The sequence below is a fragment of the Mercenaria mercenaria genome, chromosome 12 (genome assembly GCF_021730395.1).
Source record: "Mercenaria mercenaria strain notata chromosome 12, MADL_Memer_1, whole genome shotgun sequence".
NCBI lineage: Eukaryota > Metazoa > Mollusca > Bivalvia > Venerida > Veneridae > Mercenaria > Mercenaria mercenaria.
The window spans coordinates 66,945,226-67,017,314 of record NC_069372.1 but is presented as its reverse complement, the minus strand read 5'-3'; the positions used below and the strand labels follow the sequence as shown (position 1 = coordinate 67,017,314).

The following is a 72,089-nucleotide window of genomic DNA, read 5'->3' as shown; positions in this document are numbered from 1 at the left end:
ATCAAATCCATTCAGTAATAACAGAGACAGAGTGAAAGTGCATCAAAACTTTAACCTAAAATTCTTAGTAAAAAGGGGAATAATTCATGAAAAATTGTGCCAGAGTTATGCATCTTGTGTCATATGATGTGGGTGATGATGCTGAACAACTATTTTAAGTTTGAATCAAATCCATTCAGTAATAACGGAAGTAGAGTGAAAGTGCACCAAAACTTTAACCTGAAATTCTAAGTAAAAAGGGGGAATAATTCATAAACAAGAGCTGTCGGAGGACAGCAACGCTCGACTATTTAACAGCCTTGTCGCTTGAATGAATAAGAAAGTCGAAAAAGGGGCATAATTTAGTAAAAAAGTAAAATAGGGTTATGGAACCTGCATAGTGCTTATCAGCTCATGACAGTGGACAAGTGTATGAAGTTTCAATCCATTCCCATTAGTGGGTACTGAGATACCAGCTTACATATAAGAATTTAACCCAAAAACTCCTAAGTTGAAAAAGGGGCATAATTTTGTAAAATGCAAAGTTGAGTTATTGACCCTTTGCACTGCACGTCATATCATGAAAGTGAACTAGTGTGTGAAGTTTCAATCCTTTCCCATTAGTGGATACTGAGATACCAGCTTACATACAAAAACTTAACCAAAAATTTCTATGTTGAAAAAGGGGCATAATTTTGTAAAAAATCAAAATAAAGTTATGGGACCTGCTTTGTGCATGTCAGATCATGACATTGAACAAGTGTGTGAAGTTTCAATCCATTCCCATTAGTGAGTACTGAGATACCAGCTTACATACAAAACCTTAACCAAAAAATTCTAAGTCGAAAAAGGGGCATAATTTTGTAAAAAAGCAAAATAGAGTTATGGAACCTGTGCAATGTAAGTCAGTTTATCACAGTAAATAAGTGTGTGAAGTTTCAATCCATTCCCACAAGTGGTTACTGAGATACAAGCTTACATACAAAACCTTAACCAAAAATTTCTAAGTCAAAAAAGGGGCATAATTTTGTAAAAAAGCAAAACAGAGTTATGGAACCTGTGCAATGTAAGTCAGTTTATCACAGTGAATAAGTGTGTGAAGTTTCAATCCATTCCCACAAGTGGTTGCTGAGATACCAGCTTACATACAAAAACTTAACCAAATCGGGACGCGGACGCCGACGCGGACGCCGACGCATGGGCGAGTCCAATAGCTCTACTATTCTATGAATAGTCGAGCTAAAAAATGGTACCAGAGTTATGCACCTTGTGTCATATGATGTGGGTGATGATGTTGAACAATTGTTTAAGTTTGAATCAGATCCATTCAGTAATAACAGAGATAGAGTGAAAGTGCATAAAACTTTAACCTTAAATTCTAAGTAAAAAGGGGAATAATTCATGAAAAATTGTGCCAGAGTTATGCATCTTGTGTCATATGATGTGGGTGATGATGCTGAACAACTATTTTAAGTTTGAATCAAATCCATTCAGTAATAACGGAAGTAGAGTGAAAGTGCACCAAAACTTTAACCTGAAATTCTAAGTAAAAAGGGGGAATAATTCATGGAAAAAATGGTGCCAGAGTTATGCACCTTGTGTCATATGATGTGGGTGATGATGTTGAACAACTATTTTAAGTTTGAATCAAATCCATTCAGTAATAACAGAGATAGAGTGAAAGTGCATCAAAACTTTAACCTGAAAATCTAAGTGAAAAGGGGGGATAATTCATGAAATATTGGTGCCAGAATTATGGCCCTTATGTCAGATGATGTGGATGATGATGAGGAATAAGTATTTCAAGTTTGAATCAAATCCATCAAGTAATTACAGAGATAAGTTGAAAAAAGAGAAAGTGCACCAAAACTTTAACCAAGGTGGGGACGCGGAAAGACGCCGACGCCGACGCCGGGGCGAGTAGGATAGCTCTCCTTATACTTCGTATAGTCGAGCTAAAAAAAAATATTGTAAGTAAACAAAAGAAGGCTCTGCCAAATAAAAACAAGAGCATTGCAATGCAACGCAAATGCAGAGCAATATACACACAAAACTAAGTCATATGACCTTTGACCCCTAAGTGTGACCTTGACCTTGAATTGAGCCATCAGAAAATGTCGCTCTGCACATCATTTCGATGAGGTGAACATTTGTGTCAGGTTTCTTTGAAATCCTTCAAGGGGTTCAAGAGTTACAGAGCGGAAGGGAAATTGTTAACCAACAGACAGACAGACAGACAGACACCAAGGCGATAACATAATACGTCCCTTTGGGCGTATAAAAAGGAATCGAGATCTTATGGTGATAAAAGTTGTACACGTGCAAGTTTGGTTAAAATCAAATTATAAACTAGAGCTATCACTAAAGGTGATGAATGTACCCCCCGCATGCACTGACACAGTACATTGCAATTTGACGCACACAAGATTGCATAGTTATGTGGACTGAATGTATACAGTATAGTAACAAAAAAACAAAGTCCCATAACTATGCAGAATATTTATCTAAAAGAATGTAACATGCACCATGCACAACTAGGGTTGGTACTGATCACTTGTGTGAAGTTTCATTAAATTGTGTGCAAGGGTTTGGTAGATTAGGCACGCACAAGATTGTATATGCAACTGTATGTACATAGTATGTTAACAAGAAACAAAGTCCCATAACTCTGCAATTTTTGTCGCTGAAAGAACCTAACATGCCCCATGCTCAACTACTGTTGTTACTGATCACTTGTGTGAAGTTTCATTAAATTGTGTCAAGGGGATGAAGAGAGATGGTGCGCACAAAATTGTGTCTATGTATATAGTATAGTAACAAAAAACAAAGTCCCATAACTCTGCGAATTTTTTTTCTGAAAGAACCTAACATGCCCCATGCACAACTACTGTTGTTACTGATCACTTGTGTGAAGTTTCATTAAATTGTGTCAAGGGGATGAGGAGAGATGGTGCGCACAAGATTGTGTCTATGTCGTTAGTTATAGTAGACACAAAACATTACAACTTACCATAAATCTGCCAATTTTATATCTATAAAGAACCAAAAATGGTGTGCTACAAACAATGTTGTTCTATGCCGACCTTGTGTTGTTTTTTATATTGTGGTCAGGGTAGGAAGATTGGTCGACAAGATTGTGTTAGTATAGTATAGAACAAATGATGTGTCCAAATGTCCTGGTCGTCTTATTAAACACGACAAACATGTAAACATTTTGACATAGTGATTCATGGAAACAAATATTTGCCAATTTTCATTAAGATTGGATCAAAATGTGGAATCTTAATAGTGTAAAACAAGCATATACTTCAATTGACTAGGACCAAGTTTTGAGTAAGATGACTAATCGAATTTCGACTAATTGATCAAGGCAATCATTCTGACTATAATTATCAACTCGATAAACATAGAGCCACTAACGCTACAAAACGTTTATTTTTGATTGACTAGGACCAGTTTGACTCAAAGACCATTTTAAATGGTTAGATTACATCAAGGTTACATTACAATTTCAGAGATCAGTTGAAAAATACATGCCCTATGCAACCAGGGTTTTTTTGACTTACCTATGACCTATTTTAATGGCCGATAACATTTTCAATGGCCTAGATTTCATAGGCAATCATTTGACAATTCATGATATAAATGAAAAGTCAGCCCACGCATAAAAGGTTTTTCTTGAATTGACTAGTGACATTATTGCCGGTGACCATTTTCGAACTTGGTCCAATTTGTCATAAGGAATCATCTGACGAAATTCTCATGAGGATCAATGAAAATTTAATGCACTAATCGTCACAGGTTTCAATTGATTTGACAGGGACTAAGATTTTGACCGAATACCCATTTCGAACTCGCTATAAATTTCTCAAGTAATTATCTGCCAAAATTCATGAAATAAAATGCAAATCAGCCTATATACGCATTCACGAAAGGATTTTGTCTTGAATTTGAACCTAGAAGTGACTAGTTCTGAACCGTGACCCATTTGACTGGCCGAAAGATTTCATCAAGGTAACATCTGGACAAAATGTTCATAGAAAATACAATGAAAAATACTCATGCTTCATCATTAGCAAACACAAGTTTTTCCTGAGTTTGAGTCATAGTGACCTAGTATTATTGACTCAGAATGACCATTTCGACCGCCTAGATTATTCAGTCAAGGTAATTATGCTCGACAAATCATGAGGATAAAAGAAAAGAGCATCAGAGTGATCTTGGGCTCCACTCCAAGTGCATATTGAGTGTTCAATTTCAAGCTACACACATCGCCAAGTCCAAATTCATTTCCGGACACAAACGTGATGTGGTCCAATCCGAAAGCTGTAGCTCAAGACATTGAAGTAGGTCACTAGTTCAACTCTTAAGGTCAAAGTTAATTGGACAAAACTATGCAAGTGTCCGAATTGAAGGTAGCTTTGAGAGAATTAAGATAGGTCATAGGTCAAAAACAGGGCAAATTTCCACTTCCAGTAACATTCTATCTGTTGCTGACGCACAATCTGAACGCATAGTCTTCAAAAGTGAAAGAGTCACTAGCAAATGCAAAGTTCAAAGTTGATTTCGGTTCACAATCTCAGAAGTGGCTAAATCGGGCTGTAGTCGATGTGAAAGTAGGTTACTAGGTATCTAAAGCAAGTTCATTCGTACACAAACTAGCATGTGGTCCAATTTGAAGGCAAAAGTCTGTGAGGAATGTGAAGTAGGTCACTAAGGCAAATCAGTATTTAATCAGAATAAGAAAAATGGGTCTAAATCTGAAGCTGTCTTCACAAATGTGAAGTAGTCACTAGGTCATTTACGGTCAAGATGTTAGTTTCGGTACATAAACCATGCAATGAGTCAATTGAGGAGAGTGAGAAATGACAAGTAGTCACTGAGGTACAAAATAAGCAAAAATCGGAAACCAAACCCACTATCATGTGGTCAATTGAAGTAGTACATCAAAATGTAAATAGGTCACTAGGTCAAAATCGATGTCAAATTCTTTTGAAACCGGAACATGCTGGCAAATTGATACCATGTACTTCAAGAGGAAGAGTCTAGGTCAAAATTTAGTCAAGTTGGTTTCAAGTGCACAAAACTATGCCAGTGGTCCAAATTTGAAGGCTGTAGCTACAGAAATGTGAAAGAGGTCCAGGTCACTATGTCAGTCACTTGCATCAAAAGAATACCGGTCCAAATTTAATGTATGTTATGGACAAGCACGATTATAATAACGTTTCCTATATAATCTATATGTCACGCATATGACCCCTGGCGGGCATATGTTGACATTGGGGATAATTTAATCAAATCAGTAGAAACCTAGATATGATTACAAGTAAAAGCTAGGCTTTTATGTTGGACATGAATTTTTATACGTTTTTCCTTGACGTGTATATAACCTGACCCAGGTGGGCCATATTTGAACTTAGGTATAATTTGAACGATCTTAGTGAAACACATCTAGGAGATGTCACATACAAATTCAAAACTCAGGCCTGTGTTTTGGACAAGAGGATTTCAAATTTTTTTCCTATATTAGTGCATATAAACATGTGACCCCAGTGCGGGTATTTGACCAGATAATAATTGAATCAACTGTAGAGGACACTGATAATGCTTATACAATATCAAGCCCTAGCTCTGTGGTTTTGGACAAGAAGGTTTTACAAAGTTATATTCCCTATATAAATCTATGTAAACATGTATGAACTGAATTCAAAGGGCTACTTCACTCTAATTTTGAACCGTTACTTTTCAAGAGGAGACACAAAGGGACCAATACTCATCTGACAAAGTTTGGATCAAATCCCCCCAGAACTTACTTCTGAGGAGTGCGTAACGTGAGAAATTGGTTAACGGACGGACGACGTTAATGATCGGACACGGAGCAGAGTGATTTTATTTAGCCACCATCTGATGAGGTGGCCTTAAAATACAGCTCTATGATTCACTAAGGTATTTCTTGATTGACCAGTTGTTGACCCGGTGACCATTCGAACTCTCTCAAATTTCATAAGGTAATCATTCGCATAGTTCATTAGATACATAAAAAGTAATCTTCTACACAGGTTTCCTTTACCATCTTTTTCTGTCAAATAATTTTTCTCTGCTGTTAATAATTTCACGTATCGAAAACATGAAACAATTATTCAATCAACACATGAATACATGGCAGTATATGGTAGATATAACAATCGTGCTTTTAGTAAAACGTCCGTGACTTCAGAACTGTATTCATACTTAATGAACTGTCGTACCTGAAATATTTAAAGCAATAGATTATTAAGTTATTTTGTTTAAACAACGTAATTAAAAAGCATTTATAGCATTATCGAACTGCCGATGACAGACCCCTGTCACTTACCACTTATCTTGTCACTCATCAAAAAATATTTCTAGCAGAAACAAACTGCCGATCAATGATCCCTGTAAATTTTACAATCTAGCTGGTGAAAATAAATAAACTGCTGACCATCGATCTCCGTCAATTTTTCACCTCGTCTAATATGTGAGTGCAGGCAAAAATCATGATTTTTTTGGATCAAAGTTAGGGTCTCGTCTTATAAGCAAATAGTCTTATAAGCGCAGACGGACGGTATGTATATAGTATAGTAACAAAAAAACAACGTCCCATAACTCTGCAAATTTTTTTTCTAAAAGAACCTAACATGGGGCTGCACAACTACTGTTGGTACTGATCACTTGTGTGAAGTTTCATTAAATTGTGTCAAGGGGATGAGGAGAGATGGTGCGCACAAGATTGTGTCTATGTATATAGTATAGTAACAACAAGAGGGCCAAGATGGCCCTAGGTCGCTCACCTGATAAACACACCATAACAGTGTAAACATGTTTGACATAGTGATTTCATGGAAACAAATATTCTGACCAATTTTCATTATTGAATCAAAAATGTGGTCTCTTAAGTGTAAACAAGCATTTTCTTCAATTTGACCTAGTGACCTAGTTTTTGAGCTAAGATGACCTATATTCGAATTTGACCTAGATTTGATCAAGGCAATCATTCTGACTAAATTTCATCAACCTCGATGAAAAAATAGAGCCTCTATCGCATACAAAACGTTTTTCTTTTGATTTGACCTAGTGACCTAGTTTTTGACCCCAGATGACCCATTTTCAAAATTGGTCTAGATTTCATCAAGGTTATCATTCTGACTAAATTTCATGAAGATCAGTTGAAAAATACAGCCTCTATCGCATACACAGGCGTTTTCTTTGACTTGACCTAGTGACCTACTTTTTAATCCCAGATAACCCATTTTCAAACTTGGCCTAGATTTCATCAAGGTAATCATTCTGACCAAAATTCATGAAGATAAAATGAAAAATACAGCCTCTATCGCATACACAAGGTTTTTCCTTGATTTGACCTAGTGACCTAGTTCTTGACCCCGGGTGACCCATTTTCGAACTTGGCCCAGATTTCATCAAGGAAATCATTCTGACAAAATCTCATGAAGATCAATTGAAAAATACAGCCTCTATCGCATACACAAGGTTTTTCCTTGATTTGACCTAGTGACCTAGTTTTTGACCCCAGATGACCCATTTTCGAACTCTGCCTAGATTTCATCAAGGTAATTATTCTGACCAAAATTCATGAAGATAAAATCAAAAATACAGCCTCTATCGCATACACAAGGTTTTTCCTTGATTTGACCTAGTGACCTAGTTCTTGACCCCGGGTGACCCATTTTCGAACTTGGCCTAGATTTCATCAAGGTAATCATTCTGACAAAATTTCATGAAGATCAATTGAAAAATACAGCCTCTATTGCATACACAAGGTTTTTCCTTGATTTGACCTAGTGACCTAGTTTTTGACCCCAGATGACCCATTTTCGAACTCGGCCTAGATTTCATCAAGGTAATTATTCTGACCAAAATTCATGAGGATAAAATGAACAAGAGATCACAGAGTGATCTTGGCGCCCACCAAGTGCCATTTTTGAGTGTTCCAAATTTCAAGACTTACTGACTAGCTCAAGGTCAAATTTCATTTCCGTACACAACACTGTGCATGTGGTCCAAATTCGAAAGCTGTAGCTCAAGAAATGTGAAAGTAGGTCACTAGATCAATCTTAAGGTCAAAGTTTAATTTGGTACACAAAACTATGCAAGTGGTCCGAATTTGAAGGCTTAGCTTGAGAAATGTGTAAGTAGGTCACTAGGTCAAAATAAAGGGTCAAATTTCACTTCAGAACACATATCTATGCATGTGGTCCAAATCTGAAGCCTGTACCTTCAAAAATGTGAAAGTAGGTCACTAGGTCAATGTCAAAGTCAAAGTTTGTTTCGGTACACAATCCTATGCAAGTGGTCTAAATTCGAGGCCTGTAGCTACAGAAATGTGAAAGTAGGTCACTAGGTCAATCTTAAGGTCAAAGTTCATTTCAGTACACAAAACTATGCATGTGGTCCAAATTTGAAGGCTGTAGCTTGAGAAATGTGAAAGTAGGTCACAAGGTCAAAATCAAGGTCAAGTTTTATTTCAGAATACAGAACTATGCATGTGGTCCAAATCTGAAGCTTGTACCTTCAAAAATGTGAAAGTAGGTCACTAGGTCAATGTAACGGTCAAAGTTTGTTTCGGTACATAAAACCATGCATGTGGTCCAAATTTGAAGGATGTAGCTTGAGAAATGAGAAAGTAGGTCACTGGATCAAAATCAAGGTCAAATTTAATTTCGGAACACAAAACTATGCATGTGGTCCAAATTTGAAGACTGTACCTTCAAAAATGTGAAAGTAGGTCACTAGGTCAAAATCGATGTCAAATTTCATTTTGAAACACGGAACTATGCATATGGTCCAAATTTGATACCTGTACCTTCAAAAATGTGAAAGTAGGTCACTAGGTCAAAATCAAGGTCAAAGTTTTTTCAAGTGCACAAAACTATGCATGTGGTCCAAATTTGAAGGCTGTAGCTACAGAAATGTGAAAGTAGGTCACTAGGTCAACTCATGTCAAGGTTCATCTTGCCACTCAAAAATATACACGTGGTCCAAATTTGAATGTTGTAGTTATTGACAAGAAGATTTTAAAAGCTTTTCCCTATATAAGTCTATATGAACCATATGACCCCCGGGGCGGGGCCATATTTGACCCTTGGGGGATAATTTGAACAAACTCAGTAGAGAACCACTAGATGATGCTACATTACAAGTATCAAAGCCCTAGGCTTTGTGGTTTGGACAAGAAGATTTTTTAAAGTTTTTCCCTATATAAGTCTATATAAACCATATGACCCCCAGGGTGGGGCCATATTTGACCCTAGGGGTATAATTTGAACGATCTTAGTTGAAGACCACTAGATGATGTCACATACAAAATATCAAAGCCCTAGGCCCTGTGGTTTTGGACAAGAGGTTTTTCAAAGTTTTTCCCTATATAAGTCTATATAAACCATGTGACCCCCAGGGCGGGGCCATATTTGACCCCAGAGAAATAATTTGAATCATCTTGGTAGAGGACCACTAGATAATGCTTCATACCAAATATCAAAGCCCTAGGCTCTGTGGTTTTGGACAAGAAGGTTTTCAAAGTTATTCCCTATATAAATCTATGTAAATTATAGAAATAAACAAAGGGCCATAACTCACTCATAAATTGTTGAACCAGTCTGATTTTCAGGGGGACACAACTAGGGTACCAATACATCATTCTGACAAAGTTTGGTCAAAATCCCCCCAGTAGTTTCTGAGGAGATGCGATAACGAGAAATTGTTAACGGACGGACGGACGGAATGACGGACCACGGACGCAGAGTGACTTTAATAGCCCACCATCTGATGATGGTGGGCTTAAAATACAGCCTCTATCGCATTCACAAGGTTTTTCCTTGATTTGACCTAGTTTTTGACCCCGGATGACCCATTTTCGAACTCTGCCTAGATTTCATCAAGGTAATCATTCTGACAAAATTTCATGAAGATCAATTGAAAAATACAGCCTCTATCGCATACACAAGGTTTTTCCTTGATTTGACCTAGTGACCTAGTTTTTGACCCGAGATGACCCATTTTCGAACTCGGCCTAGATTTCATCAAGGTAATCATTCTGACCAAAATTCATGAAGATCAGTTGAAAAATACAGCCTCTATTGCATACACAAGCTAAATGTTGACGGACAGACGACCGACATCGAGTGATCAGCTAAAAAAACAAAGTCTCATAACTCTGCAATTTTTTTTTCTAAAAGAACCTAACATGCCCCATGCACAACTACTGTTGGTACTGATCACTAGTGTGAAGTTTCATTAAATTCTGTCAAGGGGATAAGGAGAGATGGTGCGCACAAGATTGCGTCTACGGACAGATAAACAGACAACCTGAAACCATTATATCCCCCCTTACAACTTTGTTGTCTCGAGGTACAATGAAGCTGCTATTGTGCAGACACGGTCAAAATATCTAATTTTGGTCCTTTCAGGGGCCGTTACTCTGGAACCCATAATGGGATCTGGGCAGTTCAAGAAAAGAACCAAGATCTTGTGGTGACACAAACTTTGTGCAAGTTTCATTAAATTCAAATCATAAATGAAGCTGCTTTTGTGCAGACAAGGTCAAAATAGCTAATTCTGGCCCTATCAGGGGCCATAACTAAATAACCTATAAAGGAATCTGGCCAGTTCAAGAAAGGAACCAAGATCTTGTGGTGATACAAGTTGTGTGCAAGTTTGGGATCTGGCCAGTTCAAGAAAGGAACCAAGATCTCATGGTGATACAAGTTGTGTGCAAGTTTGGTTAAAATAAAATCATAAATGAAACCACTACCGTGCAGACAAATTGTGGACGGACGACGGATGATCACAAAAGCTCACCCTGTCACTATGCGACAGGCGAGCTAAAAAGAAGCAAATTTTGGCCCTTTATGAGGCCACAACTCTGCAAACCAATGATGGGATCTAGCCAGTTTTTGAAAGGAACGGAGATATTATGCAAATACAAGTTGTATGCAAAATGTGGTCTCCATCGTGTTCACAAGCTGAAAACAGCCAATTTTGGCACTTCAAGGAGCCTCAACTCTGCAACCCACGGTGGTATCTGGCCAGTTTTCGAAAGGAACCGAAATATTATGCCCATACATTTATTTATTTGGGTTTTACGGCATACTAACACAGTATAGGTTATATGGCACCAAACAGGACTACAAATTTTGGTTCCACATCTCATTTACATCGAAATAACAAGAGCACCGCCTTGCGGGTGCTGACGCTCATCTGATTTTTTTTGTATAATAGAAATATTGTCCTACCCATGATTTTCTAAGTCTAAAAAGGGCCACAATTCTTGCAAAAAGCAGGATAGAGTTATGTTTCTTGATGTACAGTGTCCACTTATGATGGTGAAAAACTGTTGCAAGTTTTAAAGCAATAGCTTTGATAGTTTATGAGAAAAGTTGACTTAAACATAATATTCAACCAAGAAAATGATTTTTCTAAGTCCAAAAGAGGCAATAATTATTGCAAAAAGCAGGATGGAGTTATGTTGCTTGCTGTACAGGGTCAGCTTATGATGGTGAACAAGTGTTGCAAGTTTCAAAGCAATAGCTTTGATAGTTTAAGAGAAAAAGTTTACCTAAACATAAAACTTAACCAAGAAATCTGATATTTTCTAAGTCCAAAAGGGGCCATAAATCTTGCAAAAAGCAGGATGGAGTTATGTTTCTTGCTGTACAGGGTCAGCTTATGATGGTGAACAAGTGTTGCAAGTTTCAAAGCAATAGCTTTGATAGTTTAGGATAAAAGCTGACCTAAACATAAAACTTAACCAAGAAAACTGATTTTCTAAGTCCAAAAGGGGCAATAATTCTTGCAAAAAGCAAGATGGAGTTATGTTTCTTGATGTACAGGGTCTGCTTATGATGGTGAACAAGTATTCCAAGTTTCAAAGCAATAGCTTTGATAGTTTAGGAGAAAAGTTGACCTAAACATAAAACTTAACCAAGAAATCTGATATTTTCTAAGTACAAAAGGGGCCATAAATCTTGCAAAAAGCAAGATGGAGTTATGTTTCTTGCTATACAGGGTCAGCTTATGATGGTGAACAAGTATTCCAAGTTTCAAAGCAATAGCTTTGATAGTTTAGGAGAAAAGCTGACCTAAACATGAAACTTAACCAGGCAACGCCGACGCAGACAACCGCTCAAGTGATGACAATAACTCATCATTTTTTTTCAAAAAATCAGATGAGCTAAAAATGTAAAAATATTAGTTGTGTTCAAGTTTGATTAAGATCAAATACAAAATGTGGTCTCTATCCTGTTCACAAGGAAATTGTGGACTGAGGACGATCATAAATGCACACCATGTCACTGTGTGACAGGTGAGCTAAAAATGCATCTTCAGTATTATGTAAAGATATATCGAAATTCATTGTATCAAGGTACATTAGCCAACGATACACGTATCTTATCATATGCCTGTTTCACAATACAGTGGAAAGTAGAACCATTGTAATCAAACTTTCAGAAGATTAAAGATAGTAACTAAACAAATGTATCATTTATAACAGTTCCTTTTAACTTGAAAGCAAAATTTCAAGTACTTTCCAAGTGTAGTCAAATTGACTTTTTTGGCATTTTGTCACACGAACGCATACTTATGGTACTCAGTTTGTATCGCAATATGTACCATATCGTTGCATCTCTATTGCTATATGTATTGTATTGTGAGACTAGCGTATTGTTACACCCCTAGTATTATGCATAAACACGAAATAAAACACAAGAGAGAAGTCTATAAAGTCATGATTTATTCATTTGAATATTTAACAACAGAGAAATACTTCCCGAGATTTGAGACAAGTTATTGATGAGAATTCCAGGTCTGCAAAATGGTACATGAAAGAGATGATCACATGCAAATTCAATTGTTTGACAGATAGAAATACTTTCACACCAACTTTTTCTCCAAGTTACGAATTTTCAACTGGTTTTTACCAATGTGTGTTTGACAAATAGATGTACTTTCACACCAAATTTTGTTCTCAAAGTTATGGGTAAACAAATTCATTTTTATTTAAGTATGTACAATAGATACAAAGTAAACCCAAATACCAAAATAAGAATTCCCATTACCGACAGATTTAATGAAATAAACTCTGCAATCATAGATTTAGTTGGTTTTCATAAAACTGCCATCTTTTCGAGAAACCTCTTAATTTTAGTGTTAGCAACCAATACACCCCAAAACCATGAATACAATCAATATGTACATAAAGAAATATCAAGTCTTGTTATATATGATTTGGTTACAAATATGATAATATACTGATGTTCATTTTATAGCCTTGGAAATTGATACAAGAAGAGAAAACCAGAACATAGAGAGTATATATTTAGTTTTAGGCAACATTAAAATTCATAGTATGAAACAGCATCTAATTGGTCAAAACAATTACTTTGTGAAAAAAATATTGAATTAAGTAAATATATATCCATTTTCATACTTTCTAACAAACTTGAGCATTTACCTTGAAAGAAATAAGAAGCAATGAATTATTGCTGTATTTACTTTAATTATGTAACTTAACATAAACATAATCATTCTGTAAATTTTCACACTACTTCGCTAACAAGATTCACAACTGCACAATGCAAGCATGACAGAAGTGTTTTTTTGCACACTGAATCACATGCAACATTAATGTAATAATTGTTCTTTCATAATGTAAGGAAATATGCAAGTTCCTGAATACATGAAATCATTAATCATTTTCTGACGACTCCAAACACGTGTGCAGCTTAAAATGTAACAATCTGGATATTTGCAGATTCAAGAACCATATTCCTCCTCAACTTCACAAAGATTACACAGCTTAGTTTCTAGCATAACTTTATGAAGTTCAGGAAAAACCTCAACTCGGTTAAAAACATTTCTCCCAAAATGATGAAAAGCTACTCTAAACATGATGTGTAGGATGAATGCAATAATAACAAGTTGTAATGCAAAAACTTAACTAAAACTAAACTAAACTAAACTAAAAACTAGCATATGAAAGCTAACTAAAGCATATTGTGTCTAACTTTGATGGAGATAAAACAAATAAACTTTCCTCATAAAAACAAACAAATACACTTTCCTCATAAAAAGAAAAACTTAAAACTGTCGAGATTCTTGCTTTTGTGAAAGCCTGCATCTCCTTAAAACCATTCTTTAAATGGAATATGAAGAACAGAATGTATGAAAGGTATTGAAACACTATGTATGAAAGTGATGTACCAACTTGATGAATGACGATTTTGTGGTCTTTTGAGATCATTATATTTACCTTGAAAAAGATAAACAAACGCTGTTTAAAGGTGGAAACAAAAACACCATGACAATGTCAGCGTGGAAGATTTTCCCTGCTGGAAAACTTGTAACTGTTATGGAGATATATCACAGTATCCCTTACTTTCATTGACTTCACACAAATTTATCACTCTGTGAATCGGATGATATATCACAGCATCCCTTAGTTTTATTCGACTTCATATATATTGATCACTACCTGTGAATGGAATTTAATTAGCACCTTCCCATTGTCAGCACTTCGTATCTACAGAGTTAAAAAAAAAAAAATTACCAACTTTTAATACATGCCACCAATATCTTAATATAGCCAGGTCAAATCCCTTCAAACATAGGCAGCTTATTTTTCAAACAACAATGACCATGCTGTCCAATATCACTACCGCGCTATAATCTCAGAACTATGACATATTTTCAATCCTCTTGAACACAATGTGTGGCAAATTGCGTCAAACAAGTTTTATCTGCTGCCAAACTTGCACAGAGGCACAGAATGTCCTGTAGTCTTGGTTGTTTTACAAGAAGTAGAGGCGATCTGACAGCTCAATGGCAGGGTCTTTATGTATGGACTGTCCAACCAAGAATGCTAACTTGTGAGCATATTGACATGGTGCTGGTACTCGAATGGTTCCCTGAAAATATCAAAACTTTATCCATAAAATTTCTTATATTCTTTTTTTTTTTTTTTTTATCATTTTCAATTTAGAGACCAAATATAGAGTATTATTTCCTAATTAAAATTGGGGCCACAATTCTTAATTTGTAGTTTCATTAATTCAAAGGCCACAACTATCTGTATACTGGTTCAGAAGTGACTGGTTATCAACCTAGATCCAACTAAACATTTAACTAAACATCTATTCTTGGCAATCATTTCTTTTGCAATTCTGTATGTTATTAACAATAATGCTCAATATAATTTTATTTACAATGAAACATGAAAATACAGGAGTACCCATTGTGTAAACAGACACAAACAATATAAACAACATTGTCAGAACTTTTCAATGTTCTACGGTTATTGTGTTTTGTCAGCAAGAAGTGAGAATATGTGCCAAAACCATTTGTCCAGATTTTGGGATAACTTACCGGCCAGTTATAGTAGAGATGACAGAGTTTATAAGTAAGGCGCTGCATATGGTCTGGTTTCAGTCCAGTGTTGTCGTGAATGATGTTGTAATGTGTTGGTGTCACTGTTCCCTGTCTTACCGACTGAGACACAAGGAAAAAGTCATACCTGAAAACATATGCAATTAAATTTCAGAAACAATCTAAAATAGGTAAATGGAGACAATATACTTGAATAAACAACCATAGGAGTGCATCTACTTTCACCTAACCTCTTTTTAGTTTTTATGGAAGTAAAGTATTATATCTAATCTTGTCTATTTTGCACAAATAAAAAAAATATAATAGTAAGATTAGTGGGACTTTTAACCACTAGACAAAAACTAGCAAGCTTAAACAGACCAATATTTACCAACATTCCAAGATATCTGCCTTGCATAAAGAGTTTTTACACCTATAAATTACAATTTTGGAATCGTAAAAATGTTCTGAAAGAACAACATACCATTCTGGTTTGGTAACAACACTATCAATGACTGTACCAGGTGGTGGATTTGTTAGGTTGTTCCCTGCCCTTGCAAAGAATCTAGAGTTGATTCTCTTCTTCACAATAACCACTCCAACCTTTGGACTGAAAAGAGAGTTTTCCATCAACATAAAGATACAGATTCTTCAATATGGTTTTTACAACAAAAAGTCAAATGGTAAAATATTGCATAAAGGAAGTCTATATGCATATTATAATTTGGAACACCATCATATAAAACATGGTAAAGTTTTTTTCACAAGGCAGCATGTAACGATATTACAAGGCTTAACAAATTTGCTCATGCTTTCATATTAGCTTTAGAATAGTCTCCTAGCAAGTCAAACTTCCAGGATGTTCAATTTTCACTGACTTCCAAGACAGATTGCATTGAGTGAAAATATACAACAGGCATTTTTCTGTAGCAAAATTGCAGGATATGAAGAAAATTGAGGAGTATAATTGTACGCTAAACATGGATACATACGCATAGTTCTGTCCTCCAGCTTTCCTAAAGGCTTCAAGCATCTGAGGTACCTCATGTTCTGCCACGGTTGGCAACTGTCCATCTCCAACTCCATCTCTATACACAATGATTCTCTCGGGGAGGCATCCATTTGTTTCGTGAAACTTCTCTAAGGCACCTATAAAATATAATCATCATCACTTGAATAAATGATGACATTATGGCATTATATTCCATGGTTCATACAGGACTTGCAAAAAAAATTCAAGGTCTTTTCAAGGACTTTTTATGGATTTTCAAGGACTATTTTAATTGCTTTAAATCTTAAATTACAAAACCATTTAGGCTCTTCATAAGGCATTATGACAGAAGAAAAGTTACAGAACAGTTTTATTTTCCATAAGCTACAATAGCATATCTTAACCTTTATGAGATCTTCAATGGGATTACCTTTTATGAGCTACATTTGCCTGTATACATACTTAGTACATGTTTCTTATAAGTCTTTCAAGCTCTCAACACTACATTTGTAGTTCTCAATTTGTCCTCAAGGGACTTCACTTCTTGTTTTCGCGTGTGATTTCAACGCACTTTCTCCCATAGTTCAGACATCAATGAGTTTATCACATACACTTATGCTTGCCTGACTTAAACTCCTTTAACCACGATGAATAATCATCCTGTGTAAGCCATTTATTGGCGAAACTACATTTATTTTTTGGGCCACTCATTGTTGTTGTTGATAGTCACGCTACAATGACCTTGCGCATAATATTTTAATGTTGTGAAAATCGCTATTCCATATCTAACTTCCGTACCAAAACGGTGTTCAACTAGCGTTTCCTCCGTGGGTGTGCATGTATTTTTATTTTACACCATTTTTTCGCTCGTTTTGACTTGTTTATTATTTATTTTTTGTATTTTTCCCCTTCAAATACGATTGCACCCCCGTTTTTAGCAAAATTTAACCCTTTACTTCATAGATACGCCGTTTACCACCTCTATACATTCCCTGATAGATACGCTGATTGACCCTTCTACCTATTCCCCGATAGATACGCCGATTGACCCTTAGACTGTTTACCTGATAGAGACGCTGTTTAACCCTTTCAACTTTAAAAGCAAATTATGAAAATAGTATCAAATCAAGAAATCCCAAAAATGCATATTTGTAAAGTTTAAACTATTTACAAATGATATCTATCAAAAAAATACCTGGTTTATATTTGATTTTAATCGGCAATTTAAGTCTGTAACATAGAGGTAGTGCTGATTTATATTGATGGAAATTTACAGAGTGGAAAGTTTTATCTTGAGCTAAAATTAGCCTGATATCAAGGTCAGTCTATTTTTATAAATTATGTATTTGTGTAATCTAATAATAGTAGTGTAAAAATAAAGTTAAAACTTTTCTCTTTCGTGATTTAGAAAAGATGTCGTCTGCAACAAAACAAGTTTTGTTTGTTCAATTGATTTTCATTTTAGAAATATGGACTTTATGATAGATTAATTAAAAAATTTATCTGTTGCAAGCATATTTTGATCGGATTTTTTCTGGAGGCAAATTAACAGCTAATTACTTTGATGTACCATGGAATTGATTGGAGTGTGTCCGTAAGTTTGTATATTACCTGTCAAAGGCAATCAGTGTGAGATATTGTTGATTGGGGTGATCTGTGGATAATCAGCGTGTGCTATGGATAATTGTCGGTAATTTTGAAGTGCATCCAATCAAAGAAATTTACTGGTAAGTGTTTTTATAAGCTGATAAATTTACCTTTGATCAATTATTGTTATAAAAACATTATGTAATTAATTAAAATTTACGACCTGTTGGGTTTGTTTCATTAATTTTCAATTGATTGGTCATTGTGATTAGCCAATGAATTGAAATAAAATTATTTTGTAAACACCCACTTTTTTAGCTTTAGAGTAAAAAAAAATAATAAAGAGACTTTAGTTCGTGTGAGAACACCCTGAGAGTTAGACTATTATCATTTCTGTCTACTTTCATTGTCAAAAACTTTCATAAGTTTTCAATATATCACCATGGCACACATTTTTGATAGTGATTCTGGTGATGAGTCTGATTTTTCTGGCTTTGGCGAGTCCGATATTGAGGTGCCAGTTCATCATAGTTCTGATTCTGAGTCTAGTTCAGATGAGGATGAACCTGCCCGGGCTGATGGCTGGACTGGCAACTTCACAAATCTGAGGGTGTGTTTTCAAATATGTAAATTCATCAAATAAAAAGAAAAAAAAAAGGAAAAAAAAAATTATAAATTGCATAGGAAATAAAACAGCAGTTTTCTTTTTTATTCAATATTTTCAACTCATACTTTTTTCTGGTGTCTGCAGATTTTTGGCTTGAGTTCTGTAATGAATTATTCTAACAATAAATTTGAAGAACATTTCATGCAGTAAATTTTAAAATTATTTTTATTTTCTATTTTCAGTTTGATGATTTTGTGGAGCAACCAGGACCGAACCTTCCAGATGGGTTTGATACAACAACTGCAACACCACTGGATTACTTCTGGCTCATGTTCCCGGTTGAACTTATACGTAAGTTGGTGGAGTATACGAATGCGTACGCCACATGGAAGATGGTTGAAGCAGGCCGAGTTGATGACCAGTGGGATGATGTAACAGAGTCTGAGATGAGGGCTTTTCTGGGTATCAATATCCTGATGGGTATAAGCCAACTTCCTGAATGCGATATGTTCTGGTCCAAGGATCCGTACATTGGGAACCCTGGTGTTCAGCAAGCCATGACCTGCAATCGTTTCCAGAAGATTTCCAGGTACTTCCACGCTTCAGATCGAGCTGCCCAGCCAAGACGCGGCGAAGCAGGTTACGTCAAGCTGTATGAGATCAGAGAAGTTCTGCGCACGGTGTCTGATGCATTCCTTATAGGCTTCACATTGTCACGCGAGGTTTCGGTGGACGAGGCTATGATCAAGTTTTCAGGACGTTTGGCCTTCCGACAATACATGCCAGCCAAGCCAATCAAACGGGGAATAAAGATCTGGATGTTATGTGACGCCAAGTCGTCTTACTTATCCAAGTTCGACGTCTACCTTGGACGACAGGAAAATCGTACTGAACATGGCCTTGGCTACAATGTTGTTACCAAGTTGACCGACCATCTACGCAATACTTTTAGGTGGATTTTCTTTGACAACTATTTTACAAGCCTGCCACTTCTTCAGCACCTCCTGGATATCGGTCTATATGCCTGTGGGACTGTAAGGGTGAATCGTCAGGGCTTTCCCAAGGACCTCAAGAAGCCAAGGAACATGACTAACCGAGGAGACTTGAAAGTTCTACAGTATGGCGACACAAACCTGACAGCCTCGGTGTGGAAAGACAAGCGCCTGGTACACCATCTCTCAACTCTTAGCGACCCAAGAGACGTGAGAGATGCTCAGAGAAGAGTTGGCAGGGAAGTGGTCCATCTGCGTCAGCCTCATACGGTATTTTCGTACAACCAGTACATGGGTGGAGTCGACTTACATGATCAGTTCAGGGCAAAGTACAACGTTGGAAGATGTTCAAAGAAGTGGTGGACCTATCTCTTCTGGTTTTGTTTGAACTGCGCTATTGTAAACGCACATATCATCTACAAGGCAACATCAACTCGACTCACCAAGAAGAAACGCTTCACCCAGCTTGATTTCAGGCAGGAGCTGCTCAGAGACCTGATCGGAGGGTTCTCCAAAAGGAAACGGTCTATTGGTGATATTCGGAATAGACTTGTACCTGTCAACGAGGAAAACATCGGCGGCCACATCAATAGTAGACTACCAGGCCCAAAAACTACTTGTAAGTTTCATAAGAGGACACTAGGTCAACGAAAAGAGACTGTGTATGGATGTTCAATCTGTAATGTCCACCTCTGTAAGGACTGCCACATGCGGTATCATTCCATGAATGCAGGATAGTAATTATGGAACTTGTGATTCATTTTACAGTGAAAAAAAAATTCAAAAACTACTTGGATTTACAGAATATTTATAAGTGATAGAAAAAGTGACAGAAATTTCTGAAAAAAAAAAAAAGACTGGGAAAAAAAAAAAAAAAAAAACTGTCATGGTAGCCTAAAGCCATCTGACGAGTCCTTTGGCGGGGACGAAACGGTTTTTTAATTAAAAAATATATGTAAAACAAGAGATCACAGAGTGATCTTGGCGCCCACCAATGTGCCATTTTTGAGTGTTCCAAATTTCAAGACTTACTGACTAGCTCAAGGTCAAATTTCATTTCCGTACACAACACTGTGCATGTGGTCCAAATTCGAAAGCTGTAGCTCGAGAAATGTGAAAGTAGGTCACTAGATCAATTTCAACGACAAAGTTTTTTGTACACAAAACTATGCATGTGCATCAAGTTTGAAGGCTGTAGTTTGAGAAATTTGAAAGTAGGTCACTAGGTCAATCTTAAGGTCACAGTTTATTTTGGTACAAAAAACTATGCAAGTGGTCAAAATTTGAAGGCTGTAGCGTGAGAAATGTGAAAGAAGGTCACTAGGTCAATGTCAAAGTTTGTTTCGGTACACAATCCTATGCATGTGGTCTAAATTTGAAGCCTTTAGCTACAGAAATGTGAAAGTAGGTCACTAGGTCAATCTTAAGGTCAAAGTTCATTTCAGTCAGAAAACTATGCAAGTGGTCCAAATTTGAAGGCTGTAGCTCGAGAAATGTGAAAGTAGGTCACTAGGTCAGAATCAAGGTCAAATTTTATTTCGGAACACAAAACTATACATGTGGTCCAAATTTGAAGCCTGTACCTTCAAAAATGTGGAAGTAGGTCACTAGGTCAATGTAAAGGTCAAAGTTTGTTCGGTACACAAACTATGCAAGTGGTCCAAATTTGAAGGCTGTAGCTCGAGAAATGTGAAAGTAGGTCACTAGGTCAAAATCAAGGTCAAATTTTTTTCGGAACACAGAACTATGCATGTGGTCCAAATTTGAAGCCTGTACCTTCAAACATGTGAAAGTAGGTCACTAGGTCAATGTAAAGGTCAAAGTTTGTTTCGGTACACAAAACTATGCATGTGGTCCAATTTGAAGGCTGTAGCTTGACATATGTGAAAGTAGGTCACTAGGTCAAAATCAAGGTCAAATTTCATTTTGGAACACAAAACTATGCATGTGGTCCAAATTTGAAGCCTGTACCTTTACAAAAATGTGAAAGTAGGTCACTAGGTCAATGTCAAGGTCAAAGTTTTTTTCAGTGCTCAAAACTATGCATGTGGTCCAAATTTGAAGGCTGTAGCTACAGAAATGAGAAAGTAGGTCACTAGGTCAATACCAAGGTCAACTCATGTCAAGGTTCATCTTGCCACTCAAAACCATACATGTGGTCCAAATTTGAATGTTGTAGGTTACTGACAAGAAGATTTTAAAAGCTTTTCCCTATATAAGTCTATATGAACCATGTGACCCCCAGGGCGGGGCCATATTTGACCCTAGGGGGATAATTTGAACAAACTTGGTACAGAACCACTAGATGATGCTACATAACAAATATCAAAGCCCTAGGTTTTGTGGTTTGGGCAAGAAGATATTCAAAGTTTTTCCCTATATAAGTCTATGTAAACCATGTGACCCCCGGGGTGGGGCCATATTTGACCCTCGGGGAATAATTTGAAAAATCTTAGTAGAAGACCACTAGATGATGTCACATACAAAATATCAAAGCCCTTAACCCTATGGTTTTGAACAAGAGGTTTTTCAAAGTTTTTCCCTATATAAGTCTATATAAACCATGTGACCCCCAGGGCGGGGCCATATTAGACCCCAGGGAAATAATTTGAATCATCTTGGTAGAGGACCACTAGATGATGCTTCACACCAAATATCAAAGCCCTAGGCTCTATGGTTTTGGACAAGAAGATTTTAAAAGTTTTTCCCTCTATAAATCTATGTAAATTATAGAAATAAACAAAGGGCCATAACTCACTAAAAAATTGTTGAACCAGTCTGATTTTCAGGGGGACACAACTAGAGTACCAATACATCATTCTGACAAAGTTTGGTCAAAATCCCCCCTGGTAGTTTCTGAGGAGATGCGATAACGAGAAATTGTTAACGGAAGGACGGACGGACGGACGGAAGGACGTCGGACCACGGACGCAGAGTGATTTGAATAGCCCACCATCTGATGATGGTGGGCTAAAAATTGATGAAAAAAAAAATACTGTCATAAATAAAAAAAAAGTTTGCAGTAACCAATGTGTTTTTGTTTCATTCACCACTGCTTCTTTTTATTTTATTTTTTTGCAAACCACCAACTTGATAAATCCTTGAAGAAAACCCATTTTAGCCAGCATCTGTCTTAAATCTAATAAATTTAATTTAATTTAATTTATTTACACAAGAAATATTTCAAAATAATATTTCATATGTAAAAATGCAAAAATAAATTAGTACCATCAATGCTAAAGTAGTTAAAATTACTATAAAATAGTAAACTGATAAGGTTTAAATCATTGTATCTCAAGAAATATTTATCACATTTTTATGTAAAATATACCATTAGAAAGAACAATTTATCCTGAAAAAACTTTATGTTGATCACTAAATGTTTAAAACAATATTTAGTATAGAAATATTGCATTGAATAACACAGGTATAAATTCTGCATTTTCCCCCAATATCCTGTATGGAGATAGTGTACAGATAACCTACTTGAGTGTATTGGTTATCAGTAATCAATATTGATAAAGCTGTATGGATATGATAAGGCTAATTAGGCTAAATGCATATGGAGTAAAGGGTTAAGGACTTTTCTACCTTTTTTTTCAAAATTCAAGTACTTTTTCAGGGGATTTTTGGAAGAAAAAAATCAAGGATCAAGGACTTAGGATCAAATTCAAGGACTTTCAAGGACCTGTGCAAACCATGTATTCAGTCTAGAAACTTGTACAGGATACTATCAAATACCAGTCTCACTTAATAGTTTTCAAACAGTGTTTCAAAAATCTTATATCCCGGGCCTTTTTGAACAAGCAAACTGAACAAATACCAAATCTAATGTTTCAGATACCTAAAACAAGAACTCAGCAAAGCAGGGCAATATCCAAACAAATTTTAGATCAGGGGAAGGCAGTGAACTTTAAAGAATTTTTTTTTTAGGTGCATTTGTCTTGGTCTATGTTTGAGGCAATTGCGACAGAATACCAAGGCAAAATAAACTAAGTGACCATTTTTTTTATTTGCCTGGATTTAAAGTCAAAACCCTGAATTGCTTTACAGTTGTGCTCCCACACAAAATACAAAGGACACATTTGACATTTTAATTAGAGCCATGACCTTCTGTGCTCTACACATCGTCTCACCCACCTGTATGCCAAGTTTAAAGTCAATACCTAGAACAGTTCCTGTGCTCTGGACACTAAATATAACAGACACATTTGACAGAACTGTTACTTGACTGATCGATCAGCCCAGTTCATGTGCTCTGCTCATCCTTTTATTACCTACCTATATGCTAGGATTGAAGTAAATACCTTGAATGGTTATCAAGTTGTGCTCCAGACAAAAATGTGGTCAACATTTGAACCTTGAGCTAAATATGTGACCTTGACCTTTGACCAACAACAAATTCATGTGCTCTGCGAATTGCTGATCAAAACTTTACTAGCATGCAAAGTCTGAAGTTCATACCTTAAACAGTTAAGTTATGCTCCCGACAACAAGACAGAAAATGTAACTCACAAATTTCAGCTTCTATTAAAGACTCTGTCCTTTGACCTACACACCTGGCTCATGCGGTCTACACATACCACATGCCTATATGCCAAGTTAAAAGTAGACACGTTGAAAGGTTATTGATTTATACTCTGGACACAAAAAGTGATAGACAGACTGATGATGCACGTGCCATCACATCACATGTCTGTTGTTTTCTTTTTTCTCTCAATGCAGGCATAATATTATACATAATGCCTTAAATGAACTAAAAACTTATCTTACAACAGTCATCAATTCATTTATTCTATGAACAAACTCCATAGACTGCTGCCGAGAGAGAATGTTTTTGTATTATAACATTTCAACAATTTATGTACATTCTGTAGCCCAGAAATTACCAAAGGCATAACTTCATTTGTCCTATGAGAATGGATTTTTTAGCTGCTGACAAGAGGAACATGAATATCTTTGTTTTTACTGTGAACACACAAAATATGCAAATATTTTAAAACTATTTTTATTACTTTAAAAGCACTTACAAATACAAAATTAAAAACCACAATGACTGACAATTAAATTACCGGGCTTGAGCTAGGGAGTGACTTGAGCGAAATAGTCGCTTTGTAGCTCCCCACTTCGCTCTAATCTAACATCAAAGCGAAATTCATGTCGCCCGATTTCGGCCTGTTGACACTTGACTGGAATACACGAAACCATAATTTAAGCTCCGCCTACTTCAGATTACGGAGAAGTGAAAATGTGACACTTGTTTTGTAAACTGACTGTTGATAAACAAAGCAGTAGGGATTACATAAGCTTACACATTCTTTTTTGACCTTTAGAAAGTATCTTACCATGACTGGCTCGAGTAATTTCCTTAAATCCACTTAATTTTACTCATATTTTTCAAAACCCAAACTTTAGAAACATAATATTATCACTGACACTTTCAGTGAATTAAATAACGTAACTGAAATTTACGCAAATTTTTGTCACCTGCCATCAGAAACTGGGTTAAACCTGTTTGACAACTGTTTCTTTTAATGTGTACCGACACCTGCATATCAAAAGAGACACCAGCAGATCAAAGAAGACGTGTATTCTGTGTGATGTCATAGTGATGCCAATGACATGTATTTAATTCATACACTCGTTATTTAAAGTGACTGACTTTTGAGTGCAGCACTGGGAGCTCGATTTATTTTTTGCCGATATGAAATCAACTGTTTTTAATTGTATTCATATTTAAAGGGTTTTCTTGGTTTGGGCAATCATTGCAAGAGTGAAAAAAAACTTGAATTTGCAGTTTAAGCACATTAGATTCACAAGGTTTAAAATGATAAGAAAACAGAATCACTGACATTTTCAGTGAATTTGTTATTTACTTTAAATTAATAAACAAAGACAGGAAATAATAAAATAGTTACTTATATTAAGCAAAATTAGTTCCTTTTTCAACTTGCATGTCATGGTGCTAAAATCTCGTCACTTCTCCCTAAAATTTCTCCACTTCTCCCTAATCTAAGCTGAGGGAGAAGTGACTTCTCCCTAAAATCTTAGCCTAGCTTAAGCCCTGATTAAAAGCAGCAGAGTGGCTGGTATCTTTAAATAGCTTGAAAAACATGTGTACCGTATAGCGGGTTATTTCTACGGGGGGAATATTTCTGCGGTCCCTCGGTAGAATCGCAAAAATATTTCCAGCAGAATATTCATCCAGCAAAAATTTAAAACGAAAAAAAATCTGCATTATTTTCACCAATGTTGTTACACGCTATGTTTTCCTAGGTAATCCAAAGTTCACAATGGCATGGTCTAATTACTGGAAATTACCGTCGCTATCTGACAATTACCGATAATAGTATAATTAGGTGTGATGATCAATCAAAGTCCTAACTGTTAATCCCTCAGAAAACATTTCCCTTCTGAGAATGAAATAAACTGAGTGAATTTCACTTGTGTTATAAACCCCTTGTGAAGATCTTCCGAACTTACTTAAGTAACCTTTATATACATTTAAGTGTAACTGTTATGCCGATTTACCGTAGTTTGAAGTTGTTGTTTGTGCAATTGTTGTTAGACTTGTATTTTTTCCGTTCACATGTTATTATATCCTACAATGTATTCCTTAAATGCAAAATTATTTTACAACAGTTTACCAGTAATTTAGCTTATTGTTTTCATACGCTACCATTCTCACAATGCCCGAATATGCGAGGAATTACCTACTCTTTGGCATAAAAACGCAGAAATTTCTCTTACTTTTATATGAAAACGCAGAAATTACACACGCAGAAATTTATTTCTCAATTTTTGGGGCCAAAACGCAGAATATTTTGACCGCAGAAATAACCCACTATACGGTATGTTAAAAGTTCTATGCAATGCATTTAACAATACAACCATCCTACCTCTGTAACAGATCTGAATTCTGTCAACCAATTCCTGATGTGTAGACTGGAACGTTACCCTTGAATAATACCTGGTCAGATTTTTGTTCATACTGGCCACAAAACCTACAACCGATTGCCCTTTCTTTGCAGAGTCATGGTATGTGTCGATACCAACTACCATGAGATTTTTCAACTGTTGCAAAACAAAACTAACTGTTAATTTTAACAAGAACTTGTTACAATGAACAATTAACAGGTGACAAAAACAACTGGAAGTTGGAAAGGAACTATCTATAAAGCTGCATTTATTCTGCCCATCTATTGTATTTGGAATTATTAACGAGAACCGAAATCAATTAAAATATACACATTTTTTTTTGTATGCAACACTAAATAGTTATTAAAATACATACTGCGCTGGCTTTGCTTTACTGTAATGATTAATGTAACATTTGTTGCCATTTTTATTTTAAACTTCCAACTTCCAACAGTCTTTAATTTCATCTCATTCAGACAAAATGAATAGACCAAGAACACAGCTGACAAAACTTTACAGTTATTCCAAGGGAATACTAAGTTACTAATCTTTTATGACCTTGAAATTGAGCGGATTTATGAATCTGCAATGAACAGAATTTGCTCATGTTTTACTACTAGATTTCTGTGGAAAAGGTTTTTAAATTGTTTAAGGTATTCAGCTATAGCAGTTTTCATCTAAATGCAATTTTCAGATCTGTGTTCTGGGTCTGGTTTCAATAAATAACTTTGATCTTCTTGATCATAATAAAAGCAACTTAAGTCATGATAAATATACAGAGAACCAGGTTTTCCCAGAATTGCTCACCTAAGTGTCTTGATTTAACAACCCATCAAAACTTTTCCCTTTTTTGTTTTGCAACAAACTGTACGAGTTCCAAACTTACAAAATTCATTTGGAATACTTTTCTAAATTCACCGACTAACAATCCTTTATGTACCATTTTTCTATCAAAATGCAGCCTTGAATTTATAAACTATTTTCTGTCACTATGATCATAGTTAAATGCTAACAATGCAAGATTAAGTAAACTTTCGGGATTGTTTACCCCAAAATAAACTAGAAATTGCTTTTGTAAAAAAGTGCATGTCTCCCCCAATGCGAAGTCCTATAGGCAAGAAGTCAATAGGGGTCAGGGGCAAAGTCAGAGACAATGATGGTTGGCTGCAATAAGGATCATCTACTTGGCATGTCCAGTCATCCCGCTAAGTTTCAAAACTCTTGGCCTAGTGGTTCTCAAGTCACTGTTCAAGCTCCTGTGACCTTGACCTTTGATCAAGTGACCTCAAAATAAATAGGAGTCATCTACTCTGCATGTCCAATCATCCTATTAAGTTTCAACATTCTAGGTCAAGTGGTTTTCAAGTTATTTTCCGGAAATGATTTTACATACCAGGCCCCTGTGACCTTGCCCTTTTAAATAAACTGACCCAAAAATCATTAGGGGTCATCTACTCTGCTTATTCAATCATCTATAAAAGTTTCCACATTCTGGGTCAAGTGGTTCTCAAGTTATTGATCGGAAATTGTTTTCCATATTCAGGCCCCTGTGACCTTGACCTTTAACAGAGTGACCCCAAAATCGATAGGGGTCATCTACTCTGCATGACCAATCATCCTATTAAGTTAACATTCTGGGTCAAGTGGTTCTCAAGTTACTGACCAGAAATGGTTTTCAATGTTCAGGCCCCTGTGACCTTGACCTTAAACAGAGTGACCCAAAAATCAATAGGGGTCACCTACTCTGCATGACCAATCAGCCTATGAAGTTTCAACATTCTGGGTCAAGTCGTTCTAAAGTTATTGATCGGAAATGGTTTTCCATGTTCAGGCCCTGTGACCTTGACTTTTGACGGAGTGACCCCAAAAACAATAGGGGTCGTCTCGTCCATAAGCCCTACCAACCTATGAAGTTTGAAGGTTCTAGGTCAAATGGTTCTCCAGTTATTGCTCAGAAATAAAGTGTGATGTACGTACGGACGGACAGGGCAAGAACAAGACGTCTCCCCCAGAGAGGAGGGGGGAGGTCATAAATATCTTATTCATAACTTCATACGCTTAAAACATTCCAATGGCTTCGTCGTGACATAAAAAAAAGAGCTGTCGGAGGACAGCAACGCTCGACTATTTAACACCCTTGTCGCTTAAATTAAATAAGAAAGTCGAAAAAGGGGCATAATTTAGTAAAAAATTAAAATAGGGTTTATGGAACCTGCATAGTGTTATCAGCTCATGACAGAGGACAAGTGTATGAATTTTTCAATCCATTCCCATTAGTGGGTACTGAGATACCAGCTTATATAAAAGAATTTAACCCAAAAACTCCTAAGTTAAAAAAGGGGCATAATTTTGTAAAATGCAAAGTTGAGTATTGCCCTTTGCACTGCACGTCTTCATGACAGTAAACAAGTGTGTGAGTTTCAATCCTTTCCCATTAGTGGATACTAAAGATACCAGCTTACATACAAAACTTAAACAAAAATTTCTATGTTGAAAAAGAGCATAATTTTGTAAAAAAGCAAATAAATTTTAGGGGGACCTGCTTTGTGCATGTCACTATGACAGTGAACAAGTGTGGTAAAGTTTCAATCCATTCCCATTAGTGAGTACTGAGATACCAGCTTACATACAAAACCTTAAAAAAAAAAAAATTCTAAGTAAAAAAAAGGGGCATAATTTTGTAAAAAAGCAAAATAGAGTTATGGAACCTGTGCAATGTAAGTCATTTATCACAGTAAATAAGTGTGTGAAGTTTTCAATCCATTCCCACAAGTGGTTACTGAGATACCAGCTTACATACAAAACCTTAACCAAAAATTTGGCATAATTTTGTAAAAAAGCAAAACAGAGTTATGGAACCTGTGCAATGTAAGTCAGTTTATCACAGTAAATAAGTGTGTGAAGTTTCAATCCATTCCCACAAGTGCAGCATGCCCAGTCACGCAGAATCCTGCGTTTTTCACGCAGAAAACACAATGTGCACGCAAATTTTTCGATGGCCGTGCGTGCAGGAACGCATATTTGTTGTGGCCGGCAAATAAACGAATTCGGCTCAAAAATTGGTGGTCGCTAACCTAAAACCCGGGTAACGCTTGCTTTTGAACAGAAAACCAATAAGCTTCCAGCGGCAAACATTTTTGCGCCAATCTAGATTACTCCAAATACATCACAAATAAAATGGCAGACGAGCTGAAAAACTTCATTCTGGGTGGAAATATTAAATTGACCTCAGTGCCATATGAAAGGCCGGGTTTTCACTACAAATAGGCATCATACAGCATTAGTTCCTGAGGCGTACTGTTGATAATGTGCAAAAACAGAATGGTCATCGAGTACTACTGTAAGCAATGCCTAAGCCAGAGAAAAGCTGCTGAAGCATTAAGGCCTTAGACATTCGTAATAGTTAAATACTGTTCTTTATGTCTTAGCAGCATATAGTAAACAGGCTAGGCCTATTTTAAAATACGTATGACTGGTTTACTGAATAAATACTGTAAACTTTATCTAATTATCTGTTGCTTTTAGTTTTCATACCAGTACATATGTTCATGTTTTGGGAAATTCAGTGTACCCAGATTTTTTAAGCCTGTACCCACTTTTTCCAAAAGTAGTGGATACAGGTACCCACTTTTTAAAAATCCTGTGGGCATGCTGCACAAGTGGTTGCTAAGATACCAGCTTACATACAAAAACTTAACCAAATCGGGACGCGGACGCATGGGCGAGTCCAATAGCTCTACTATTCTATGATAGTCGAGCTAAAAAAAAACCCAGCTTCACTTCACATGCTTAACAACAATGTTACAATGACCGATGCCTTACGGTAGAATACTTCTTGCGAGATGTAGGAAACAAATTCTGGCAGACAGAAGTGTAGACTTCTATAAAGGGTAAATCTATGCGTCTCCACTAAAGAGCACAAAAATGAAGCTTCCGTTGTATATTCCAAACAAATGCCTTCCAATCTATTAATGATTCTAGATAATCCTAACTTCTTGGTATTTTAAGATGTTGATTGGCTTATCTCTGGATGCACTTATTTTTGACGAAAATCATCCATGGTTTATACAGAACTTTCAAAACAAAATTCAAGTACTTTTCAAGGATATTTTCCCATTTTCAAGGACTACAAAACTGCAGGTGACGCATTTATTTCTTATTTCTTTTACTCATGACGAATTTTGTCGATTTTCTACTAAATAAACACTGCAACAACAACCCAGACATGACCTTCAATTCAGAACAGATAAAGTTACACATTGTGATAATTGCAATTTGAGTACTTAAACCTGTCCTGGTACTATACTGTACTATCCTTTACTTGTCGGTAAGCCCTATCAAGTCAAGTCAGTCAATTGTTTGTCTGGTCTTTTTGATATTTTGGTCTGATCTGTTATTTTTTCTGATCTTCTATTCGCGGAACATCAATTCAAGGACAATTTATAAAAATTTACTCGTTTTTTTTTTTTTTTTTTTTTTTTTTTTTTTTTTTCAAGAAGGAGTTTTTGGCAGTTTCAAATTCAAGTACTTTTCAAGTACTAGGCATCAAATTCAAGTACTTTTCAAGACCTGTGTGAACCATGACCATCAACAGACAAAGATTGATCACTTAAACAGTTCAGTTAGAACTTTGTTCTTGGGTGAACTCGACAAGCAAATGATATGCTATCATGCAACAAATTAAAACTTAAAGCAAACAAGCAATAGCAAATACAACTGAAGCAAGCAGCAGCACAATATAAACATTCTTCAGCCTCTGAAAATTTCAGGTATGTTTAGTTTACACAATATTCAAGAAAGTATGGTCCATTGGATATAGCCATGAAAACTTTACAACTTTCAGAGATTTCCGAAATTGTATGCAGTCAGCAACTGTAACAGTAGTTTGAATGAAGCATGTCATGCAAGTGAATTAAACCTTTTATGCAGATTTTAAGACCATCCATCAATTCCTGCATAGAGGTTTGGAATGTACATCTCGAGTAAAACCTTGTCAATGCCTGGTTCATTGATGCGATCACTCCACCTACAGAACGGCCTTTCTTGGCAGAATCATGGTAACTGTCGATACCAACTACCATCAGATTCCTCAACTATATTTTTAATTACAGTATAATACATATTACATTATCAGGTCACTAAGAATGTCCCCTTCAACTCGAAATGGGATCATGTTCAGTCAGAAAAGAATGTATCACTGAAGAAAATCCTAACAAACAAATCGAAAATGGCTACTAAGCACGCCATTTTCGGACTACATGCATACATAAAGCATGCAAGGATTCAGACTTGTGTGCACACCAGTATTGAAATTATAATACATACATGTAAACTACAGAAAGAATGGAGAGCATATTTGAAAATGTTTTTAATTAACGGGCATCAAGACATTTCATTCTGTAACATTAACAGCACATGATCAGCATCTCCTAAACAGTAACTTTAAAAATGTTCAGAAAAACTGCAATCAATTCTATAATATGTATGTAGCAGATATAACAATATGAATTTTCGGTATCATGAAAGTTCAAGTGAGGTCAGAAACACCACCCTAAATCAACCTTTTTTTCCAGATTTATGAACAACTGCTGGCAAACTGTTATCTCCATTGCTTTGCATACAACTTGCTGGTTGGAAATCATCATCTAAATTCATACACCAAATGTTACAAACAACCTTGTAATAAGAAACTACCAAAACATATTTCTGAACCATTCATCCAGCGTGGTATGTAATAAGCAATACTTACAGGAATATCTAAGGCCCAGACCTCACCACCAAGTTTACAGTTGAGTTGGATTGCAACTTTGGTAGCTACACTCATCATCATTTGCTTCTTGGATAAAGTTCTGGATACAATCACCTGACTAGGCACTGTAAATAGAATGAAAATACAGGTCATGTTCTAAAGATGTAAAACTGAAGGCAATTTTAATGTATTGCTCACTTGAATGAAATGGGTACATACTGCTTGTAGTTCTATTGCTGGTTTTTAGAAAAGATTTTTTTTAAAGTTTCCCCTAATCCAAGTGAATATAAGGGCGCGATAAATTTTGACCTTGGGGGCAGGATTTGAACAAATTTTATAAAGACCATGATTTTGATGATTAAAAAAAATTCTCCAGATTTTGTGAAATCATTATGAAATTTGGCAAGCAGTTTAAGTTTAAAAGTCCTTCTATATACATGCAGGAAAACGTTAACCACATTCTCCACCAGCCAGTCTTCAATGAATGGGAATAATTTCAAAAATCTTAGTAGTGGGTCATCGCCCAAGGAACATTTGTCAAATTATTTTGAAATCCTGCAAGTGTTTCCTGAACAGATTTTTAATGTTTTCCAGTTCCCATACCACGGCAACCAAATTTTCTGAATGGAATAAAATTATTTTTAAAACTTTGGTAGAGGACCATCCACGCCAAATCAAGTTTCATAAACTATCACCAAACTGTTTTAGAACTGATGTTGCAAAGAACAGTATGGATGGACTGAGGATGTATATATATCAAGTGATCAAAATAGCTAAAACCATCTAGATCACAAGTTGCCTACATATTCAATTTCAGGACACACTTTTACAGCTGTGAACCTGGTCAAAGTGTATTTCTGAGAAGACACTTGTATGGTATAATGCACTCTGTAATTCTACTTCAGTAGCTGGTCTGAAGATCACACTAACTTGTAAAATACAGCCAATTTCAAGTAAGAGGCACGCTCGATTTAAACTTTCATTCTACATTTTACAAATTAAAATCTTCGGTATATACTAGAAGTAGTATCTTGGATTCCTACAGCTTTCATCATTATCATAGTACATTTGTGTTGTTTGTGTTAAAAACAAAGTAAGTCAAAATATACCAACCAGGATGGTCTACACATGTAAACTTCTTGATAGCATCATATCTATCTTTCTTGTTTGTAGGAACAATACACATAACAAGCTGTGTTTGTGGATCAATATTCTGTCGTAACGCTCCAAGGTATGATTCATTCCTGTCGTCATTCAACTCGACACTGCAAGTATATTAAAACTTTTACTAAACACCTATGCTTTCTGATCATTTTGCCAAATTGAAATGGATCAATAGCAATAAAAATATTACCATTAGCTTCCAAATAAATTCATTCTGCTAGGCGACAAACTGGGAGAATACTTGAAATGTTATAAATTTCCCAAGTTATCAGCAACTTTGTATATCATACACCTGCAAACTTTGGTATAATCTGATCATTGAAGATGTAACTATTGAATAGTGCAATTAAAAGGAGGCAACATAGTTTTTGTGTCTATTCTAAAACAACGGTAAAAGCTAAATCAATCAGACATTCTTCTTGTACTTACGGCTGTGGTCCACTGATCTTCATCCCCATAGGAGGTCCAACACGGCTCAATGTTTGAACAAAGTCCTGAGCCTGTGCATTATTTCTTCGGGTGAATATGACAACCCAATTGGTGAGATTAACTGAGGTAATTAACTGCTTTCCTCTCATATCCCTTGACCAGTCAGCATCTTCTTGTTTGTAGGACAACTATTTAAGCAAAAGTAATAATTATTTGGTACCAAACTAGACCAGAGACCAGAAATGCATTAAAATGATAATAACAAGGCCGTCTGAAAGACAGCTAAATCCCCCGCCACTGTTTTGGATAGTGAAAGGGTAAACCTTTGACCCTGACCTGTGACCCTGACCTTGAACTGATATGGCTGACTTATGAATTCTGCACATCATCTTGACGAGGTGATCATTTGACCAAAGTTTCATGAAAATCCATCAAGTGGAGATACAGAGCTCAAACCTTTGACTCTGAGTTGTGACCTTTACCGTGAGTTGATAGGGCCGACTCGCAAGTTCTTGACGAGGTGATCATTTGAACAAAGTTTGATGAAAATCTTTAAGGGGTTTAGGATACAGAGTGGACACAAAGTGAAAGGCTCACACCTTTGACCCGAAGTTGTGACCTTGACCTTGAGCCAGCATGGCTGACTCGCGAGTTCTGCACATCATCTTGAATAGGTGATCATTTGACCCAGGTTTCATAGATAAGGAGATACAGAGCGCACACAAAATGGAAGGCTCCAACCTTTGTCCCAGAAATGTGACCTTGACCTTGAGCCAACATGGCTGACTCATGAGTTCTGCACATTGCCTCGATGAGGTAATTACTTGACCAAAGTTTCATGAAAATCCTTCAAGGGGTTTAGGAGATAAAGAGCGGACACAAAATGGAGAGCTCAAACCTTTGACCCAAAGTTGTGACCTTGACCTTGAGCTTGCATGGCTGACACGTGGGTTCTGCATATCGTCTTGATGAGGTGATCATTTCACCAGTTTTATAAAATTCCTTCAAGGGTGTTTAGGACATTCAGAGCAGACACGAAATAAAAGGCTTACACCTTTGACCTTGAGTTGTGACCTTGACCTAGAGTTGTGACCTCAACTTTGCGCAGACATGGCTGACTCATGAATTCTGCACATCGTTTTGATGAGGTGATCATTTGAACAAAGTTTCATAAAAATCCTTCAAAGGGTTTAGGAGATATGGAGCGGACACTAAAGTTTTACTGACAGACGGAAGGACGGAGATCATTCCTATAACTCCCTACCACTCGTGGTGGGCGATTAACAAGAACATTGCCATGTAATATAGAAGTCCCCTACTGTAACTGGCATCTACCATATTGACCATTCTGAAACTTAATAGAGAACCAGTCGTCTATGTCATATTTCATGAAAACAAGTATGCCCACAGGCAGAATGTCTAGTCCACCAGCTGTCAAGTTTAACTTTGACCTTAGAAATGTTTCTTGCACATGACACTCCGTCTCATAATGGTGAACATCTATGCAAAGTTACATCAAAATCCCAACATGCATGAAGAAGAAATGCTCCAGACAAGCTTCAATTTAACCTTTGACCTCCATGACCTTGATCTTTGAGATAGGAACATGGGATTTGCACAAGACATTCCTTCTCATTGAGGTAAACATTCATACCAAATATAAACAAGATTGGTCCATGCATGTCAAAGCTATGGTCCGGCCCAAATTGGACAGACGCATAAATAATTTACATACACCGACCCGCCAAAAGTGATGACTACATAGAGCTCACCACATGCAGGCTTGACAAAAATCTTTTGCACTAGTAGAAAGTCACCGAACAACCTATCTTTCTTGACTGATGGATGGACAGACAAAGGAACAAAACAGAATGGTCTGTTTATTCTACACACTGCTTTCTATCTACAAATTCTACACACTGCTTTCTATCTACGTCTCTGGTTTCATGAAACAAGAGGACCATGATGGTCCTGAATCGCTCACCTCTTCCCACATGACCCAGTTTTGAGTATGACGTCGTTTTTTCTATTACTTGACATAGTGACCTAGTTTTTGAGCTCATGTGACCCAGTTTTGAACTTGACCTAGATATTATCAAGATAAAAATTCGGACCAATTTTCATGAAGATCCATTGAAAAATATGGTCTCTAGGTTTTTCTATTATTTGACCTATTGACCTAGTTTTCGAAGGTACGTGACCCTGTTTTGAATTTTACCTAGATATTATCAAGGTGAACATTCTCACTAATTTTCATGAAGATCTAATGAAAAATATGGCCTCTAGAGAGGTCACAAGGTTTTTCTATTTTTATACCTACTGGCCTAGTTTTTGACCGCACATGACCCAGTTTCGAAACTGACCTAGATATCATCAAGGTGAACATTCAGATCAATTTTCATGAAGATCCATTGAAAAATATGGCCTCTAGAGAGGTCAAAAGATTTTGATAATTTTAGACCTACTGACTTGTTTTTGACCGCAGCTGACTCAGTTTCAAACTTGACCTAGATATCATCAAGATGAACATTCAGACCAACTTTCACATTTTTCATATTTTTACAGATCCCATGAAAAATATGGCCTCTAGAGAGGTCACAAGGTTTTTTATTATTTGACCTACTGACCTAGTTTTTTACGGCACGTGACCCAGTTTCAAACTTGACCTAGATATCATCAAGGTGAACATTCTGACCAATATTTATGGAGATCCATTCACAAGTATGGCCTCTAGAGAGGTCACAAGGTTTTTCTATTTTTAGACCTACTGACCTAGTTTTTGACCGCACATGACCCTGTTTCGAACTTGATCTAGATATCATCAAGATGAAAATTCAGACCAATTTTCATACAGATCCAATGAAAAATATGGCCTTTAGAGAGGTCACAAGGTTTTTCTATTATTTGACCTACTGACCTAGTTTTTTATGGCACGTGACCCACTTTCGAACTTGACCTAGATATCATCAAGGTGAACGTTCTGACCAATTTTCATGAAGATGTCATGAAATATATGGCCTCTAGAGAGGTCACAAGGTTCTTCTATTTTTAGACCTACTGACCTAGTTTTTGACAGCACGTGACCCAGTTTCGAACTTGACCTAGATATCAAGATGAACATTCAGACCATCTTTCATACAGATCCCATGAAAAATATGGCCTTTAGAGAGGTCACAAAGTTTTTCTATTATTTGACCTACTGACCTAGTTTTTGACTGCACGTGACCTTCTTTCGAACTTGACCTAGATATCATCAAGGTGAACATTCTGACCAATTTTCATGAAGATGTCGTGAAATATATGGCCTCTAGAGAGGTCACAAGGTTTTTCTATTTTTAGACCTACTGACCTAGTTTTTGACAGCACGTGACCCAGTTTCGAATTTGACCTAGATATCATCAAGATGAACATTCAGACCATCTTTCATACAGATCCCATGAAAAATATGGCCTTTAGAGAGGTCACAAGGTTTTTCTATTATTTGACCTACTGACCTAGTTTTTGATGGCACGTGACAGAGTTTCGAACTTGACCTAGATATCATCAAGGTGAACGTTCCGACCAATTTTCATGAAGATCTTTTGAAATATATGGCCTCTAGAGAGGTCACAAGGTTTTTCTATTTTTAGACCTACTGACCTAGTTTTTGACCGCACATGACCCAGTTTCGAACTTGGCTTAGATATCATCAAGATGAACATTCTGACCAACTTTCATAAAGATCCCATGAAAAATGTGACCTCTAGAGTGGTCACAAGGTTTTTCTATTTTTAGACCTACTGACCTAGTTTTTGACCACACGTGACCCAGTTTCGAACTTGACCTAGATATCATCAAGATGAACATTCTGACCAACTTTCATGAAGATCCCATGAAAAATGTGACCTCTAGAGTGGTCACAAGGTTTTTCTATTTTTAGACCTACTGACCTAGTTTTTGACCGCATGTGACCCAGTTTCGAACTTGACCTAGATATCATCAAGATGAACATTCTGACCAATTTTCATAAAGATCCCATGAAAAATGTGACCTCTAGAGTGGTCAAAAGCAAAAGTTTACGGACGCACGCACGGACGGACGACGGGCACTGCGCGATCACAAAAGCTCACCTTGTCACTTTGTGACAGGTGAGCTAAAAAATTGGCCTACCTACCTACCCAGAAAACTGGTAATTTTGGATATTATTCGATAATTTTTACATCAATGAGGAATTGAATCCCCTTTTGAAATAATCAGCATTTAAACCTATAGCATGTAAAGCGTCTGCAGCGATGAAACTTTCATCGGAAATTGCTTAAATTATTTTGGTCTTTCTGGTGTTTGACGCAGTTCATGAATTGGGTATATTGCCCATATGAAAAAATTATCTCAATATTTCCTAGGATCGCATCAAATTAGTTGCACTAGTGTAGCACATGCTACTGGCAGTTGCAAGTGGCCTTACTAAAAGAGTTATTTTATGTATTTAGGTATACTTGATAGTAATGGTTAGTGAATTTGACTAGTGCTTGCCCAACAGTCATATTTTATTCAGTTTTCATACTGTTTCATTGTGCCACATTTGTATCCCCTATCTGGGACTTACTTGTTGAACCTGATAATAGCAGAGCTACCGGCGCCGCATTATGGTTAGACGTATGAAAAAGAAAACGAATAGAGAGATCTTACTGTGTATACTATCGAGTTGAGAATTTGTGGTACTTTTTGGAATCGGTGTTGTTCGGATTTTTTCAAGTACACTATGCACATAGTAATTAATCAGTGAAGATGTCAGTAGACGCTTACTGTTTACGGTTGACAAAAGCGTCTCGCTTACTGCTTTGAATATTGAATAAAAGTGCGAATGAGCGTTTGATAATACGAAGTAAGTGCTAAATACATTTTCTACGAAGAAAAAAGAAATAAAATACAATATTTTCATTTCGAAATGACTTTCGTCACGCAGCCATTACTGAACTTTATTATGTATATACTTATGTTTGTCTGATGACGTCGTAACTCCACAATGGTGTAGTGGTTAGCGAGTTCGTGTTGTAATCCAGAGGTCGTGAGTTCCAGAGGTCGTGAGTTCGAACCTCAGCTGGACCAGATTTTTTTAATATTTTTATCTTTTTTTATTTCATTTTTTTTTTGTATTATTATGTGTTTTGAAAATATTGTATGACTAAAGTCATTCATGTGAAATTTAACATGTGTTAACAACTGGCGATGAATTATCAACAAACATCAACAAGAGGACCATGATGGTCCTGAATCGCTCACCTATCTCCACATGACCCAGTGTTCAACTGAGTATGACATCGTTATTTCTATTATTTGACATAGTGACCTAGTTTTTGAGCACATGTGACCTAGATATCATCAAGATAAAAAATTCTGACCAATTTTCATGAAGATCCATTGAAAAATATGGCCTCTAGAGAGGTCAAAAGGTTTTTCTATTAATTGACCTAATGACCTAGTTTTTGAAGGCACGTGACCCACTTTTAAACTTGACCTAGATATCATCAAGGTGAACATTCTCAACAATTTTCATGAAGATCTCGTGAAAAATATGGCCTCTAGAGAGGTCACAAGGTTTTTCTATTTTTCGACCTACTGACCTAGTTTTTGACCGCACATGACCCAGTTACGAACCTGACCTAGATATCATCAAGCTGAACATTCTCACCAATTTTCATGAAGATCGATTGAGAAATATGGCCTCTAGAGAGGTCACAAGGTTTTTTCTATTTTTAGACCTATTGACCTAGTTTTTGACCCCACGTGACCAAGTTTCCAACCTGACTTAGATATCATCAAGATGAACATTCTGACCAATATTCATGAAGATCTCATGAAAAATATGGCCTCTAGAGAGGTTACAAGGTTTTTCTATTTTTAGATCTACTGACCTAGTTTTTAACCCCACATGACCCAGTTTCGAACTTGACCTAGATATCTTCAAGGTAAACATTCTGACCAATATTCATGAAGATCCATTGAAAAATATCGCCTCCAGAGAGGTCACAAGGTTTTTCTATTTTTAGACCTACTGACCTAGTTTTTGACCGCACATGACCCAGTTTCGAACTTGACCTAGATATCATCAAGGTGAACATTCTGACCAATTTTCATGAAGATCCATTGAGAAATATGGCCACTAGAGAGGTCACAAGGTTTTTCTATTTTTAGATCTACTGACCTAGTTTTTGACCCCACATGACCCAGTTTCGAGCTTGACCTAGATATCATCAAGGTGAACATTCTGACCAATATTCATGAAGATCTCATGAAAAATATGGCCTCTAGAGAGGTCACAAGGTTTTTCTATTTTTAGATCTACTGACCTAGTTTTTAACCCCACGTGACCCAGTTTCGAACCTGACCTAGATATCATCAAGATGAACATTCTGACCAATTTTCATGAAGATGCATTGAGAAATATGGCCTCTAGAGAGGTCACAAGGTTTTTCTATTTTTAGACCTAATGACCTAGTTTTTGACCCTACGTGACCCAGTTTCGAACTTGACCTAGATATCATCAAGATAAACATTCTGACCAATATTCATGAAGATCTCATGAAAAATATGGCCTCTAGAGAGGTCACAAGGTTTTTCTATTTTTAGACCTACTGACCTAGTTTTTGACCCCACGTGACCCAGTTTCGAACTTGACCTAGATATCATCAAGGTGAACATTCTGACCAATTTTCATAAAGATCTTGTGAAATATATGGCCTCTAGAGAGGTCACAAGGTTTTTCTATTTTTAGACCTACTGACCTAGTTTTTGATGGCACGTGACCCAGTTTCGAACTTGACCTAGATATCATCAAGATGAACATTCTGACCAACTTTCATAAAGATCCCATGAAAAATGTGACCTCTAGAGTGGTCACAAGCAAAAGTTTACGGACGCACGGACGCACTGACGCACGGACGGACGACGGACACCGCGCGATCACAAAAGCTCACCTTGTCACTTTGTGACAGGTGAGCTAAAAAAAAATCATTGTAAAACAAATACGCCCCCCACCATATAATGGGTAGAGGAACTGATTAAACAAAGAGGTAAGTTTTAATTATCATAGCCTGTAATTTTTCAACATGATTAAGTTTTTTGCCCTCAAATTTACTCTTACTTAACTTCTTGTCCTAAGAAGTACTGTACTGCATAATAATATTATTAAAACTTAAACCAACTTCCTAGCCAAGACCTAATAAAAGCTGTGAAAAAACTTGCCTCTCCGCCCATCTGAAAGATCTTTTCCTGTGGCATCACACGTGAATTAAGCGTCACCAGCGAGTCTGAAAACTTGAGACCCCAGCCACCCATCTCTTCTCTAACCTTCTGATTCCTGTTGTCAAATAATATACAAGTATGTATTTGGTGCCAAGTAGCTGTCAACTTACTAGTTACTATTTGGGCCGACATGGGAGAAAATTTTGTACTGATTAATCAACTGACATATCAACAATATAATGACAAGACTGCTCTACAGAAACAGACTCATTAGTGTAAATTTCAAGGTAAGATGCACACTTCCTTGCAAATGACATCTCATTTTCCTTACAACATTGCTGGAAATATTTTGTTCATCTATAGTCATTTTGTTTTTTGAATACATCTATATTTCAGAACTTGCATCAATACCACACAGACTATGTCATCAACATAATCTGGACAACCTTAGTGCCTAGTGTTCTCTTTCCTTCAATACCTCATTTTATTGCCTAGGTAACAAATAATAGATATTCTAATGTCTTCAGTCAAAAATACCACTTTTAAAATACTTTTCTTGGTTTATTTTTAGCACCGAGACATAAAACAATCTTCATTAATTTAAGTTTTAGCATCAGGCAGGGCCTAGAACAAGTATAGATACCTATTTATTTGGGCAATAAAACCACTCAGTGTTTTTTCTCTTCCACTTGGAGCAATTCTTGTGTGCACAGCAACATCTTTCATTACTGTGAAATCTGCTCTAGCATCATCACTAAGACCTGAAAATTTTAGATATGAAATCAGGAAATTTAGCTTTTTAATCACTGACATTTGGATTATTTCTATGATAATTACTGGAACAAGGAAAAGCGACAATCTTACCAGCTTCATAAGTCTCAACATGGTGCAATATTCTCTCAAATCACTTAATGTACCACCATTTAAACACACATTACCTTTTGGTATATCAATTAAATTCAGAAAAAATCTTTATCACACTCTTCCAAAAAACAAGAGCTGTCCATAAGACAGCCAAGCTCGACTATTCGAAATATTGTCCCAGAAGCAGGAAAATATTACCCCAAAAGGTTAAATATCAAAAGAGTTTTAAGTTCAAAAGGGGGAATAATTTGACCAAAATGCATATCAGTTATGGGGCTTGCTGCTATCAACTAATTTTATAACCCCGAAGGCACATGTGAAATTTCAATTCAATATCTGCATTAGTTTTGGAGATAGAAACTTGCATGTAAAACTTTAACCAGAATTTTCAAGTCCAAAAGGGGGCATAATTTGCCCAAAATACATGCCAGAGTTATGGGACGTGATCCAGTGAGGTTATTAATTGATCTAGAAAAAGAAAAAATAAGTTTCAAATCTATATGCCTTTTAGTAATAGCTGTATGTACTTGCACTCAAAACTTTAACCAGAATTTGCTAAGTCCAAAAGGGAACATAATTTGGCCAAAATGAAGGTCAGAGTTATGGGACTTGCTGCTATCAACTAGTTTTATAACCCCGAAGACACGTGAAGTTTCAAATCAATATCTGCATTAGTTTTGGAGATAATAACTTGCATGTAAAACTTTAACCAAAATTTTCTAAGTCTAAAAGGGGGCATAATTTGCTCAAAAAACATGTCAGAGTTATGGGACTTGACCCAGTGAGGTTGGTAATTGATCTACAAAAAGAAAAAATAAGTTTCAAATCTATATGCCTTTTAGAAATAGCTGTATGTACTTACACGCAAAACTTTACACGCAAAACTTTAACCAGAATTTTCTAAGTCCAAAAGGGGGCATAATTTGGCCAAAATGAAGGTCAGAGTTATGGGACTTGCTGCTATCAACTAGATTTATAACCCCGAAGACAGGTGAAGTTTCAAATCAATATCTGCATTAGTTTTGGAGATAGTAACTTGCATGTAAAACTTTAACCAACTTGCATGTAAAACTTTAACCAAAATTTTCTAAGTCCAAAAGGGGGCATAATTTGCTCAAAATACATGTCAGAGTTATGGGACTTGACCCAGAGAGGTTGGTAATTGAATTAGAAAAAGAACAAGAGCTGTCTCCATAGGATGACACATGCCCCCGATGGCACTTTGAATTAATAGTTATGGCCATGTTAGAGTTTAGGACCTTTGACCTACGGACCTGGGTCTTGCGCGCGACACATCATCTTACTGTGGTACACATTCATGCCCAATAATTTTAAAATCCATGCATGAATGACAAAGATATGGACCGGACACGCCCATCAATGCACTATCATGAAATATGACCTTTAACGTCCAAGTGTGACCTTAACCTTCGAGCTACGGACCTGGGTCTTGCGCGCGACACGTCATCTTACTGTGGTACACATTCATGCCAAGTTATTTGAAAATCCATCCATGGATGACAAAGATATGGACCGGACACGAATGCAGTATCATGAAAAATGACCTTTGAGCTACGGACCTGGGTCTTGCGCGCGACACGTCGTCTTACTGTGGTACACATTCAAGCCAAGTTATTTGAAAATCCATCCATCGATGACAAAGATATTGACCGGACACGAATGCAGCATCATGAAAAATGACCTTTAACGTCCAAGTGTCACCTTGACCTTTGAGCTACAGACCTGGGTCTTGCGCGCGACACGTCGTCTTACTGTGGTACACATTCATGCCAAGTTATTTGAAAATCCATCCATCGATGTCAAAGATATGGACCGGACACGAATGCAGTATCATGAAAAATGACCTTTAACGTCTAAGTGTGACCTTGACCTTTGAGCTACGGACCTGGGTCTTGCGCGTGACACGTCGTCTTACTGTGGTATACATTCATGCCAAGTTATTTGAAAATCCATTCATCGATGACAAAGATATGAACCGGACACGCCCATCAATGCACTATCCTTTAACATCTAAGTGTGACCTTGACCTTTGAGCTACAAACCTGGTTCTTGCGCATGACACATTGTCTTACTGTGGTACACATTCATGCAAAGTTATTTGAAAATCCATCCATCGATGACAAAGATATGGACCGGACACGAAAATTGCGGACAGACAGACTGACAGACGGTTCAAAAACTATATGCCTCCCTTTGGGGGCATAAAAAATAAGTTTCAAAGCTATATGCCTTTAATTGATGGCTGTATGTACTTGCATGCAAAAACTTAACCAAGGTGTGACGCCGACGCAGACGCCAGGGTGAGTAGAATATCTAGACTATTCTTCGAATAGTCGAGCTAAAAAACCAAAATAAAACAAGAGCTGTCTCCATAGGACGACACATGCCCCTGATGGCACTTTGAATGAATAGTTATGGCCGATGTTAGAGTTTAGGACCTTTGACCTACGGACCTGGTCTTGTGCCCGACACGTCGTCTTACTGTGGTACACATTCATGCCCAATAATTTTAAAATCCATGCATGAATGACAAAGATATGGACCGGACACGCCCATCAATGCACTATCATGAAATATGACCTTTAACGTCTAAGTGTGACCTTGACCTTTGAGCTACGGACCTGGGTCTTACTGTGGTACACATTCATGCCAAGTTATTTGAAAATCCATCCATGGATGACAAATATATGGACCAGACACGAATGCACTATCATGAAAAATGACCTTTAATGTCTAAGTGTGACCTTGACCTTTGAGCTACGGACCTGGGTCTTGCGCGCGACACATCGTCTTCGGGGGCATAAAAACAAACAAATAAACCTTTAAAACTTAACTATCAAGAGTTACCCCATTATGATGACAAAGCAATTTCTATATACTGAACTCGCCCACCCCCTCTTTCATACTATGACAAAACCCCAAAATAAAGTGATATAAAGCAAAGTATACCAGTTAAAGTGCACAACTCTGGTAGGAAATAAAGGTTGTCGGTTACACCACGTCTTCTGTCCTTTGCACTTGGTTTAGATGCTAGCAGTGGCTGTTCAGTATCTGTTACCTCTATACCATAGCTCTGTAGTGAACGAACAAAGTCTTGGTAATAGCACTTATTGGAAATGATCATTCCAAACAAACATTAAACTTTAAAGGTCTGTAAAGTTCACAATAAACTAAACATGTTAAGCAGAAATTGTCAGGTCTACACACTATGAAGAGCATTACAACCTTTTTTTTTTTCAAAGCATTACCTGTACATTTTCAGAACTGTAACTGCCTTTTTACAACACTTTTACAAACTTCTTTTGAAGGTACCTACCTTTTGATAGTAGTCTTTGTAACTGATTTCTGAGCCATCCCTTAGTTTGAATGTATGGAGAGGTCTCTTGTCCCAGTCAATGTCATCCACACGATACGTCTTGTTGTTATATCTATCAAAATATGAAGTAATGTCAAATATTCTCTTAACAGTCTGCATATAGTTTGAACATTTCTCCCCATAATTTTAGATTCTCCAGCCTCAGACAGTAAAGCGAGATTTTAAAAGCTAAACTGTACACATACAATCCTTCTTATTTCAGGCAGGGTTCATACAACCAGACTCAAAAATTCAAGGGGTTTTCAAGGAGTTTTCAAGGACTTTTATTACGTTTTCAAGGATAAGCAAAACAATGAACAAGCACTTATTACACACGAAATGACTGGCTTACAATTGGTGAACACTTCGTACATCCAAAATTACTATCACGTGATATAAGTTTTTCTATAAAGTTCCAATTTGCAATTGATCAACACTTTATCACACACAAAATAACTGGCAAACAATTGATCAACACTTCTTACATCAACAGCGACTTATCATGTCATATAAGATCAAGATTTAGGTGCCTCTGGCTGCTGGGGGCGAAGGTAGAATAGTAAACACATCAAGAGTGGCTGTGGGTGACTCTCGATCAGTACATTTTTCTTGTGTTTCTCAGACTTGACGTGCGATTTCAGCGCCGATTTCACCCATTGAACTAATGTCAATAACTTTGTTACAATATTTGCACATGGCTTTCCGTTTGTTTTCGAGCTCGAGCAGCCATGGACAGGACACAAGCCACTTTTTGTTGAAAATACACGACATTTTCTTCGATATCGGTAACGGAAATGGTGTCCGTAATTTTTACACGTCGTAATTTTCCTAGTCCCGGTCTGTTTAAAACCCGTATCGTACGGTACACATAGGTTACGTAGACATAAAACGTGGCGATGCGTACATATAACAAAGCGTCTTTTACGATCTTTTTTTTTTTATTAAGCTGACCAAAATTTCTGAAGAAGGAAATTCAAGGACTTTTATCATAAAATCAAGCACTTTTCAAGCAGTTTTCAAGGCAAGAAACAAATTCAAGGAGTTTTAAGGAGGTTTTTGCAAATTCAAGCACTTTTCATCTAGCAGCTTGAAATTCAAGGAGTTTTCAAGTCTGTGCGAACCCTGTCAGGCCTTATTAATACTATTTATTTTCCAGTCAAGTAACAAGGGTTAGCTGACAAAACCAATGCCCAAGGTTTTAAACTTTTTCTAACCTTCTTCTCCGAGGGTAAAGAACAATTACCAAACAGTTCTTGTACTGCGCTTTTTCTTTGGTGATAACAGGGTGTGTAGTATTTTCATAGCATGTACGCAAGTCTGCAAGCTAGTCTGCTCAATATTGTCTCATTGCAAACAAATCTCTCTCAACTATGAAATCAAATGATATTAAATTTACGAATTACCTGGTAAGAATAATCTGACCTACAAGCTTCTTTGTACAGTCATCATAAAAACGGTCTCCACTTCTATTATACATGTCATACATAATGTCTAGCACTGTATCTGATCTCATAATCTTATGTGATATGTCACAGTTCAGAAGAACACTGTTCTCATACTGAAGAATAGATGTGATAAAGCCAGGCATCACTTTCAGTCTGAAAAAATGAAAGTCACATATGACTGTACATGCATGTAAAACATTTCGTTTTATGCCAGAAGCAATATTGCAACCACAATTAATTCAGAGATACAAGATTGATTTTTTTCAAATCATGTAAGAAATGGTTAAGAACTTTATGAACTTACAAAAAATACTGGTTTATGCAGGGTTGTCAATAAGAACCGGCCGAAATAGACGGTTCAAATGTCATTTGGGCCGGTTCAAATTCGCAATTTTTTTTTTTTTAAAAATCTGGCCTAAAAACCTTAACCCTGTCGACCATAGTATTTTTGAAGTTTTTTTTTCACGATTGTCACGAAAATATAATTTGTATAAAGAACTCTCCATCCAGTCTAAAAATCGATATTACCCGCGGCCGTTTCCGTTCATAATACACAGCGTGTCGTCATGGGCGATGTTCAATCTTAATTGCTGAGCGACATGACATAGTGTATTTCATACACTGCCACGTGCCTGTTGATCTTTGACTCAGAGTTAAAACACGCGATAAACCAATGACAGCTTTGGATATAGAACGCGTGACGTATTTTATCGGCAAAACTATTTAAGCTCCGCCTTTACAAATGATGATATACGTACGTCATAATTGATGAAATCCAGGCTAACGTCAAAAGATGAAAATCATGTTTCACGGACTGAATTAATATTAGAGACCTACATGAAAATTTTTTCATCAGTTATCGTAGTGTCAAAGTTCTATTTTGTAGCAAAATCTTCGAAGAAATAGTGATGGGACATCTGTGATAATTTCCAAGAATTTTGAAATCATGAATGACGGTCCTGATTTAAAAGAAAAGAAATTATCCACAAGCTCCTTTATATTTAATAATCCAACATTGCTTATAACTAATCTGTAAACAACGATTTTCGGATATTTTCACACCTATTTACCTCTGTCGAGTGCTGTTTATTGCATTATATAACAAAGCCAGGTGTTGATTATAATGTGTGACAACTGAGACAGATATTTAATTTCTATAAAAAAATTATTAATCACAATCAAATTTAGATCAGAAAATATATTGGCTTTTACCTTTTTCTATAAGTTTACAGTAGTTGTCGCGGTATCAGCCGGCCGATTTTTGATAAATGTTTCTCTTAAATCATTTTAATAAGAGCAAACGTCATGGTAATTTTTTTTATCAGATACTGTCAAATGCTGTTAAACTGTCTTCGCACCATCATAATTTGTCAAACACATCCTTTAAACTGGGGATTTGGTCAATGTCTACGAAAGTGTAACAGTATCCGAACATACAATTTTGGATATCTGGATTTTGATCAATAAAACGTCGAGGCTAGGGGTTTTGGATACAGATAGATGGGATGAGAATCAAACAGTTAATTTTCTATGCCTAAACTTGTATTACTTCTAACTCTGTACATTTTGTTTTGTTGGTTCTAACAGTGACATTTTTTGTCATGCCAAATTGTAAAAATTCATCTGGGGAACCTTGTTCCCCACAAAAGAAATATGAGTACAGGTTTAATTCTCAGTAGAGATCTGAATTTAGATATACAGTAGTGCAATAACTATTTGATTTTGCAAAGTACAACAGAGAGTTGAAGTGTCGTGACAAGTTAGATATTAGCATTTCAGGACTTGAAAAATGCATTCATGAACATGTAAACTCATTTTTATTATTATCTCCAAATTTACCAGTGAGCTCATATGTGAAAATAAGGGTATATTGTATTTAAAAATGCAGTGGAAAAGATGTTCTTAACTGCTTCCAAAATGCCCCAGTATGCAGGAAATGCACTGAATTTCAAAATTTTCCGGGCGTACATGCCCCCGGTCCCCTAGCTGGCCGCCTACTTTTCTATTTCAGCCTGCTCAACATTAACTTATTGACAACCTTGGTTATGCATCACTCCTAATGGAATGGGATTTTAACAGATACATCAGGTAGAAGTACACTTACATTTGCTGGGTGTTATCTGCGTTTTTCAATTTGCATTATTTATGAGACTATTTAACAAAGACTCACTTGTAACAAGTGATGTCTACAGCTGTTAGTTTTAGGGTTTACTTGCACTATATCCAGGAAATCTTTACAGTAGCAGAAAGACTTACTTGTGTTGAGGGATTTCTACAGCTAAGGTTGGATTGTAGTAGTTCCTTCCGATCTGTTTCATCTCTATCATGGATAGGACCCTATGTAAATCAACATTCTGTATATAACATCACGAACAGTACATCATTGTATACAACATACTGCCAAATCATTTATTCTGGGCTGTCAGTGGAAAAAAAAGGCTATTCCAAGAAAATATATATTTCTAATTTTAAAGCAAATTAATGAGAATTTTATTATATTCCTTAGTTTTTAATTTCACAGATTATCATTTGAACAACTGTGAAAATATTAATTATTCCCTACAGCTGACATCCTATTAAATATTAAAGGCTTTTAGTTTTTTTTTTTTTTTTTTTTTTTTTGTTTTTTTTTAACACCGTTTTCAACAGTATTTCAGACATGTAACAGCAGGCAGTTAACCTAACCAGTTTTCCTGGATTCTGTACCAGTACAAACCTGTTCTCCGCAAGTAACTACCAACTTCCCCACATGAATCAGAGGTGGAGGACTAATGATTTCAGACACAATGTAAAGACTTTTAATATCAAAGACTTTTTGTCAGTATTGTAACCTATCAAATACTTGTTACCTTCTAAAGATTATATTGTATACTTGGATACACTGTGGAGAACTTGGTGGCAGTTCATTGGTCAGTTTGATCGTAATCTGGATTTTCTCATTATCATACTGACGTGTTGAATATACTTCAGTTACCTAGAACACAAAAAACTAGAGCTATCATCAAATGTGATTCATACACCAAAAGCCTTGTTTGAAAAAGATTACATTCGAAATTAATGACTCCAGTGGAGAATGAACACAAATAGTAAGAGAGGTACAAGACTTTAGTGTATCAAAAAACTATACAAGTATAATTCTAAGCAAATAGGGGGCATAATTCATGTAATATTGGTGCAAGGGTTCTGCACCTTGTGTCATATGATGTAAGAGATGATGTGGAACAACTACTTTAGTTCGAAGCATAAATTCTCAAAATAAACTACCATCTACAAGTCAAAATTTCAAGAAAAAATTTTAGTAGTTAAAAGTTAACGAACGATCCATCATTTGTGATGAATAGATAGATATACAAGCAAATGGAAAAGAACAAAATTAAATTGTCGGCATATGCTTTATACAGTTTTCATCCATGTCCACTGTCCTTACAACCTCTAGTGTTTTTTTTTTACTGAAGTTCCCACAAGAACCCACTATTTGTGACTGACAGCACAGAAAGCCGTAAGCCTGCTCCAGTGAAACACCAGGTAACAGGACAGAAAACCATAACTTCCCCATGGTGAAACACAACTGGAATCAAGACCAGCAACCACTACTTAACTTTCCAACTTACAGGATTTTGCAACTTCTTTGGAAGAAAAAGTGTCATTCCATCAAATGCCTTCGTTTTTCCAAGCAATTGCTCATGAGAGCAGAGCAACGCAATCCGAAGCTTTTTCGAATCTATGTCTGGCTTATAGTCCACCCGATACTGGTACAAGTGCCAGTCAGGAGCTTGCTCCAGGTTGAAGTAATTTGTCATTACAGGCATGGGTCTTCCAGACGTGCCTGTAAATAACAAAGTGAACAATTTGCTTTTAACCTAAAACTAGAGCTGCTTTTTAGAAAAGTGCATGTCTCCCACAACTACCTAATCATCTAAACTGCAAGTCAGTCTTTAAATCCTGTTACTCACTATAAATATACCTTTGAAGAGTAATAAGGCTGATTTTGGGTAATTCAATGGTCATAATTTTGAAGTGTCTCGAGCGTTTTGACTAGTTAATGAACTTGGCAAAAAATATTTGGTTCAAGATTGGTGGAGATCAGACGAGGAATGTCCGACAGAAGAGTAGCAAGATGGTCATGATGACCCTGGATCGCTCACCTGAGTAATATGAGCCAGTCATGTTTCAAATGGCATTCTTATGCTTAAATATTTTAGAAAGTAAGTCAGTAGGTCAAATTCATGGTCCCTGAAAGTCAGTTTTGAGATCTGTGTGCTTAACTGTACATGTCATCCAAATTTCAAGGTTGTATCTTAAACAAGAGGACCATGATGGCCCTATATCGCTCACCTGAGTAGAATAGCTCTTAATGATAAGATCAAGATTTGACATAGATCACATAGGCATACACATTAAAGATCATCAGGAAAGATATTTTCTTGAAACAGTCTCTTTAGACGTATGGGTCACGTACGATCTCCATACCAAGTTTGAGGGTCCTATGCTCAAATGCTGCATTTTTGTACTAGCACGACTATTCCTTACCCTGAAAGACTTGAATAACATTTAAAACCAAGCTCATTAGATGCTGCCGAGGTATATTCCTTTAAATAAAATAAAGGGAGGTAATTTGTCGTAAATTCAGTCAAAAGTTATCTACCCTGATTGTCAGAGTCCATCTGATAGCATAAATGACATTTCAAATCAGTATCTTCATTGGTTACCGAGATGCACACATTTTAATTTGAAACAAAGGGAGGTAATTCGACATAAAATCAGTCCTTAGTTATCTACCCCGATTGTCTCAGTCCAACTAATGACAATAATGAAATTTCAAATGAGTCCTATAAATACTCACTGAGACAAGAGATATCTAATATGACTATTTCTTACCATGGAAGACATAAATAACATTTCAAACTAATCTCATTAGAAGCTGCTAAGGTGTATTCATTTAGATAAACAAGAGGACCATGATGGTCCTGAATCGCTCACCTCTTCCCACATGACCCAGTTTTGAGTATGACATCGTTTTTGACCAGCTTTCATGAAGATCCCATGAAAAATGTGACCTCTAGAGTGGTCACAAGGTTTTTCTATTTTTAGACCTACTGACCTAGTTTTTGAAGGCACGTGACCCCAGTTTCGAACTTGACCTAGATATCATCAAGATGAACATTCTGACCAACTTTCATAAAGATCCCATGAAAAATGTGACCTCTAGAGTGGTCACAAGGTTTTTCATTTTTAGACCTACTGACCTAGTTTTTGAAACCCCACGTGACCCAGTTTCGAACTTGACCTAGAAATCATCAAGATGAACATTCTGACCAACTTTCATGAAGATCCCAAGAAAAATGTGACCCCTAGAGTGGTCACAAGGTTTTTCTATTTTTAGACCTAAATGACCTAGTTTTTGAAGGCACGTAACCCAGTTTCGCACTTGACCTAGATATATTCAAGATGAACATTCTGACCATTTTTCATGAAGATCCCATGAAAAATGTGACCTCTAGAGTGGTCACAAGGTTTTTCTATTTTTAGACCTACTGACCTATTTTTGACCGCACGTCACCCAGTTTCGAACTTGACCTAGATATCATCAAGATGAAACATTCTGACCATTTTTCATGAAGATCCCATGAAAAATGTGACCTCTAGAGTGGTCACAAGGTTTTTCTATTTTTAGACCTACTGACCTAGTTTTTGACCACACGTGACCCAGTTTCGAACTTGACCTAGATATCATCAAGATGAACATTCTGACCAACTTTCATGAAGATCCCATGAAAAATGTGACCTCTAGAGTGGTCACAAGGTTTTTGTATTTTTAGACCTACTGACCTAGTTTCTGAAGGCACGTGACCCAGTTTCGAATTTGACCTAGATATCATCAAGATGAACATTCTGACAACTTTCATGAAGATCCCATGAAAAATGTGACCTCTAGAGTGGTCACAAGGTTTTTCTATTTTTAGACCTACTGACCTAGTTTTTGACTCCACGTGACCCAGTTTCGAACTTGACCTAGATATCATCAAGATGAACATCTGACCAACTTTCATGAAGATCCCATGAAAAATGTGACCTCTAGGTTGGTCACAAGGTTTTTCTATTTTAGACCTACTGACCTAGTTTTTGCCACACGTGACCCAGTTTCGAACCTGACCTAGATATCATCAAGATGAACAATCTGACCAACTTTCATGAAGATCCCATGAAAAATGTGACCTTCTAGAGTGGTCACAAGGTTTTTCTATTTTTAGACCTACTGACCTAGTTTTGAACGCACGTGACCCAGTTTCGAACTTGACCTAGATATCATCAGATGAACATTCTGACCAACTTTCATGAAGATCCCATGAAAAATGTGACCTCTAGAGTGGTCACAAGGTTTTTCTATTTTTAGACCTATGACCTAGTTTTTGACTGCACGTGACCCAGTTTCGAACTTGACCTAGATATCATCAAGATGAACATTCTGACCAACTTTCATGAAGATCCCATGAAAAATGTGACCTCTAGAGTGGTCACAAGGTTTTTTCTATTTTTTGACCTACTGACCTAGTTTTTGACTTCACGTGACCCAGTTTCGAACTTGACCTAGATATCATCAAGATGAACATTCTGACCAATTTTCATGAAGATCACATGAAAAATGTGACCTCTAGAGTGGTCACAAGGTTTTTCTATTTTTAGACCTACTGACCTAGTTTTTGACCGCACGTGACCCAGTTTCGAACTTGACCTAGATATCATCAAGATGAACATTCTGACCAATTTTCATAAAGATCCCATGAAAAATGTGACCTCTAGAGTGGTCACAAGCAAAAAGTTTACGGACGCACGGACGCACGGACGGACGACGGACGACGGACACTGCGCGATCACAAAAGCTCACCTTGTCACTTTGTGACAGGTGAGCTAAAAATAAATGGAGGTTACTGTCATAAATTCAGTCGATATGTATCTTTACTGATTGTCCAAGTCCGGTTGTGGCAAGTTTGGTTAAAATCAAATCATAAATGAAGCTGCTATTGTTCAGACAAGGTCAAAATAGCTAATTCTGGCCTTTCCAGGCGCCACAAGTCAGGAACCCATGAGTGGGATCTGGGCAGTTCAAGAAAAGAACCGAGATCTTATGGCAGGGCTTTTTTTTAGGAGTTGGGGAAGACGATGGGCGCTGGTCAAATGGGGAAAAATCATGCGAAAGAGGCCAATTTGGGAAAATTCACAATAGTATATCCATCATGTGATACTGATTTTACAGTCTATGTACATTGTACATTAGATTTTTTACAACAATTCAGATTTTAAGTTATCCTATTTCAGGGATCAAATTTAATTTTCCCCCACTAACAATGCAGTGCCATTTTTTCCACTAGCAACATGGTTGTTTCCACTTGGTTATTTGGTTTCATAATAAATGTTCAGCTGGACGCGGAAGTTTTAAGTTCTTTCAGGTCACTGCCCATGGTGTCGCTAGAATTTTAAGTATCCCTTGTCCTTTTTCGCCTTAAGAAACTTTTGATTTTCCTCTCCATTTCTGCATTTTCGAATCACCAACCAAAACAAAAGTAAATTTCGTCTAGACGCTTACTTAGATATCCGATAATTTCATTTATAATAGCGACAAGCGTCTACATGTGCCATGATTTCCTACTTGGATTTTTTCATTCTCACTCGGATTTCATGAGTTAGTGACCGCTAAATTCGATCCCTGAAACATAAGAATTGGAGATAGATTGGGGAAAATTGATTTTTTAGGGGAAAATTTTCCAAGGGGAGGACGCCGACTATCGGTGTCACTTTCTTAGTAAAAAAAAAACCTGTATGGTGACACAAGTTTTGTGCAAGTTTGATTAAATTCAAATCATAAATGTAGCTGCTATTGTGCATGCAAGGTCAAAATAGCTAACTTTGGCCCTTTCAGGGGCCATAACTCTGAAACCCATAATGGAATCTGGCCAGTTCAAAGAAAGAACCAAGATCTTATGGTGAGACAAGTTGAGTGCAAGTTTGGTAAAAATTAAAGCATAAATAAAGCTGCTATTTTGCAGACAAGGTCAAAATAGCTTATTTTGGCCCCTTCAGGGGCCATAACTCTGCAACCAGTGATTTTTTTACTTTTTTTGGCAACAGCCCATGCCTTTTCAATTGGGAATTTTTAGCGCGATAAACTTCAAAATTGGGAAAAATTAACAACCCTTAATAAAGAAATAATTTTGGAAAGTTTTATTCTAAGGTAAATTTATTTCATTCAAATATGCACTGAGGTTGAACAGACAGGTTATTTTCTGATGTCACAGGATCTGATGGCTCAGATAGCTTAGGGTCACCATGAGCTTCTGTTGATTTCTGAGGGTCATTTGGTGGGGACTCAGATGTCTTGGACAGATCACTTTGCCTTTCTGACGTTTGATTTGAATTTAATTTCTCTTTAACTTTACCAAAAGATGTTCGAATGTCCGGAGTACCGATGGCGTGTTTAAGTTTTATTTTCTTATAATATCTGGAATTATGCGACATTTTTCGATAATTTAGGTAATTTTCTAACAATTTTTTTCCGACTCATTTTGACCCATGAAAAAGCGTTTAGCGACCATGATGAAAGTTATACTAAATGCCGTGACCTGTTTTATGTAAACATCGCGCTTTGAGTTGGCAACAAAATTCTGTGAATAAACCATAACAAGATTCGGAATTTTATGATTATTTGCATCGTTTTAGTTCAACTTTCACAAGGATTGGGAAAAATCTCTTTTTTTGGGAATTATTAAGCATTTTTTTGGAATTTTGACCAGTTTTGTCAATTGGGAAGACGCTGAATTTCGGAGTCAAATTGGCGCAAAAAAAATCGCTGGCAACCCGTAATTGGATCTGGCCAATTCAAGAAAGGAACTGAGATCTTATGGTGATACAAGTTGTGTGCAAGTTTGGTTAAAATAAAATCATAAATGAAACCTCCATCGCGCAGGCAAGAAATTGTTGACGGACGCACAGACGGACAAAGGGTGATCACAAAAGCTCACCTTGTCACTAAGTGACAGGTGAGCTAAAAACTAAGAAAGCAGGTAAAGGTCACAGTCAGGTGACCTCTAATCACTTGGGGTAATCAGGTAATTATAATTAAACAGTCTAGGAACTATGATCTAATATTTTTAAGTACTTTTTCCTATATAACTCATATACCAAGTGACCCTCACGGCTGGGCCTCTTTTCACCAAAGGGGTACAATATGAACGATCTTGTAAGAGATCCACTAGGCAATGCTTCACACCAAATATCAAAGGCCTAGGTCTTGAACTTTAGGCCAAGAAGATTCCCCCCCCCCCATGTGTCTATGTAAAACTGGAGACCCCAGGGGCAGTACCTCTTTTCACCCCATGGGCATAATCTGAACACTTTTGTTAGAGGACCATAAGGTAATGCTACATACAAAATATCAAAGGTGTAGATCATGTGATTTAAGAAGATTTTTAGTTTTTTTACTACATAAGTCTATGTTGTAAAACTTGTGACCCCGGGGCAGGGCCTCTTTTCACCCCAAGGTCACAATTTGTACAATCTTGATAGAGGACCATTAAGATGATGTCACATGCCAAATATCATGGCTCTACGCCTTGCGGTTTTAAACAAGAAGTTTTTCCTTTTGGTTGCCAAGGCAACCAGTGTTCTGCATGGAACCAAATTCTTTGAACAATTTTGAAAGGGGACCACCCAAGGATCATTCCTGTGAAGTTTGGTGTAATTCTGCCCAGTGGTTTTCAAGAATATATTTTTTTTTTGAAAATGTTGACGGACGGACAACGGAAATTGAGAGGTCACAAAAGCCTTTGGCTCAGGTGAGCTAAATATTGTTCAAACTTTTAAAGCCACATGTCAAATAGTTTTGACAAAACATGGACTTGTACAAAAATTGAACCAATTTCCAAGTCCAAAAAGGGCCATAATTCAGCCAAAATAGATGAAAAGAGTTATATACTCTTGCCTGCAGAGTGAGACTGTTATAATAATCATGTGATAAAAGTTTCAAAGCCATGTCAAACACTTTACACAAAATGTGACCTGGATTTTTAAGTTAACCCTTAGCCTGCTAAATTTCTAAAATGGACTGTTCCGTCATTCAGTTTGGGCAATACCATTTATTATTCAAAGTGGTGTTCACTGAAAATTTACTAACTGAATAGCGAACAGTGCAGACCATGATCAGCCTGCACGGATGTCCAGGCTGATCTTGGTCTGCACTGGTCGCAAAGGCAAAACCAATCGCCGCCAGCAGGCTAAGGATTAAAAGGGACCATAATTCAGCCAAAAGACTTGATGAAGGTATGTACTCTTGCCTAAAACTGGACATGTTGATGGTAAACAAGTGCTGAAAGTTTCTAAGCTTTATCTCAAGACTTTGTCAAAAAATGGACTGGTACGAAAAATTTAACCAAGGTGTGACAGTGACACCATGGTGAGTAGGATAGCTCTACTTATTCTTCAATTAGTAGAGCTAAAAATGGCAAACTCTGGCCCTTTAAGGGACCATAACTCTGGAACCCATGATGTGATCTGGCCAGTTTTCGAAAGGAACAGAGATATTATGCCTATACAAGCTGTGAGCAAGTACCCTGTCACTATGTGACAGATGAGCTGAAAAGCCTAATTTTCAATTCAAGGGCCATAACTCTGAAGTGCCTGGACTGATTTGGCTAGTTATCACACTTGACCATCTTCTGATCAAACACATTTTGTTCAAGTTTGGTGAAGATCGGATGAGAAATGTTCGACAGAGAGTGCTGACAAGATTTTTGACAGATGCACAGTCACACACAGACTGGACTCCAGTGGAGTAAATCAGAATGTCTCCCACACACCACTGTGTGGTGGGAGACATAATAAATAATCCAAGTATCAGGATCTTGTTTTAAAAGAAATTGTTACTCTAATCACAGTTATATTAATGAAGTTGATCTAGACATGGGAAATGTTAAATTTTGACAAGTCTTTTTAATATGAAACACAACTTTCACAGAGACAGTATTCAAGCATTTGCCATGTTAAATGTGTGCCAGAACTGTACCTGTCTTGTCCGTGACATGAGCTGGCCGAGTGTGCGGCTCCTCGAACCTTGGACCTCTCCTCCTCCTATCTCCCTGCTCGCCTCCAATTGCCAGCTGAGCCATTTCCTCAGCTGGCGCTTTCATACCCTCTCCTCCAGCCATTCCGGGTCTTGGCTCTCTAGCTCCGCCTCTGTAAGATGCACGTCCACTGGCTGGTGGTGGTCCTCCATTGTCAGACTGAGGAACAACTTGTACCTGAAAAATGAATTCTTTACAAAGTTCTCCCTTCTAAAATTCTGTCTTTTCACATAAAAATAAAGATAGAAGACAATATTCTGTCCCCTGTAAGACTGAACTTCTGTGATTTAATTCCCACATGTATACCATTTGATAAAATGGGACATTTCTGGTAACCAAGAACTAAATCAACCCTAGTCTTTTTTCATCCATATTCATTTCAGTGTGCTTCAATGAAAAGCAATAAGTTTAGTCCAACCAACATAAATAGGAGAGAAAGATCAAATTAATTAATTCCACACATTACTATTCATTGTTCAAAAACAAATATTTAGTTTATAAATCCAAATTTTAATATGTTCAAAAGCCACACAGTCCAAAGATCTTTCAGAATCTAATCCTGCTTCCACATTCCCAAGACACCCTGATCTTAAATTTACCGGCTGAGGTGGTGGTTGTTGACTTTGTGCTTCTCCTGGTCGACTTGACGAGTCGTCTGCAGTTCCACGAGCTCTGCCCCTAGCTCTTCCTCTTGCTCTGCCAGTCATTTCTGTAGAGTAAAGCCTGGTTTCAGAATTCTGCAAATTTCCCATTGGGCTAACAATATTTTTGTCTGGTAGCCCAACATTTAAGATTATACAGAAACTCTATAAAATTCTAGTAATAAGTTAATTTTTATATTTATATAGGCAAGACATAAGTTGCATACGACTAATTAAAAAGTGGTGCAAAGACGATAATCTAAAGTTCCGTTGTTTATCAATTAACTTTTACACATTGATCAATAAACACCTTTGATGATGACAGGGAAACCGCGAGATGACCACGTATCAATCGACGCGTGGCGTGACTGATTTCTGTTTGTAGCTAATTAACATGTGATGCTCCTCCTACTGCCATACGTCCGCTTATGACAGAGAACAATATTGAAATTGACTGGGATTTTGATTGACAAGGGGCAGAAATTTCGAACTCGAGATGCATCAAAGAAAATTTCCGCAAATCAACCCGACTCACGGGGCATAATCTGTGCAGATCAAGTACAAGTTTTTCTTGATATTCGCGGGTCAAAACCCGGGACCTCTGGTCAATCGAATGGCCATAAAGGGGGAATTTTTGGCTGCGGGTTTATATAGCTACCAAAGTTACAAGTGTATTTCCAACAATCATAAAGCTCCTTTATTTTATTCAGAATCACATCCAAGGATGTTCATGTGCAACACAAAATAGTTCCATTCATGAACAATGGACCACGTCAATCGACACGTGGCGTGATTGATTTCTGTTAGTAGCTAATTAACATGTGATGCTCATCCTACTGCCATACGTCCGCTTATGACGGAGAACAATATTGTGCGGGGCAAGTACAAGTTTTTCTTGATATTTGCGGGTCAAAACCCGGGACCTTGGGTCAATCGAATGGCCTTAAAGGGGGATTTTTTGGCTGCAGGTTTATACAGCTACCAAAGTTATAAGTGTATTTCTGACAATCATACAGCTTCTTTATTATATTCCGAATCACATCCAAAGGATGTCCATGTGCAACACAAAACAGTTCCATTCATGAACAATGAAGATGAATTGTCAATGAACAAGCAGTTCTTGTTTAACCTGTATCCACTCACACCGACCATTCAGATATATAAAGATCTCTCAATGATAAGGCAGGGCTCTCGTTTGGCAAAATTTGGGGCTGAATATAGGCCCCATTCCCCCCTCAAAATAGTGTTTTTTCCCCCTATTTTCAAAAAAATTCCCCCTCTAGTCCAAGAACATCAGTGCTAAGTGCTTTGCAGTTGGACTTGTTGGCCTTAAAATTTTACTGTTTCCAAAAATTCAGTGGCTTAGAAAAACACCAACTTGTAATGTGATGACTGAATAATGTTTATAATTGGCAGAATTCATACAGAAGAGTTTATAATTAACAGAATTCAGGTTTGGGTCAGCAAAATTGAAAAGAATGCATATATTTGTTTGCATTTCTTTTCGCATTTGAAATTCTCCCTCAGACTTTTTTAAAAAAATCATGCAAAATTCACCCCTTGCATGGACCCTGGTCCCAGTCCCAAAATGCAAACGAGAGCTCTGTAAGGTATTCCAGCCCATGGTTACATCACAAGCTACGTCAGGCAGAGTTCATTTTAGATAGGAGGCATATTAAATTTGTACACTGGGACCCAGTTATAACGCTGTTGTCGGGGTCCAAGGTTCTAGACCCGCGGATCTAGCGGGGTTAAATTTATAACGCGGGTTGATCCTATCAGCGGTATATGCAATACCCCACCCACCGGTAATGTATTAGACGTATTTTGGACGCTGTTTTATGTTAAAAGAAATAAGAATCGTATAAATGCGACATTAATTTACCTTAAATGCTACTGAAAATTACATTAAAAGAATTATAACGCAGTGTCATCTTCTCATTTTGTCGTGATTCTAAAAGAAAGTTGGAATTGTGTATCCCGAAAGTAAACATATATAACGCAGTGTGAGGAGTGCGCGGTCGAGAGAATTACATATGCAATGCAATTGCACTTAGGGTTTAAGTAACTAAAAGAGACAAGAGGGCCATGATGGCCCTTTATCGCTCACCTGTTATCATTGCACTTGAGGACAAGAAGGTCCTCAGAAAAAATATCTAAGTCCAAAGGCCAGGAACAACAAAGGAAAGAAATTTAACCAAAAAGAAAAAAAAAATTCTTACAAGGTACAGATATGTCAATATTCACCTAAAAATTGGAGGTACCATCCATGTTGTACCACAGAAAAGTGGTCTCGGTTTTTCCCTACAGCCAGTAATAAGAAAGTTACTAAAATAAGCTATTTATAGTAACGTTAAAGGGAAGTAATTAAAAAGAAAATTGTTGTAAGTGACCTTGACCTTTGACGGAGTGACCCCAAAATCAATAGGGGTCATCTACTCTTCATGACCAATCATCCTATGAAGTTTCAACATTCTGGGTCAAGCGGTTCTCCAGTTATTGATCGGAAATGGTTTTCAATTTTCAGGCCCCTGTGACCTTGACCTTTGACGGAGTGACCCCAAAAACAATATGGGTCGTCTACTCCAGCAGCCCTACAACCCTGTGAAGTTTGAAGGTTCTAGGTCAAATGGTTCTCTAGTTATTGCTCGGAAATGAAGTGTGACGTACGGACGGACGGACGGACAGGGCAAAAACAATATGTCTCCTGGGGGAGACATAATTAGACCAAAATGCATATCAGTTATGGGATTTGCAGCTATCAACTAGTTTTATAACCCTGAAGGCACATGTGAAGTTTCAATTCAATATCTGCATTAGTTTTGGAGATAGAAACTTGAATGTAAAACTTTAACCAAAATTTTCTAAGTCCAAAAGGGGGCATAATTTGCCCAAAAAACATGCCAGAGTTATGGGACTTGACCCAGTGAGGTTGGTAATTGATCTAGAAAAAGAAAAAATAAGTTTCAAATCTATATGCCTTTTAGAAATAGCTGTATGTACTTGCACACAAAACTTCAACCAGAATTTTCCAAGTCCAAAAGGGGGCATAATTTGGCCAAAATGAAGGTCAGAGTTATGGGACTTGCTGCTATCAACTAGTTTTATAGCCCCGAAGACACATGTTAAGTTTCAATTCAATATATGCACAGTGGATATTAGTCCAGAAGATATCATCAACAAGAGCTGTCCGTAAAACAGCCAATACTCGACTATTAGAAATATTGTCTCAGAAGCAGGAAAATATTACCCAAAATGTTAAAATATCTGAAGAGTTTTAAGTTCAAAAGGGGACATAATTTGACCAAAATGCATGTCAGAGTTATGAGACTTGATGCTTTCAACTAGTTTAGAACCCTGAAGGCACATGTGAAGTTTCAACTTAATGTCTGCATTTGTTCTGCAAACAGTAACTTGCACACAAAACTTTAACCAGAATTTTCTAAGTCCAAAAGGGGACATAATTTGCCCAAAATACATGTCAGAGTTATGGGACTTGATCCAGTGAGGTTGGTAATTGATCTAGAAAAAGAAAAAATAAGTTTCAAATCTATATGCCTTTTAGAAATAGCTGTATGTACTTGCACGCAAAACTTTAACCAGAATTTTCTAAGTCCAAAAGGGTGCATAATTTGGCCAAAATGAAGGTCAAAGTTATGGGACTTGCTGCTATCAACTAGTTTTATAACCCTGAAGACACATGTGAAGTTTCAATTCAATATCTGCATTAGTTTTGGACATAGTAACTTGCATGTAAAACTTAACCAAAATTGTCTAAGTTCAAAAGGGGGCATAATTTGCTCAAAATACATGTCAGAGTTATGGGACTTGACCCAGTGAGGTTGGTAATTGACCTAGAAAAAGAAAAAATAAGTTTCAAAGCTATATGCCTTTAATTGATGGCTGTATGTACTTGCATGCAAAAACTTAACCAAGGTGTGACGCCGACGCCAGGGTGAGTAGAATAGCTAGACTATTCTTCGAATAGTCGAGCTAAAAATGAATTAAACAAAAATGTTCCTGTATTTGTGGATTTCGATTAGTCTTGCACTAAGTGGCAATGTGTGACCATGATGGCAAATAATTGTTATTAAGTTATATGTCGGGCAAAATATGGGCTTGTATGAACAGTTTAACTAATTTCCAAGTCCAAAAAGGGTCATAATTCAGTCAAAATAGTTGAAAGAGTTATGTACACTTGGCTACAGATGGAAATCATGCTGATATACTAGTGTTAAAAGTTTCAAAGCCACAGTTCGAATAGTTTTGACAAAAATTTCAAAGTCCAAAAAGGGCCATAATTCAGCCAAAATAGTTGTCAGAGTTATGTACTCTTGCCTACAGATGGAAATCATAATGATAAACAAGTGTTTAAAGTTTAAAAGCCATATGTCAAATAGTCTTGACAAAACATGGACATATACAAAAACAGAACCAATTTCCAAGTTCAAAAAGGGCCATAATTCAGCCAAAAAAGATGACAGAGTTATGTACTCTTGCCTATTGATAGAGACTATAATACTGAACAAGATATAAAAGTTTCAAAGCCATATGTCAAACACTACACAAAATATAAACTGGTACGAAAAACTTAGCCAAGATTTCTAAGTCAGAAGGGGCCATAATTCAGCCAAAATGCTTGATGGAGTTATGTTCTCTTGCCTACAACTGGACATGGTGATGGTAAACAAGTGTTGAAAGTTTCAAAGCTTTATCTCAAAAGACTTCGTCAAAATGTAGACTGGTACGAAAAACTTAACCAAGATTTCTAAGTCAAAAAGGGGCAATAATTCAACCAAAATGCTTGATGGAGTTATGTACTCTTGCCTACAACTGGGCATGGTGATGGTAAACAAGTGTTGAAAGTTTCAAAGCTTTATCTCAAAAGACTTTGCCAAAATATGAACTGGTACGAAAAACTTAACCAAGATTTCTAAGTCAAAAGGGGCCATAATTCAGTCAAAATGCTTGACAGAGTTATGTACTCTTGCCTATAACTGGACATGGTGATGGTAAACAAGTGTTGAAAGTTTCAAAGCTTTATCTCAAAAGACTTTGTCAAAATGTGGACTGGTACGAAAAACGCCGTGTGAGTAGGATAGCTCTATTTATTCTTCGGATAGTCGAGCTAAAAAAGGTGACAGTCTTAAAAAATAATTTTGAATACATGAAGAAAATCGATAAATAAGATAGGAAATTGTTAAATCACCGTCGTTAATATAAGATATTAAAAAGGGAGAACATTCTCAACAGAGCTCCAGATAAGCTTTTGGTGCAATTGGGTATTTACCAATCACTTTTTGTCATAAGTGGGTACTGGAATTTTGAATTGGGTAAAAATAATATCATTACCCAGCCTTTTCAAAAGTAATTGGTATATATCATTAAACAGGATTGACTAAGTATTTTAACGGCGCTCTTCAATGTTTAATACAAAAATGTATTTAAAATTGTAATGAATCATTGAATGCTTCATACTGTTGTTTTCTTTTTCACTTTTAATGCAGATCAGTTCATCCAAAATATCCAAACGATTACCGCAATATGCATTCTCCTAAAAGATGTCATCCAGTATTGGTGACACTACATCGTCACAAACAAATAACTGTCATTGTTGAACAGCAAAATATCCCACTAATTGTTTGTTTGTGCTGCAACAATGTTTTTTTCTGCAACCTCTTTTACATTTTATCGGCGTAAAGAAATTGTTTACAAAGCGTCCAAATAACACAGATCAGCTGACTGAATGGTCCTGTAATTTTTCCGATAAATTGCAACCTGTTCTGCGGTAACGTATAACCAGTCAGTCAAATATGGTGTTAAAATCTCGTACCCGTTCTAGTTATAAGGAAAATGCGATACGCAAGCGATTTTTTACAAATTGGGTAATTGGAGCTTTACTTGCGTTTCAGTACGCACACTGTATGAATTCAATTGGTTTTCTGCAATTTTAATTGCATAAATACGCAAATACAGGGGTCCTGAAATAAGCTGTCCGAGTTGTCCGATTCGTGGATTCCTCGGTCCGGACAAGCAGTTTTTAGAAGCTGGCTTGTCCGGGGACAAGTAAAATTTCCGTGGTAAACATTTTATGAAAACGAAACTAATCGGCGTCATCTGTGATTTCCGCATGCCTAAAGGCAATATCTAATCTGTTTGTGATCATTTATGACCCTTAAATTATCAAAACAAAAATGTATGCAGCCATTTATAGACATGTGGACTGGTTTACTACATTGAATGATCATTATTGGAAAATTATACCGTGAAGTTGAAAATGAGTGCCAGTCTGGGGATTCCCGTTATCTACTTTCATTTTTGATTTTCAGAAAATCGATTAGCTAGGTTGGCGCTATGTAAAAAAGTTTAGTAGCCAAAATTTGTGGCATAATTTTTCGAGTCGATCGTTTTGACATTTAACAACTCAGACAGCTTCTTTCAGGACCCCTGAAAGACCAGTGCAGTATTCAGTGAATGTTATGGGACCAGGGTAGAAATTCTAGGCATAGTCACTTAGTTTGCTAGTTATAACATATTTTCAAATGGATGGTTCGAGTCATAACGTAAAAACTTTATATAAATCAAAATAGAAGTCAACAGAAGTGTATGTTTGTATTATTTGTTTATTTAGTAAAGATAATGCTGATACTTTCCTTTTTAAACTAAAAAGTACGGACAAGTTCTTCTTTGGTACGGACAAGTGGATTTGTGGGCCCAACTTGTCCGTGGACAAGTAGACTCTGAAAATATTTCAGGACCCCTGAAATACGCAGCTTATCTGGAGGTCTGCAATATGGCTTTCAGTGTGTCGAATCTTCGTTAATTCTGATGAACTGAGTGTAATGATTACAAAAAACCGCTGGATTTTTTTTTACAAAACTTGGCCTGTTGTTTGATTTTTTTATTCACTCAAATGTTCATGTCATCCGCTTAATTGGTACTCTCAAACACCTGATATATTGGCAGGGGTTCCATTTGACCCGGGACCCCGGGTCCGGACCCGGGAGATTTTCAAAAGACGCTCAAAGGACCCGGCATGATACTAGCCTGTGCGTCCTTCGGGACCGGGGGGGGGCATTTCCCTTCGATAATCCCTTCTCTTATCATTCATTTCCTTCAGTAAAACTATTTCCACCATATACACGTGTATTCAAAATAAACACTTGCGGTCATGCCCTCCTGCCTTTGATCTTCTGCTAAATCCCGCCCTTTCTCCTGTAGACATGCCTTGCTGATTTGTTTTCAGCAAGTTACGTCACGGCGAGTGCACATAGGTAACAAGGATCAATTAAGTGTTGAAATTTATTGATAAAGCGTACTGATCCTGTGTACTGTCAAAAAAGGCGCCAATTATTAAATTATCGTAAGCAGCTGATTACCAAGCATGTGAAAAGTGCCCTGCAAGATTTTTTCATGCCAGCTTTAAATTAGACCATTGTTTAGTGATCATATCGTAATTTCAACAAGAAACTTCACAAATTTTGATGCATTTCGAAAGCAAAAATAAGTTTAGAATGTCCATTCACGAGTCTAATTACAGAAAGCATGACAGATGATGAGGTAGTTACAAGTCAAGCAGATATCTGTCATGCTGCTAGAGAGTCGGTACGTATGAAATGGCAAAGAAGATGGGATATCAGTGAGAATGGACGACATTTATATCAATTCAGGCAAGAAGTTAAACCCAAGTACATCAATTTTCAAAGATTGAAGAATCAAAAAATATTGCTCCAGCTGCAGAGTGGGTATTGCCATAACGAATACCAAAATAAAATAGGAAATAAAGACACGCCATTCTGCAGATGTGGAGAACCAGAGACTGTGATACACTTTATAGACGAGTGTCCCATATATGAAGTCCATAGAGAAAGGTTAAAGCAGGAGTTATTTCTTAACATGGGTATCAGGGACTTCAGTGCTGAACTTTTTCTTGTAAATACAGCAGAGGATCCCTACAAAGAACACAGGGAAAACTTGTCAGCTATAATTGATGACTTCATTGAAGCATCCAAAAGATTTGTTTAAGCCTTTTTATAAAATGAAAACAACCGAATTTCGCAAAATATTATACCATGAGTTTATACGAGTACATACTAGAGAAGAAAACGTACAACGTGTACGGTATATACCGGAGAGACAGCACGGCCAATAGAAGGCTTTGACGAAACGAAACGATCATATGCATAATTTCCTTAAAAAAAACCCTGACTTTGAATGCAGTTTTTAATGATAAGTAGCATCATTATTTGAGGAACTATCTCTGATTAAGCTTAGTTGGCCAAGTAAACTGTGCAAAATAAACTATTTTCCGATGAGACATTCCGAAAGTGTACCACTATCCGGATAGTACGTTCTGGATACATTTTTATAGAGTGTTATAGCACTGTCCTGTTATTAAAAATTAAATGAAATATTGAAGAAAAACCTGATCAAAATAACATGATTTTTGATAAATATTAGTTTACAATATGAGACTATATGACCGGAAACTGACATTTTTATTATGCTGTAACATGATCTTGCGTTTATTGTTTTCTTAGGTAAAGATCTACATATTACTAAATAAAAAAATATAGTCAGTTATATGGACGTGTTGGGACAGGACTCCTGTATTTTGGAAAAGGACCCTTCAAAATTTGGGCCCAAGGGTCCTGGGACTCCTGAGTTTTCAGGTCTAGTGGAACCCCTGTATTGGTTTACAGTAACTAAAACTGCACCTCCAATCACTTCCTTGACACATTACATAGATTCTTCTAGCGTAATTTAATAAAATACCATGAACAATACAACACTGAATAAATATATAGAATCAATTATACATGCTCAGACAAAAAATACGTTAAGCCTACGGCACGAGTGAAAATATGCGGCCATTATTTAATGCATGCTGCCGAATACATGTTGACTAGCCTTTCAAACTGCTTTGATATGAACTAATAATGTATTGAAGTAACTTTTAATAAAATTATAACCAATAAATGCTGGTTACACCCATCGATAATAAACATGCATACTACATAGACAATACATAACAGGCCGCATTTTTTTTTTCAAATCCGACCGCGAGATTATTTTTTTGTCTATATTCATGCTTTATAATTAAGAAGATTTGACAGTTTCTTGTTGTGCTGCGAAAGTGCATGGATGTAAATTTCACTTTGAGACTGCGGACAGATCTTCAATATTTTCAGTAAGACAGCATATTCAATTGGTGTGTAAAATAGGTTTCTTTGCCCGTTGTTGGTATTTAGTTATCGCTTTTCAGTCACTTCCATGTGAACTTGTAAAACTTTCCGCAAGATATTTTGCGAAACGCTCTACCGGGAAATTTATAATTTTGATAAAACATCGTACTATATGAAATATCAAAATCATAAAATATTTAAGTCCGACGTTTATTTATAGAACTACGTTGGCGCTGCCAAAGATAGTTGGAAAATACTGTCTGTATTATCGTTTTGCTAGAGGTGGGCTTCTATAAACCTTCAGCAATTTTACAAGAAGTTAACAATGATAGAATGAATAATCTATCAATGAATATGACCGATACCTGTGTATTGATAAAATTCTTCGAATGAAACAAATGAGCATGACCTTCTTATTAACCAACAACCTTCAGGATTGTTTACTCTGTACAAAACCTTTTAGAGTCTCTAGTCATATAAGTACCCTTTTCTCTCCGTTTCGTTAAATTAATTAAAGCTTTTAAACCAGTCTTCCGAGGTCGTGAGCTTCTTGTACAAAATGTAAACAATCGGATGCATTATGCCATTTTATGGAAACATTGATGTATTATATATAATTTAATGGAAGCAGTATCAAAAGATTTATACTATTTCACATTAGTACAGGAAGTAAAATTCTTCTCCACCTCCACTACACACAGCATTTTAGAGTGCAGAAGATGACTTGCATTTCTGAAGTTGGCTTACAGGTTATGACGTCAGAAAACAAAACTGTGCGCGAGCTACATGTAAATTTTCCGTCATCACGAAATGAAGGCTATCACAATTACAGGTTATAGTGTATAGAGCCAACTACCTAGACCGTTCGGCTTTAGTCTAGGTAAACTAAAGGTCTAGGAAGCTCGAACAGGCTACGTACAATTTTGGACTAGGCAGCCGGAACCTGCGACCTAGCTGCCTTATAAATTTACAGACTTTTTTTATGAAATATGTTTCATGTACAATTTAAACCATAAGGCAAAACCACAGCTTAAAATGAAGTTTCACTTAAAACATGCATAGATAATAATAATAGGAGAATCTCTGACATATATAAGGCAGTACGAATAGATATCATAGATGTACGGTTAGTTCTTTTTTCTTCACATTTTCCGAAAATTCAGCCATCGAACAGAAAATCACAAATGATTTATATCCTTCAATTAAGCATGCAGTCATAAAATTCGAAGTGTACGGATTTAATATACCCAGTCTGTAAATTTACAAATTGATAAATCTTTATGTATAGTTCATATATTAACAAAGTATCCGTGAAAACGACCTGATAACCGACGTGTTCAGAATCGGATGTAACAGTATCCGATATCCTACGAGAATTTACGGTGACACTGCTTCGTGATAATCCGTTTCAGATTTTTTACTTCACATAATCGAAGACATAACGCACAAATATCATAAAGATTTCCCAAATAATTGATAAATAGGAAACCCTACCTGTATCTTTATGCTTTTCTTCTTAGTATTCTTTTTGTTATGGTGTAAATGGCCGTCTCATGTTCAATATGCTTTCTACGCATGCGCAACCGCGGGATCTGACAGCATGTTTTGTTATTGGTTCATTATTTTCGGGGTTCTAACAATTGACTTTAGGGGACCGTCTTATCTTTTATAGAGCGGGTGTGGGTAATCCCGAACAGGGGGTAATTCCGAACACATTTTTCCAATGACATTTTTGTATTCTTGAAAGGCACCAATCTAAATCCTCGGCGTCACATACATGATAACAACGAATTCCATATCATATTGTAATGAATGCAAAGTTTTGTCGCGCTCCTTTTCAAAGTAACAGACAAGAATTTATACAACAGCTTGCATGCATGTCGTTCTTACCTGTTTTCGTATTTTGATGTAAGTAGTATGTAAGGATCTAAAAGTATTGGTTTTTACCGCTGACAATGTTTTGATGGAATTCTTACATCACAAGTGTCCCGTGGGAAGGGAGTTCACTGCATTTCTCATTATAGAAAACGTTGAAAGATCAAAGAAGCCGTTCCGAATTAGACACACTTGTTAATTAATGTGAGGCTAATTCCAAACAATCGATGTATGAGGAACAGTTTATCCAAAATAAGTATATATAAAGACTTATACTATATTTGAAGCAAATAACTAGAGCTAGATTATAGATAAATAAATAAGTTGATAAATAAATATATATATATAAAAAAGAAACAGTAACAAATAAATAAATCTACTACTTTGTAAAATGAGTTCAACTTCCTTTCATTCATATTGGCTTGTTTTAAACATGTGCAATATGATCCGACTCTGGTAGAGGAGGCGGCGACTCATGTAGCAATAGCATGAGCTTGTCAAGAGTTGCAAGCAAATTTTGGGTGCCAAGACAACCCTGCACGGTCCACGTTACTGCTATGCATGTGAAAAAAACCCTACATGCACCAATTGTGCATGCAGATTTCACCCTAAATGTGTGGCAGATGAATTATTGGGCTATACAGACGAACTTCCGTTTGAATGCAAACACTGTTAATTTAAACACAGATACTTAGACATTTTTAACACTGCACACTGCATCATGTATAAGGGTGTTAATACCATATTAAATGTTTCGGACATTAATCATGTAGAAAGTTGTCAGATGTTGTGCTGTGCCTCTGCAAATTTTGGTTTAGATACAGATGCTCTGTAAATTCCAGTTATGTGTTTTGTTTTATAAAGTTTCTTTGTTAAAAATGCAAGTAATACCGTAAAGAATGTCTTTGTTTATCATTGTAAACAAACAAACATTCTGTTTTTAAGAAGTTGGAACTGTTCGGAATTAGCCCCCCTGTTGTTCGGAATTACCCCCTCTGTTCGGAAATACACGTCCAATAGGTAATATCTTCAATACACTCTACTAACAATATCTGTATTCTTATATAGTTCGGAATTATACACGCTAAATCAGCTGGAATCACTCTATAAACAAGTTGTTTTTAAATGGCAATATAAGTGGGTATTTCCGAACATTCAACATTACTGCTTAACTGTTCGGAAATACCCACACCCGCTCTATCTAATTCTTATTCCTCAGGCATTCGGCGTAGTCTCTTTGTAAACAGGCCGATCTTATCCCGCTTGATTTTAGTAAAGCCTTTTGACAAGGTCGGTCACTTAAAACTACTTTAACAAGCAGTCACCATCTTATCTTCATGATTTAGTTAAAATAAAAAGTAATTCTTATTCTTTTAGATATACCAACACTGCTGAAATTCCACAGGTAAGAAGCACAAGATATGGTCTCAAATCTTTCCGTTACGCGGCACCCAGACTCTGGAACTCATTACCCCAACATTTCAGAGATGTTACGGGGCTAAATCAGTTCCGGAGTCTGATTAGCTCGTGGGACGGGCAGAATTGTAGATGCTCTTGTTGCTCTAATTAAATTATATTTGTTATTTTCCAGTTCTTGCTTTTCCCGCCATCTGCAAACCAATATGGTTTTGTTCTTGTTTTTCCTAGTGTGCTTAGTATTATGCTGTTTGCTTTGTTCTTGTTGCTCCCATATAATTTCTATTATGTTCACTATTGCTTTTTCCGCCCTCTGTCAAACATGTGTTTAGTTTATTCAGTATTATTATTGTGCTGATTGCTTGTATTTAATTATGCATGTTTTAGTTGCTCAGTGTTTCGTTTTATTTTTGGTCTGTAGCATGTTTGTCTGCTCTTAAGTAGTCCTTAAGTTTCTTTTATTGACTTCTGAAATACAGCTGTTAATCAGTCCATAACAAATCTGATTTGATGTGGTAGATGTCTTAAACCATTTTCTAAAAACGCATTAGTGTTCTTTTTCAGTTTAGTGTTTTATCATCTTCTGCTTTTAACTAGTTTTTAGGCCTAGGCCAAGATTAACAGATGTATTTCAGGTTTAACCAGTTTGTATGTATAACTCATGTACTATTTATAAACTTGATTTGCTAATTGTTGTAACTCTTTTAATAGGTACATTTTTATTATGTTATTAAATATACTATTTGTTATTTATGTCGGTCAATAGCTATACATAGCTAATGTTGTCTGTATATTAACACCGACTTTAAATAAAATTTGTATCTTGTATCTTGTATCTACTATGCAAGCTCCAAGAAAACGGTGTGTGTGACCAAATCATGTCTTGGATCAAAGAAGTATAAAATATTTTTATAGCTCTTTGCTTGGATATACAGTCATTCCTTATAGGCAGATCCCAATCAGTAGTAGTAGAGGGGATTGCATCTGATCAAGTTCCCGTCACGTCCGGTGTCCCCCAGGGATCTGTTCTGGGGCCCCTCATCTTCGTACTCTTCGTACTCTATATTAATGACCTCCCGGACATGGTCACATCACAGGTGCGCCTGTTCACAGATGACACGGCCATGATCTATC

At 36.7% G+C, this 72,089-nt stretch overlaps 1 protein-coding gene across 4 annotated transcripts; it reads right to left on the bottom strand.

Annotated features, from left to right (window-relative positions):
- Positions 1-12,731: 12,731 nt before the first annotated feature.
- LOC123534878 (piwi-like protein 1) lies at positions 12,732-69,296 on the bottom strand. 4 transcript variants are annotated; one of them, XM_045317335.2, is made up of 19 exons: positions 69,159-69,296; positions 58,438-58,547; positions 57,781-58,015; positions 50,336-50,550; positions 49,574-49,698; positions 48,981-49,061; positions 46,683-46,877; positions 45,241-45,352; positions 44,874-44,997; positions 41,683-41,800; positions 41,040-41,154; positions 33,816-34,003; positions 33,336-33,487; positions 32,223-32,347; positions 31,392-31,566; positions 16,371-16,527; positions 15,863-15,988; positions 15,379-15,526; positions 12,732-14,921 (listed from the first exon to the last, which is right to left on the bottom strand). In XM_045317335.2, the coding sequence occupies exons 2-19, from the start codon at positions 58,543-58,545 to the stop codon at positions 14,805-14,807; spliced, it is 2,616 nt and encodes an 871-aa protein (XP_045173270.1). In that variant the 5' UTR covers positions 58,546-58,547; positions 69,159-69,296; the 3' UTR covers positions 12,732-14,804. The 4 variants fall into 4 exon arrangements, with proteins under 4 accessions (XP_045173270.1, XP_045173271.1, XP_053376235.1 ...); XM_045317336.2 differs by lacking the exon at positions 31,392-31,566 and adding an exon at positions 26,455-26,629; XM_053520260.1 differs by lacking the exons at positions 31,392-31,566; positions 69,159-69,296 and adding exons at positions 26,455-26,629; positions 68,986-69,007.
- Positions 69,297-72,089: the final 2,793 nt, after the last annotated feature.

What these genes read in the sequence shown, in the direction of transcription:
- LOC123534878 (XM_045317335.2), bottom strand. Translation starts at nt 58,545, where the DNA reads ATGACTGGCAGAGCAAGAGGAAGAGCTAGGGGCAGAGCTCGTGGAACT. An exon ending in TACAATATAATCTTTAGAAG is followed by an intron (nt 49,062 to 49,573) that starts GTAACAAGTATT and finishes TGATTTACATAG; the next exon opens with GGTCCTATCCATGATAGAGA. An exon ending in TCTTTCAGATGGGCGGAGAG is followed by an intron (nt 34,004 to 41,039) that starts GCAAGTTTTTTC and finishes TTGCTTAAATAG; the next exon opens with TTGTCCTACAAACAAGAAGA.